The following is a 72,089-nucleotide window of genomic DNA, read 5'->3' on the forward strand; positions in this document are numbered from 1 at the left end:
CCCTCCATATGTCCTTCTACTGTACCCCAACCCTCCCTATGTCCTCCTACTATACCCCAACCCTCCATATGTCCTCTTACTATACCCCAACCCTCCCTATGTCCTCCTACTATACCCCAACCCTCCATACGTCCTCCTACTATACCCCAACCCTCCATATGTCCTCCTACTATACCCCAACCCTCCATATGTCCTCCTACTATACCCCAACCCTCCATATGTCCTTCTACTATACCCCAACACTCCATATGTCCTCCTACTATACCCAAACCCTCCATATGTCCTCCTACTATACCCCAACCCTCCCTATGTACTCCTACTATACCCCAACCCTCCATATGTCCTCCTACTATACCCCAACCCTCCATATGTCCTTCTACTATACCCCAACCCTCCATATGTCCTCCTACTATACCCCAACCCTCCATATGTCCTCCTACTATACCCCAACCCTCCATATGTCCTTCTACTATACCCCAATATGTATTCTGTCACTCTATTACCCCCATTCCATCCTCGGCCCCTTATTATACCCCAATCCATCCACTCTCTCTCTGTTAAACCTCAATTGTCCTTCTGTTCCTCGATTAAACCCCAATTCTCTCTCTGTCCATCTATTATACCCCACTACCCCCTCTGTCTTTCTAGAATACTCCTATCCGTCCTCTTGAGCTTTACTGTACCCAATCCTCCCTCTATCTCTCTATTTTACTGGAATCCCCCCTATGTCCCTGTATTATACCTCAATGTCCATTATCCCTCTATTGTATCTCTTATCTGTGGTACCCCATTCACCCCTCTGTCTCTCTATTATACACCCCATTACCCTGTGTCCCTTTATTGAGGGGTGAGGGAGACTGACAATTCTATCTGAGCATCAATGGGGGCTGCCAATCCTAGTAGAGGATCTATACAGGGATGCCTGTCCTAGAAAAAAAATTCCATGGCGGGTGCCAATCCTAGCAGAGTAATTTGTGGGGGGAAGGGAGGGATGGTCAGCAAAGCAAGCAGAGCTAGAAGCTTATTCAATCAGATGAACCTCAGATGCCCCCAATTTGAGCAGAAGGTCAGTGGGGGCACCAATCCTATTAAAAAATATATTTAAGGATTGACAATTCTGATAAGAAGGTCTATGGTGGAGTTCCAATCCTAGCAGAGGATCCATGGGGCCACCAATTTTATCATAAGATCTGCGAGAGGCAACATTTCCAGCAGAGTATCTCTGGGAGACATCATGTCTAGGACAGGGTCCTTGGGATGCAATCAATCATAACAAGGGATCCATGGAAATTCACCAGTCCTAACAGGGAATCTGTAAGCCCTTGTAAACACGGTCGGATATTCCTACTGGGAAAATGGACTGCGTTGACGGATAATCCGACCGTGTGTGGGCTCCATTGGACTGTTTCCGTCGGAATATCCGACCGACAAAGTTTTAGAGCTGGGCTATAAAATTTTCCAACAACATGATCCGATCGGACTTTGTCCGATCGTTTGTAGAGAATTCCGATCGGACAAAGTGCCACGCATGCTCAGATCAATTTATGACACCAAAGCTATTGGCTACTAGCTGCAACGTAGTCCCGTCGCAAGGCATGAACGATGTGATCTTCCGACAAGTTTGTCCGATCGTGTGTATGCAACACCACTTTCGGACAAAATCTGTCAGAAAAAATCCAACGGATTTTGTTTTCGGAATGTCCGACCGTGTGTACAAGGGCTTAGAGTGGCTAATTCTGCCAGAGCATCCACTGGAGCCAGCAATCTATGCAGAGGACCCATGGGAGCCAATCCTAGCAGAACACCTGTGGTGGCCCCAGATCCTAGAACAAGATGCATAGGGGCAGCCTATCATAGCAGAGGAGCCTTGGCAGCCATTAATCTAAGCAAAGGATCGGAAGCGTAACACCAATCCTAGTAAAGGATCTGTGCAGGTAATCAATCATCATCGATCCTATGATAGTGTAATGTTTATGGAGAATCATTGTGACCCTTTCTCCCGATGCATGTTGGGGTAGGGGCTGTACCAGGAAGTCAGTCACAGTGTGTGTGGGACTGGAAGCAGCAGCATGATACTTAGAGGGAGATCTGTTGTATATGACTCCTCCATGTAATTATGTACATCGCTTTCTGAGTAATAAACCTTCCCTGGATAAGAAGTGCCTCCAGCCTGTTTGTAACTTGCTGAGCAGACGCTGGCAGCATTGCTAGCAACACCCTGAGAGACCCCGCGTTCAAGGGACACAACAGTGGCGAGGAGGATTGTGGATTTTAGCACACGTGGCTTTCATAGGGTTTATTCAACCATTTGATCCTGCTGCTGAATCATGGAGCTCATGGGTGGAGAGGCCGGAGCAGTATATGGAAGCAAATAGTGTGGCTGTAGAAAATAAAGTTGCCGTTTTCCTCACAGCATTGGGTCAGGCTGCATATGGCCCTCTCAGAGACTTCATTTCTCCAGACAAGCCGGCCTCTGAGCCCTTACCTGAGATAATTCAGAGGCTACATGAGCACTACAACCCAAAGCTGTTAGAAATCGCTGGTGTTCTCTAATAAAGGCATCTGCAGCATTTACAGTGGATGTTGTGTACCTCCAGCACAATATACACTACCCAATAGCTGTTTTACCCAACTCCCTTCAGGCCATTACCATGTCTGGAAGGCCAGCAAGGAGAGGCAGACAGGCGTGAGCCGATAAAAGAGGGCAAGCAGGCTCTGTGTCTAGAGACAACAGTGCTGGTCGTGGACGCGGTGCATTGTCATCAGCACGTGGCCATGGGACACGGTTGTCCTTATTTTCGGCAGCTGGACATGTTGAGCCGCAACATGCCAACGACTTGGTAGAGTGGATGACCAAGCCCTCTTCATCCTCCTCATCCTCTCTCACCCAGGCTCAGGGTACTAGCAAAGCAGCTGCCAACGCATCGTCTTCCCTCGTCTCAATGTCATCATCAGTGACTCCTTCCCTAGACCCACCACGTCCTCCTGAGGAGTCTCCTGAACTCTTTGAGCACAGTGTTGGGTACATGCTCCAGGAGGATGCCCAGTGTTTTGTAGGCTCTGATGATGATACTCAGCTAGAGGAAGGCAGTAGCATGAGCGCAGAAAGAGGGGATGCTCGAGAAGGACAGCAATCTGGCAGTGATGTTCCACCAGCTGCAGCATACTGCCAGGTTTGCTCCAGTGATGAAGAGGGAGGGGATGATGAGGGCACTGACTCCACGTGGGTGCCTGGAAGGAGGGAGGAGGAGGAGGAGGAGGAGGAGAATAAGTGTTGGAGGTTGTTCCGCCACCACGCCTCCAAAATGCTACTATTGGTTGTGACACACCTCTCTCCTCCACCCCCTCCTCTTCTTCTTCGTCCATGGCCTTCTTCAGCGGCGCTCCGTAGGCGTTCCAGGGGCTATGCAAGTACGCAGGCAAAACGATGCCATGCCGTGCTTGCGCTGGTTTGTTTGGGGGACAGGAGCCACACTGGGGCAGATATTTTGTCAGCTCTGCAGGGGCACGCCGAGAGTTGGTTGACGCCACGCCAGCTTAAGCAAGGAATGGTGGTTTGCGACAATGGCACCAACCTCCCCTCCGACAGGGACAACTGACCCATGTGCCCTGTGTGGCTCACATCCTTAACCTGGTGGTGCAGCGGTTCTTGGGCAGGTACCCGGGCTTACAGGATGTCCTGAGGCAGGCCAGGAAAGTCTGTGTGCATTTCCGCCGTTCATTTAATGCCTGTGCTCGGCTGGCTGAGCTCCAAAAGGAGTTGAACCTGCCCAAGAACCGCCTTATATGTGACATGCCCACCAAGTGGAACTCAACGTTGGTCATGCTGCAGCGGCTGCACACGCAGAAGAGGGCCATCAATGAGTACCTGTGCGACTACGGCACCAGGACAGGGTCAGGGGAGCTCGGTTTTTTCTCACCACACCAGTGGGGCATGATCAGGGATGCATGCACTGTCCTGTCACCGTTTGAGGAGGCCACAAGGATGGTGAGCAGTGACAGTGCATGCATCAGTGACACTGTACCTCTTGTCCACCTCTTGGAGCATACGCTGCATGGAATAATGGACAGGGCACTTGAGGCAGAACAGAGGCAGGAAGAGGAGGACTTCCTTGCCTCTCAAGGCCCCCTTTATCCAGACAGTGTTCCTGCTGTGCCACCCATCACACAGGAAGAGGATGAGGAGGAGGAAGAGGAGGAGGAGGATGATTGTGTCAGCATGGAGGTGGAGGCTGGCACTCAGCATCAGCAGCAGCAGTCTTGTAGGGATGATTTACAGTCCCAAGAAACCCATGGAGTTGTACGTGGCTGAGAGGAGGTAGCTGCGGATCATGTTGTCCTTAGTGACCCAGAGGACTCCAGACTGAATGCCTCAGCTAACCTACGCTGCATGGCCTCCCTGATCCTGCAAAGCCTGCGGAAGGATCCTCATATTCTTTGGATCAAGGAGAGGGACCATTGCTGGCCACTCTCCTTGATCCACGGTACAAGGGTAAGGTTGCCGACCTTATCTTGCCGTCGCAGAGGGAGCAGAGGATGAGACATCTCCGGGAGGCCTTGCAGAAAGGTCTGTGCAATGCGTTCCCAGAGACTGGGAGGTTACAAACTCCTGGTGCTGGACAACGTGTTGCTGAGGCATTGGTCAGAAGGAGCGGTGGAGAAGGTGGCCGTCTGACCGATGTGTTCAGACAATTTTTTAGTCCGCAGCCCCAAGGTATGATTGGTTCCAGCAACCATCGCCAGCGTCTGATTTACAATGTGCAGGAATACCTAGGGGCAAGGTCAGACCTGGACACCTTTCCCACCGAAAATCCTCTGGCTTACTGGGTCTTGAGGATGGATCACTGGCCAGAGCTTGCACAGTATGCAATTGAGCTACTGGCCTGTCCTGCATCCAGCGTTCTTTTGGAACGCACCTTCAGTGCTGCTGGTGGCTTTGTTACCGATCACAGGGTGCGCCTGTCCACCGACTCAGTTGATCGACTGACCTTCATCAAGATGAATCAGTCTTGGATCACCCACAGCTACCAAGCACCTGAAGCTGATGTAACCAAATAATTTTTTTTGAAATATCACATCCCTTCAAGACTACCTATGCTGAGTGACTCTTCTGTTATGTTGATTGTCTATCCTCTTCCTCCTCCGCTGATATCTTAGAAGAACATTTTTGGTTCTGGGCGCTGCCACCAGTGCCTAAGGCACAATTTTTCAGCCTCTGTTTAACAGGGGCGTATAATTACAATTTTTGATGCAATGCTTTGCAGCAGGGCTCATTCCTGCACTACAGCTAAAGTATATGGGAGAGGTTGCAGTGTCGTGGCACCAGCAAGCAGTGCCTAAGGCCCAATTTTTCAGCCCCTGTTTAACAGGGGCATGTAATTACAATTCTTGATATAATATTTCACAGCAGGGCGGCAGTTTTTAAAAACATTTTAGGCATTGACCCATGTCCCCTGGGGCAGGAGCCAGGTCCCCAAACCCTTTTTAGGACAATATCTTGCATATTAGCCATTAAATATAGCACTTTTTATTTCAAACGTTCGAGTCCCATAGACTTCAATGGGGTTCTAAAGTTCGCACAAATTTTCGGTCCGTTCGAAAGTTCTGGTGCGAACCGAACAGGGGGGTGTTTGGCTCATCCCTAGTCCTGGACAATGTGTTGCTGAGGCTTAGGTCAGTCACAGAAGGAGCGGTGGAGAAGGTGTCCATCTGACCTATGTGTTCAGACAATTTTTTGGTCCGCAGCCCCAAGGTATGATCGGTTCCAGCAACCATCGCCAGCATCTGATTTACATGGTGCAGGAATATCTAGGGGCAAGGTCAGACTTGGACACCTTTCCCACCGAAAATCTTCTGGGTTACTGGGTCTTGAGGATGGATCACTGGCCAGAGCTTGCACAGTATGCAATTGAGCTACTGGCCTGTCCTGCATCCAGCGTTCTTTCGGAATGCACATTCAGTGCTGCTGGAGGCTTTGTAACCGATCACAGGGTGCGCCTGTCCACCGACTTGGTTGATCGACTGACCTTCATAAAAATGAATCAGTTTTGGATCACCACCAGCTACCAAGCACCTGAAGCTGATGTAACTGAATATTTTTGTTTGAAATGTCAGATGCCTTCAAGACTGCCTATGCTGATGCTGAGTGACTATCCTGTTATGCTGAGTGACTATCCTCTTCCTCCTAGTTGCAGCATTGTGGCACCAGCACCAGTGCCTAAGGCCTAATTTTTCAACCCCTGTTTAACAGGGACGTGTAATTATAATTTTTGATGCAATGCTTTGCAGCAGGGCTCATTCCTGCACTCCAACTAGAGTATCTGCGAGAGGTTGCAGTGTCATGGCACCAGCACCAGTGCCTAGGGCCCAATTTTTCAGCCCCTATTTAACAGGGGCATGTAATTACAATTTTTGATGTAATATTTTGCAGGAGGGTTCTTTGCTGCTCTCAACTACAATATTTGTGACTAGTTGCAGCGTTGTGGCACCAGCACCAGTGCCTAAGGCCTAATTTTTCAACCCCTGTTTAACAGGGACATGTAATTATAATTTTTGATGCAATGCTTTGCAGCAGGGCTCATTCCTGCACTCCAACTAGAGTATCTGGGAGAGGTTGCAGTGTCATGGCACCAGCACCAGTACCTAGGGCCCAATTTTTCAGTCCCTATTTAACAGGGGCATGTAATTACAATTTTTGATGTAATATTTTGCAGGAGGGTTCTTTGCTGCTCTCAACTACAATATTTGTGACTAGTTGCAGCATTGTGGCACCAGCACCAGTGCCTAAGGCCCAATTTTTCAACCCCTGTTTAACAGGGACGTGTAATTATAATTTTTGATGCAATGCTTTGCAGCAGGGCTCATTCCTGCACTCCAACTAGAGTATCTGGGAGAGGCTGCAGTGTCATGGCACCAGCACCAGTGCCTAGGGCCCAATTTTTCAGCCCCTGTTTAACAGGGGCATGTAATTACAATTTTTGATGCAATACTTTGCAGCAGGGCTCATTCCTTCTCTCCAACTAGATTTTCTGTGAGGTGTTGCGGTGTTGTGGCACCAGTGCCTAAGGCCCATTTTTTGTGCCTTTGTTCAACATGTATGTAATTACAATTGATCTAATATTTCACAGCAGGGTCCGTTCCAGTGCCCACCATGAGTAACTGTGAGGACTTATAGTGCTGTGGCACCAGCACCACCACCACCAAAGGCCCAATTTTTCTACCACTGTTCAACAATGGCATGTAATTACAATTCTTGATATAATCGTTCACAGCAGGGCATTTCAGTGCCCACCAAGAGTCACTTTGAGGGCTTACAGTGTTGTGGTACCACCAACACCTTGTTCCGCCATTTCTGCAGAGCATATAGGGCAGGCCCCTACTTTCAAACATCCAACTTACAAACGTCTCCTACTTGCAAACGGAAGGAGACAACAGGAAGTCAGATGAAATCTACCCCTAGGAAGGGAAATTCTCTCCTGTAAGAGTTGATATGGGAAAAACGTGTCTCCTCTCCACTGATGCTTTATTACCAATCCTTGTTTTACTAAAAAACCCCAAATTTTCAAAAAACATTTGTCATTGGGACAGAAAGTGAGGTGAAATCTTCTGAAGAGGGGCACAGACAGCAAAACAAATGTTACAGGGGTGATAACCCTTCACTATGTTTTCCAAAAAGCTTAAAAATAGATTTTTTGACTGGAGCTACACTTTAAAAATGTACCAGTTAAAAATTACAAACAGATTCTACTTAACACAACAAACCTACACAGTCCCTGTCTTTTTTGCACCGCCTGTATACTCCAGTTCTGAGTATATAGGCCCTGGGGGCCACACGCATTTCCTTTTTTTCATTTGTTTATGGGGTTCCCCTTAATATCCATACAAGATCCAAAGGGGCTGGTAATGGGCAGGGAGGGCTACCCATGCCATTTTTCTCAATGATTTTCATCCGTATTGCCGGGACCAGACATTACATTAAAACCGCAAGCAGTTTTAAATGACTTTTTTTTCCGTTAGAAATGTCATTTTGTGCAGGGACTGTTCTAAACACGGGAAACACGTGGCACTTCACAGGCATACTACAGACACCCCCCAGGCACCATATTTAAAGGAATATGTCACTTTATTTTCACTTTAAGCATCATTAAAATCACTTCTCCCGAAAAAACGGCCGTTTTTAAAACTTTTTTTGCATTGGCACATGTCAGCTGGGGCAGGAGCCAGGTCCCCAAACCCTTTTTAGGACAATATCTTGCATATTAGCCTTTAAAATTAGCACTTTTGATTTCGAACATTCCAGTCCCATAGACTTTAACGGGGTTCTAAAGTTTGCACACATTTTTGGTCCGTTCGCAGGTTCTGGTGTGAACCGAACCAGGGAGTGTTCGGCTCATCCCTACAGATTACCATCCTAGATAGATGAGAGATCCTGAGAGATCCTAACATCTTAACATGGGGACATGCATTGGTTTGGGTTTCCCGCTTCAACCCCGGATGAGACTTATTTTTCCAGGCTATGGTCGTTCCATGATAGTAACTATGGGTCTATACCCATGAGCTACTTCATAGGTAAAGCACTACCACTACATTATATCTCCTGTTTTTCAGTTGAAGAGCTCTACATATCTAATATATTAATTGTTCCACCTACATATTTATTTATTATACTGTTTATTTTATAGCATCCTACTCCTGACGATTGGCTTTAAATGCCATGAAACGCGTTGAGTGCACTCAAGGGTGCCAGGTTATAGCCTGTATTATTATGAATTTATTCCATTCTCATCTTATATGTTTCATAATCCTATATTATGTATTGTTCATTATGACAATCATGTATAATATTCTTTCTATTATTGTTCTTTGTACCAATCATGTCCTTTGATGTATGAATATGAAATATGCAACTATTTTGCATTGAATATGGTTATATCAGGCATTATTTTGTACACAAGAAATATTTATTTATTTTACTCATTATAGGGACTACCTATTAGGGATTGGTTACACTCAATAGTTTCTATACAATTCATTTACAATATCCTTTACTAACAGAGACGCCTCATCTAAAGTCCCGTACTTATTCCTTTGTTCTTCTCCTTTTATATATCCTCTGGGGATGGAGGCATGTCTCTGCTACGCTTGGGTTGTCTCGGGTCATTTTTTGTTTCTTTTATCTGGGATGGTTATCTTGGATGTCTCATAAATTTGGGATGGTCACCTGGGATCTCTCATCTATCTGGGATGGTCATCTGGGATCTCTCATCTATGTGGGATGGTAACCTGGGATCTCTCATCTATCTGGGATGGTAACCTGGGATCTCTCATCTATGTGGGATGGTAACCTGGGATCTCTCATCTATGTGGGATGATCACCTGGGATCTCTCATCTATCTGAGATGGTCACCTGGGATCTCTCATCTATCTGAGATGGTAATCTGGGATCTCTCATCTATCTGAGATGGTAATCTGGGATCTCTCATCTATCTGAGATGGTAATCTGGGATCTCTCATCTATCTAGGATGGTAATCTGGGATGTCTCTTCAATTTGGGATGGTCATCTGGGATATCTCATCTATCTAGGATGGTAATCTGGGATGTCTCATCTATCTGAGATGGTAATCTGGGATCTCTCATCTATCTGAGATGGTCATCTGGGATCTCTCATCTATCTGGGATGTCTCTTCAATTTGGGATGGTCATCTGGGATCTCTGATCTATCTAGGATGGTAATCTGGGATGTCTCTTCAATTTGGGATGGTCATCTGGGATATCTCATCTATCTAGGATGGTAATCTGGGATGTCTCATACATTTTGGATGGTCATCTGGGATCTCTCATCTATCTGAGATGGTCATCTGGGATCTCTCATCTATCTGAGATGGTCATCTGGGATCTCTCATCTATCTGAGATGGTCATCTGGGATCTCTCATCTATCTGGGATGGTCATCTGGGATCTCTCATCGATCTGAGATGGTCATCTGGGATCTCTCATCTATCTGAGATGGTCATCTGGGATCTCTTATCTATCTGAGATGGTCATCTGGGATCTCTCATCTATCTGAGATGGTCATCTGGGATCTCTCATCTATCTGAGATGGTCATCTGGGATCTCTCATCTATCTGGGATGGTCATCTGGGATCTCTCATCTATCTGAGATGGTCATCTGGGATCTCTCATCTATCTGAGATGGTCATCTGGGATCTCTCATCTATCTGAGATGGTCATCTGGGATCTCTCATCTATCTGAGATGGTCATCTGGGATCTCTTATCTATCTGGGATGTCTCATAAATTTGGGATGGTCATCTGGGATCTCTCATCTATCTGGGATGGTCATCTGGGATCTCTCATCTATCTGAGATGGTCATCTGGGATCTCTCATCTATCTGAGATGGTCATCTGGGATCTCTCATCTATCTGAGATGGTCATCTGGGATCTCTCATCTATCTGAGATGGTCATCTGGGATCTCTTATCTATCTGGGATGTCTCATAAATTTGGGATGGTCATCTGGGATCTCTCATCTATCTGGGATGGTCATCTGGGATCTCTCATCTGGGATTGTAATCTGGGATATCTCATCTATCTGGGATGGTAATCTGGGATGTCTCATCAATTTGGGATGGTTATCTTGCATCTCTCATCTATCTGGGATGGTCATTTGGGATCTCTCATCTATCTGGGATAGTCATCTGGGATCTCTCAGGATCTCTCATCTATCTGGGATGGTCACCTGGGGTCTCTCATCTGGGATTGTAATCTGGAATCTCTCATCTATCTGGAATGGTCTTTGGGGATCGCTTATTAAACAGTAATAGTCATCTGGGATCTTTTATCAATATGGGATCTCTCATTGATCTCAGTTCGTCATCTGGGATCTGTTATAAATCTGTTAAAAATCTGGGATCTCTCTGTAATCTGTGTGGTCATCTGGGATTTCTCGGTAATCTGTGTGGTCATCAGGGATCTCTCGGTAATCTGTGTGGTCATCAGGGATCTCTCGGTAATCTGGGATGGTCATCTGGGATCTCTCCTAATCTGTGTGGTCATCTGGGATCTCTCGGTAATCTGTGTGGTCATCAGGGATCTCTCGGTAATCTGTGTGGTCATCAGGGATTTCTCGGTAATCTGTGTGGTCATCAGGGATCTCTCGGTAATCTGTGTGGTCATCAGGGATCTCTCGGTAATCTGGGATGGTCATCTGGGATCTCTCGGTAATCTGTGTGGTCATCTGGGATCTCTCGGTAATTTGTGTGGTCATGTAGAATATTTTGTAAATCTGGGATGGTTTTTAGGGATCAAACACGCTTTAGGAAGGATCCCGATCGTGAATCAGGCAGGATCGGATGATCTATAATAGTAACATATTCCTCTTGCAGTCCCGTGGGGTAGTTGGCCTCATGTGGGGGGGGGGGGGGGCAGTGAGTTCACACAGCCGGTCAGGTTTCAGGCCACAAACCACTTAGTTGGACTCCCAGTATCAGAAAAGCATTTCCGGGATGAAATTACTTGTCAAGAGCAATAAAACCAACACATAGAAATAAATCCTGGCCTGTCTGCCTCTAACTACACATTGCCTCCATTTCAAACTGGGAGATAAACCTTGTGCCCAGATACCTCGTTACAGACAAAAGCTGCTGCCATGCAGGGTCTCACCATGGAGCCGGCTGCCCGGGCCTCCCCACGGTTGGGACAGGTATAAGAGTCAGGTGCCTCCCTATAAAGGACAACCAGCTGTAACTGGGCCTGTTCTCAGGATCAAACTGCACCTTATCCTCAATGAGCCGACTTCCCCAGTGAGGGATTCTCACCATCCCTGTGCTGAGTTCCCGGGTCTGTACACCCGCTGTGCCCATTATGAGGGGTTCCCATCATCCCTGTGCTGAGTTCCCGGGTCTGTACACCCGCTGTGCCCATTATGAGGGGTTCCCACCATCCCTGTGCTGAGTTCCCGGGTCTGTACACCCGCTGTGCCCATTATGAGGGGTCCCACCATCCCTGTGCTGAGTTCCCGGGTCTGTACACCCACTGTGCCCATTATGAGGGGTTCCCACCATCCCTGTGCTGAGTTCCCGGGTCTGTACACCCGCTGTGCCCATTATGAGGGGTTCCCACCATCCCTGTGCTGAGTTCCCAGGTCTGTACACCCGCTGTGCCCATTATGAGGGGTTCCCACCATCCCTGTGCTGAGTTCCCGGGTCTGTACACCCGCTGTGCCCATTATGAGGGGTTCCCACCATCCCTGTGCTGAGTTCCCGGGTCTGTACACCCGCTGTGCCCATTATGAGGGATTCCCACCATCCCCGTGCTGAGTTCCCGGGTCTGTACGCCCGCTGTGCCCATTATGAGGGGTTCCCATCATCCCTGTGCTGAGTTCCCGGGTCTGTACACCCGCTGTGCCCATTATGAGGGATTCCCACCATCCCCGTGCTGAGTTCCCGGGTCTGTACGCCCGCTGTGCCCATTATGAGGGGTTCCCATCATCCCTGTGCTGAGTTCCCAGGTCTGTACACCCGCTGTGCCCATTATGAGGGGTTCCCACCATCCCTGTGCTGAGTTCCCGGGTCTGTACACCCGCTGTGCCCATTATGAGGGGTTCCCATCACCCCTGTGCTGAGTTCCCGGGTCTGTACACCCGCTGTGCCCATTATGAGGGGTTCCCACCATCCCTGTGCCGAGTTCCCGGGTCTGTACACCCGCTGTGCCCATTATGAGGGGTTAATTTTGTTTATTGAAAATCTTCCAAACAACTTATATACAATAAAACCATAATAAATAAATAAAACATATTTACAAAATAATTGACTATACAAAACAAGAACATAATAAATGGTGCAAACCAAATTGCACACAACATAATCCCTACGGAAGAGCCAGACTAAGGAACATCACCGTCACCATGAATGGAACCTTCTATAGAAACGGAGTGGGAACTGCCATTAGGGTAGTTGGGGAAGACGCTTCTTAGCCTGACTACTCCCTCTGCCGGGAGAACCAGCACGCTTCATTGCACCCTGACACTCATCGTCCATAGAGGACGCTGAACTGAACGAGTCCCAATCATCATCATCATCATCAACATCATCATCTGACAGGACCTCAAACTTATTTTCTACATGCAAAACCTCAGGACTTAAGGTAACTGCACCTCTTTTTTTCCCCTTCCTTTTGCCCCTCTTCCTTTTATCCTCCAACCACTCCATATCATCCTTGGACAAATCAGAGTCAACAGCCTCCCCACACCTATCCTCCCCCCCACTCTCCCTTCCCTTATCTACCACCAGGCCAGCCTCTTCACCATCCACCCCACTCCTCTGCACCCCATGACCCATAACAGAGACCCTACATCGCCGGGGGAGGGGGACTGGCACCGCACTTGATGCACCAGCCTCAGCACCTCTTGCTGCCTCTGCAATTTTAGAAGACCCAGAAGGATTGGACACATTCTTGGCAACTGAAACCTTACCTACAGACTGGGGAGACACAGACACATTGGGTATTGGCACAGACTGGGGAGACACATTGGGTATTGGCACAGACTGGGGAGACACAGACACATTGGGTATTGGCACAGACTGGGGAGACACATTGGGTATGGGCACAGACTGGGGAGACACAGACACATTGGGTATTGGCACAGACTGGGGAGACACAGACACATTGGGTATGGGCACAGACTGGGGAGACACAGACACATTGGGTATTGGCACAGACTGGGGAGACACAGACACATTGGGTATTGGCACAGACTGGGGAGACACAGACACATTGGGTATTGGCACAGACTGGGGAGACACAGACACATTGGGTATTGGCACAGACCGGGGAGACGCAGACACATTGGGTATTGGCACAGACTGGGGAGACACAGACACATTGGGTATTGGCACAGACTGGGGAGACACATTGGGTATGGGCACAGACTGGGGAGACACAGACACATTGGGTATTGGCACAGACTGGGGAGACACAGACACATTGGGTATGGGCACAGACTGGGGAGACACAGACACATTGGGTATTGGCACAGACTGGGGAGACACAGACACATTGGGTATTGGCACAGACTGGGGAGACACAGACACATTGGGTATTGGCACAGACTGGGGAGACACAGACACATTGGGTATTGGCACAGACCGGGGAGACGCAGACACATTGGGTATTGGCACAGACTGGGGAGACACAGACACATTGGGTATGGGCACAGACTGGGGAGACACAGACACATTGGGTATTGGCACAGACTGGGGAGACACAGACACATTGGGTATTGGCACAGACTGGGGAGACACATTGGGTATTGGCACAGACTCAGATGGAATCACAGGCCCTCCAGCTGATGAGCTCTGTGCATCCTCCATGTCCAGACGGAAGAACTCCCTCATGAGCTCAGGCTTGTTGTGCATTGCCTCAGGACACTGACTGTAAGGATGTCCCACTGCATTGCACAGATTACACCTTATAATATTACAATCCTTTGCCAAATGCCCTATACCCTGACACAGGGAGCACTTCATCACTGGACAGGAGGATGCAAGATGCCCTTTATCTCCACATTTATTGCAGAGCTTTGGCTGGCCCGGGTAGAAGATGGTCAGCCTGTCCCTCCCCAGGAAAGCTGAGGATGGCAGATGTTGGACAACATTGTCAATGACTTTTAATTTTAGCTGCACAGACCATCCCCCGTCCATATTCCCCGATCGTCCAAAATCTTTCTCAGGGGGCTCAGGACGTCCCCATACCTCCTCAACCATACAGTCAGATCCCCTCGTGGTATGGACTCATTGCGCACAAGAACTGTCCCCATTGTAATGAGGGGCTGGCGTGATATAAGTTTGGGGATGAGCCCTTTCCTGTCCGGCAGGCCCCTACACACGTGTTCAAACTTCTCCCAAAATATGTCCAAAGACTCGGGACGGATAAAGGACAAATCATATTCATAGGAACCTGCCTGTCAGGAATCCGTCCGTTCTGCACGATCAGGTCTCCGTTCGCGCACGCGCATTCGTTTCCGCGTCTCCGGACGTGAGCGGGTGCACGTCGTTCGGATGTGCGTGCGGCACACGCACGCTCGTGTGTGCGTTAGCGCTATTGGCGCCAGTGGCCCTTTTTAGAGGAACAGCTGCAGATGTTCTGTGCTGTTCGTCTGCAGCTTGTGCCTGAAGTAACCTGCTTATCTGCCTGCTACCTATCTGATACCTGACCCGGCTCCGTCTGACCTTGTTGACCTCTCCTGCTCCGACCCCGGCTTGTTTGACCCTTCTTGGACTATTTTCCTGTTGCCGAACCTCTGCTTGTACCTGATACCTCTGCTGACTCCTGCTTACTTCTGTGTCTGCTACCTTCGCACCCAGAATATCCATCCATCCTGATTCCACGGTCTGCAGTCTTCTCCTAGCTGCTTCCCTGCTACAGAGAGCTCCTGCTCCAGAGGATCCTCATCTACCCAGCACCTGCTGCTGCACCTGGCTGGACTCTCCTACCCCGCTGCTCTCCGGTCTCCCTGTTCCCATTCCAGTGAGACCAGAACCAGAGCCGTAAGAGAGGTCCCCTTCCACTAAGTCAGACTCACCATCCGAAAACCTTAACACTGCCGGACTGATCAGGGCGAAGATATCTGCAGGCCTAAACCCCATCTGCAGGATTTTATCCACCACCACCCTCCTATGTGGGGGGTTTCCATCACCTTCCCATTTCAATTGTACAACATTCCTCCTTTTAAACAGGGAGAAAGATAGAACGTCCCCATGCTCCCTCCCTGCTTGCTCCCCCTTCCCAGATCCTGTGGCAGCAACACCAGCATAAGTTTTTCTTCCACCACCAGCATTTGCAGTCTTGTCCTCAGATACATTCAAACCTGCTGGCCGAGAGTCTGAATCAGCTGGGATAGAAGTCTTCTGATTAGCAGGACCCACCCCCTCCCCCGAACACTCAGCTTCAATCCTGGGAGCCATCACAGTCTTGGCTGCTGCAGACTCCTGGAGAGCTGTAGTACTACTACACCCAGCATCTCCTCCACCATTCACAGGAACAGCCGCTGTGCCTGGTCCAGGCAAAGTCACTGTATTGTCCATGGACCTCTCTGCAGACTGAAGCTGACAGTTATTAGCAGATGTTATTGTTTGCTGTACATTGTCTATGGGTCTGGGCTGACTGTCTGTAGTACTACAACCCTCAGCAGGCCCATTGTCATTACACACTGTACCTGCACCTGCTCTCTCCACAGGTCTTTCTTCCACAGGGCTGGGAATGGTGTCCATCTTCTCCTCACCTTCCTGGGGAGCTGCATTAGGACTGGACTCCAGTTTGTTGATGAAATCCAGCATGTCAGAACCTTCAACCTCCTGCTCAGATGTTCCACATTGCTGGGGGGGGAAGGGGACAGAGGCCTCCGCCATTGAGGGCTCAGCAGATGTCTGAGGTGTTGAAGAGCTGGGCTCATCCTCCGGGCCCACTTTCTCACTCTCTGCTGACTCCGACTGTACCGGCATCTCCTCACTGATGGATCACCTTCCATGCAGGAAGCGGCTCCTCTCCTCATGCGATTAAATCGCTCCTCATTCTTATATTTCTCTTTAAATATTCCACTGTTCTCCTTCAGAGAGCTCACCAGCTCCTTCTGCTTCTTAACAGCTTGTTCCAAGTCCTTCACCTCAGGCCTCAGAGCCGCCTCTTCTTGCTGTACAATTTGGCACAAACTTGTTTTTTCTTCCGAAATTCAGTCATCAAAATCAACAATTTCTCTTCTTTCTCAATCTGCTTCAGCTTTCCCACAATCCTCTGTCTAAAGACCGACAGGGACTCACCACTCCTTTGACCAGGCCCAGAATCTAACACAGGCCTATCCAGGGGGCCCCCGCCAGGGTTCTCCCCAGGATCCAGCATCCCTCCTGGGACAGAGAAGCAACTCTAGCCCCTGGTCTCTGGAAGCACAGGAGCAAAGGAACTAGCAACCTCTCACCTCGCTGTCAAGGAGAGGAATGGCAGTTTCCCACCATCCCTGTGCTGAGTTCCCGGGTCTTGTTCACCTGCTGTGCCTATTATGAGAGGTTCTCACCATCCTACCATCACCATGAGGATTTTACTCCATAAGGATACCTGACACCGTGCAATCCACTTGAAATAACGGACTACTAGACTAACTAATAGAAGTGTTTCCAAATCATAATCCCGACGAGTCTGGAAAGCCCCATACACCCACTCTGCATAACTCATATGGGGGAGGAAGGGTATACTCAGAGCCCTCCCCACCCTCTTGTACACCTCTATATTAAAAGGGCACTGAAGTAGAAAGTGATCCATGGACTCCACCACTCCTCCACACTCCACTCTCGGGCAGCCCCGATCACTCATGGAAAGAAACTTCAAGTTGCCCTTCACATATAGTTTTCCATGAAAGGCAAGCCAAGCCTGATCCCTAAACTTCATTGGGATTCTCTCCAAATTAATCAACAGCTGGAAGAAACAAGTATAGACCCTGGTATAGAGAGAAGCTGGCAAAACGCAAACAAAACTGACATATAGAAAAATCGGAATCAGGTAAGTCTTGATCAGATCAACCTTTTCCCTCAAGGAAAGCTGCCAACCTTTCCAGCTTGCCACCTTGGCATCGGCATTCTTCAGCCTGTTCACCCAATTTGCATGACCATAGTCACCTGGGCCAAATTCAATGCCTAGAACTCTAACTCTATGTCAGCAAAAATGTACCCCAACCAGCAGCCCTACAACGCTCCAAGGCCTCCCGGACGACTAACACTGCTGAGAAAGTGCTTCTACCCTGGACCGAACAGTGCTAGAAAAAAATCTTTGCCAGTATCTTTCTATCGACATTAAGAAGGCTAATGGGGCGCCAATTCTCAATCATCGAAGGATCTTTACCCTTTGACAGAAGGATCACTGCAGATTGCCTCATGGAGGGAGGGAGAGAACCCTCCTGCAAACAGCTATTAAAAACCTCCGCAAGGTAGGGAGCCAGGATCGTCTTAAAACATTTATAAAACTCAGCTGTCAACCCATCTGGCCCTGGCGTTTCCTTGATGGCCAGTTTATCAATAGCCTGGACTACCTCATCTGCAGTGATTTCATCTGTCAAATTCATCAAAGGAACATTACTTTCCAGTCCTGGTGTAGAGTCCAAAAAACCCAACATCCTTGTCCAATCAAGGTTCCTTCCTCCCAGGAGATCGGCATAGTATGACCTGACAACCTCCAGGATCCCTGACCTAGACTTCATCAGAGAGCCCGTACTGTCCTTCAGGCCATGGACCGTCTTAACTGCTACGCTCTGTTTACAGTTCTGGTAAGGGTCAGGCGAATGGTATTTCCCGTAATCCCTCTCCTGAACCAAAGAGGCGTGCCGGTCATATTCATGTCTACTAAGGAGGAGCTTCACCTCAGAGATCGCCCCACAATCTCCTCCATTCGAAACAAGGCGGTCAAGTTTCCTCCGCAAACGCTGGTAGGTGATATACTTATCTTGCTGCTTCTTTCTTCCTATGGCCTTGAAAAGCCTAACAGTCCGCTGTTTTACAAGCTCCCACCATTCTGACTTGCTGTTGCAAAAGTCTAGGATCGTTACCTGTGCTTGAAAAAAGTCCTCAAAGGATTGTCTTACTCTCTCGTCTTCCAGGAGGGCCGAATTCAATCTCCAGATACCCCTCCCCCTAGGTGGCATGTCTGAGGCATTCAGAGACACAGATAAAATACAGTGAACAGACTGAAGCTGACAGTTATTAGCAGATGTTATTGCTTGCTGTACATTGTCTATGGGTCTGGGCTGACTGTCTGTAGTACTACAACCCTCAGCAGGCCCATTGTCATTAAAGTTCCCACCATCCTGCATACACTGTACCTGCACCTGCTCTCTCCACAGGGCTGGGAACGGTGTCCATCTTCTCCTCACCTTCCTGGGGAGCTGCATTAGGACTGGACTCCAGTTTATTGACCAGATCCAGCATGTCAGAACCTTCATCCTCCTGCTCAGATGTTCCACATTGCTGGGGAGGGAAGGGGACAGAGGCCTCCGCCATTGAGGGCTCAGCAGGTGTCTGAGATGTTGAACAGCTGGGCTCATCCTCCGGGCCCACTTTCTCACTCTCTGCTTGCATCTCCTCACTCTCCATGCAGGAAGATGCTCCTTTCCTTATTTGATTAAATCGCTCCTCATTCTTATATTTCTCTTTAAAGTGGTTGTAAACCCTTACAAACCACTTTGACCTACAGGTAAGCCTAGATTAAGGCCTAGATTAAGGCTTACCTGTAGGTCCAAGAAATATCTCCTAAACCTATACGGTTTAGGAGATATTTGCCCGAAGACAGGCACCGCTGTCTACGGCGCATGCGCCGTAGACAGCGACGCGCAGGCGCACTGAGCGCGGCATTTCCAACAATGGAGCTGCCACGCGTGTCGGCTCCCGTGTGCATGCGCGGGAGTGACGTCATTGCGGCTCCGCCGAATGACAGCGGCGGAGCTGCGAGACCCCACCGAAAAGATGGATGCGCCGGACTACAGGGGACAGCGGTGACTTCGCTGGCTCCTGTGTCAGGTAAGTGACACATAATGGGCTACTATGCGATGCGATGTGATGCAATGCACAGTAGTCCATTATGCTTTGCCTTTGCAGGGAATGAAAGAGGAAGTAACACCCATCAGGGTTTACTTCCTCTTTAAATGCTCCACTATTCTCCTTCAGAGAACTCACCAATTCTTTCTGCTTCCGCAGAGCTTGTTCCAGGTCCTTCAATTCAGGCCTCAGAGCCGGTCTCTTCTTACTGAAGACTTTGGCACAAATCTGCTTTTTCTTTTTAAATTCAGATTTCAAAGCTCCCAACTTCTCCTCTTCCTTCTCAATCCGCTTCAGTGTTTCCACAATCCTCCGTCTAAAGGCAGACAGAGATTCATCCTTCCTTGGGCCAGGCCCAGAATCTTCCACAGGCTGAGGCCTATCCAGGGGGCCCCCGCCAGGGTCCTCCCCAGGATCCAGCATCCTTCCTGGGGCAGAGGAGTAACTCTAGCCCCTGGTCTCTGGAAGCACAGGAGCAAAGGGACTCGCAACCTCTCACCTCGCTGTCAAGGAGAGGAATGGCAGTTTCCCACCATCCCTGTGCCGAGTTCCCGGGTCTGTACACCCGCTGTGCCCATTATGAGGGGTTCCCACCATCCCTGTGCTGAGTTCCCGGGTCTGTACACCCGCTGTGCCCATTATGAGGGGTTCCCACCATCCCTGTGCTGAGTTCCCGGGTCTGTACACCCGCTGTGCCCATTATGAGGGGTTCCCACCATCCCTGTGCTGAGTTCCCGGGTCTGTACACCCGCTGTGCCCATTATGAGGGGTTCCCACCATCCCTGTGCTGAGTTCCCGGGTCTGTACACCCGCTGTGCCCATTATGAGGGGTTCCCACCATCCCTGTGCCGAGTTCCCGGGTCTGTACACCCGCTGTGCCCATTATGAGGGGTTCCCACCATCCCTGTGCCGAGTTCCCGGGTCTGTACACCCGCTGTGCCCATTATGAGGGGTTCTCACCATCCCTGTGCCGAGTTCCCGGGTCTGTACACCCGCTGTGCCCATTATGAGGGGTTCCCACCATCCCTGTGCCGAGTTCCCGGGTCTGTACACCCGCTGTGCCCATTATGAGGGGTTCCCACCATCCCTGTGCTGAGTTCCCGGGTCTGTACACCCGCTGTGCCCATTATGAGGGGTTCCCACCATCCCTGTGCCGAGTTCCTGGGTCTGTACACCCGCTGTGCCCATTATGAGGGGTTCCCACCATCCCTGTGCCGAGTTCCCGGGTCTGTACACCCGCTGTGCCCATTATGAGGGGTTCTCACCATCCCTGTGCCGAGTTCCCGGGTCTGTACACCCGCTGTGCCCATTATGAGGGGTTCTCACCATCCCTGTGCTGAGTTCCCGGGTCTGTACACCCGCTGTGCCCATTATGAGGGGTTCCCACCATCCCTGTGCTGAGTTCCCGGGTCTGTACACCCGCTGTGCCCATTATGAGGGGTTCCCACCATCCCTGTGCCGAGTTCCTGGGTCTGTACACCCGCTGTGCCCATTATGAGGGGTTCCCACCATCCCTGTGCCGAGTTCCCGGGTCTGTACACCCGCTGTGCCCATTATGAGGGGTTCCCACCATCCCTGTGCTGAGTTCCCGGGTCTGTACACCCGCTGTGCCCATTATGAGGGGTTCCCACCATCCCTGTGCCGAGTTCCCGGGTCTGTACACCCGCTGTGCCCATTATGAGGGGTTCTCACCATCCCTGTGCCGAGTTCCCGGGTCTGTACACCCGCTGTGCCCATTATGAGGGGTTCTCACCATCCCTGTGCTGAGTTCCCGGGTCTGTACACCCGCTGTGCCCATTATGAGGGGTTCCCACCATCCCTGTGCTGAGTTCCCGGGTCTGTACACCCGCTGTGCCCATTATGAGGGGTTCCCACCATCCCTGTGCCGAGTTCCTGGGTCTCTACACCCGCTGTGCCCATTATGAGGGGTTCTCACCATCCCTGTGCTGAGTTCCCGGGTCTGTACACCTGCTGTGCCCATTATGAGGGGTTCCCACCATCCCTGTGCTGAGTTCCCGGGTCTGTACACCCGCTGTGCCCATTATGAGGGGTTCCCACCATCCCTGTTTTTTTAACTTTTATTCTATAGAGTGCCAGGAGGAGCTGGAACACTAGCGCACTCCACCTGTAACTTTAATGTGACTTTTGGGTGGAAGGACCATTTATGAGACGTAGGAGGAATAGAAGATGTTCACAACAATGAGTGCCAGTGCTTCTCTGGTCTAGGTGATGTGAGAAGAATGATAGAGATTTAGTATGAAATAGTCCAATAAGAACAATCAAAATGTGATTTCTCACCCGATAATGACATAACACAATTTTGAACAGAGTTGTCCTGCTGGTGGGCTGGAGGCCTCATGCAACCCTCAAGGCCTCCTTATGTGAACCTGATCCCTGCCCCCATGTCAGGGCTGGGCTCAGTGCTTCCTTCTCTGAGCTGGCCTCTCAGCTGTCGGCTAATTGCCAGCTCCTATCTCTTCACAGTGGCTCACCTGTTGATGATATCCTGCTCGTCAGTCCTGCCTACTTAAGCCATCCAGTCAAGATGATCTCTGCCTTTGTCTTGGTCACATCTCTAGAGACGCGCGTCTGCGGTCCTGTTTAGGGATGGCCTTGCGGTTCGCCCGGCGGTTGGTTCGCGGCAAATTTTGCGTGTTCGCCATTCGCCAAATCTGCAGACTTCTGGCGCTGTTCGCCCGGTGGACATATGCGTTTACATTGTGAAAGAACTTTGACCCATGATGACACATCCATCATGGGGTACAGGACAGCCAATTGAGACATTTCAGCACATGGACAATTGGACATTCCCCCTACCTTATAAATAGACCTGATCTGGTGGCCATTTTACATTCTGTCTTATGTCAGTGTAGGGACAGGACACTGTGTGGAGCAGGGACAGACTGTAGTGACACAAATCACTAGCTATTAGGTCCACAAAAGTCCTTTTAAGGACTGGTATAGGTGTAGTACAGTATATAGGGTTTAGTGTACTGCTGTGTTGGTGATTGCTGAGTGCACTGCTGACCGATTCTGCAGCTGTCTTTTGTCAGTGTAGGGACAGGACGCTGTGTGGAGCAGGGACAGTCAGTTTAATCACTAGCTATTACTATTAGGTCCACAAAGGTCCTTTTAAGGACTGGTATAGGTGTACAGTATATAGGGTTGTACACGTATAACATACTTTCTTTCAAATATAGAAAGAATATTATACTTGACTGCTGCCCTATTCTGCAGCTGTCTTTTATCGGTGTATGGACTGAGGGAAGTCTGCAGATCACTAGCTACTAGGTCCACAAAGGTCCTATTAAGGACTGGTATAGGTGTACTATTTGGTGTGCAGTATATAGGTGTGTTATACACGTATAAAATACTTGCACATATAGAAAGCATAGTATAGTGCATTTCCACTGTGCAGCATTGTGACTGCTGAGCGGTTCTGCAGCGATACTACAAAGAGTGACAAACGCAATTAGAAAAAAGTATTATAACTGGTGTGATAGACCAGTGGCCCCCAAAAACCACAGATTAAAGCGGGGTGTTATATACCTTCTTCCACATACATACTGCACTTCTCTAGAGACTTTTGTCACAGGGCCATTTAAAAAATGACAGGCAGAGGAAGAGGCAGGCCCTTCCGCAGGGGTGGTAGGGGTAGGGCAGGAGCAACAGACTTGAGCCAAAGTGGCAAATTGGAGAAGGTGTGTGCGATTACGTCAAAGCACGCACCAGACTTGGTTGAGTGGCTCACTCAGCCTTACTCTTCTGCACCCCCCTCATCCTCTCGATCTGCACCATCTTCTTCACTCTCTGCTATGTGCACCCCCAAAGACACTAACACCAACAGTGCTCTCTATCTCGGTGCTGGTGTCAGTGCTCTCTATCTCGGTGCTGGTGTCAGTGCTCTCTATCACGGTGCTGGTGTCAGTGCTCTGTATCACGGTGCTGGTGTGGTGTCAGTGCTCTCTATCTTGGTGCTGGTGTCAGTGCTCTCTATCACGGTGCTGGTGTGAGTGCTTTCTATCACGGTGCTGGTGTGAGTGCTCAGTCTCTATCGCGGTGCTGGTGTCAGTGCTCTCTATCTCGGTGCTGGTGTCAGTGCACTCTATCACGGTTCTGGTGTCAGTGCTCTCTATCACGGTGCTGGTGTCAGTGCTCTCAATCATGGTGCTGGTGTCAGTGCTCTCTATCTCGGTGCTGGTGTCAGTGTTCTCTATCACGGTGCAGGTGTCAGTGCTCTGTATCATGGTGCTGGTGTCAGTGCTCTCTATCACGGTGCTGGTGTCAGTGCTCTCTATCACGGTGCTGGTGTGAGTGCTCAGTCTCTATCGCGGTGCTGGTGTCAGTGCTCTCTGTCACGGTGCTGGTGTCAGTGCTCTCTATCACTATGCTGGTGTGAGTGCTCAGTCTCTATCGCGGTGCTGGTGTCAGTGCTCTCTATCTCGGTGCTGGTGTCAGTGCACTCTATCACGGTTCTGGTGTCAGTGCTCTCTATCACGGTGCTGTGTCAGTGCTCTCTATCACGGTGCTGGTGTCAGTGCTCTCTATCTCGGTGCTGGTGTCAGTGCTCTCTATCACAGTGCTGGTGTCAGTGCTCAGTCTCTATCGCGGTGCTGGTTTCAGACAGTGAGGGAGATAGCAGCGGAGAAGCCAATCAGCAGGCAATGCCACCACCATGGCTGAGGATCAGTACTGGACTAGCACCGCAGTGGAGCCCTGCATAGGTGGGGGTAAGGGCCGGGCAGAGGGAGGGGCTCAAGCACAGGTTGGCACACTGGGACACTGGCACAGGACTGTGCTGCCCTGACTGTGGCACTGATCATCTCCTGCACCCCCTTCATAGCCTTTTCTGACCTTGCCTCTCCTCCATGGCCCTTCATGCGCTCCTGAATTGTCAAAATTTCACAGATAAAAAAAGAATGCTTGTCGTTGTCGATCCCAGATTCACTTCATACATGTGTTATGTCAGTGTCCATGTGGTGGGACTATGTGTGCACAGCTAGTAATTATTTTGTGGCTGAAAATATGACCTGGAGGTTTTTAAGGTTCGCCTGCCATTAAAGTCAATGGGGTCCGCCACGAACCTTGCGGTTCGCAAACTTTTGGCCGTGTTCGCGGTTCGCGTTCGTGAAACATCCCGTCAGAAGTTTGTCCATCACTAGTCCTGTTAAATACTTGCTTGGCTGACATTCCTTCTGGCTCTAGATCCTGCTTGCTGTTTTACTACGCTCATCTCCAGCTCCCTGACGTTTGGTTTGTCTGACTATCCGTTCCGGGTCCTGAACTCTGGTTATGTTTTGACTATGTTTGTTCTTTTTACTTTTATTAATAAACAAGTGAGATTTAACTGTACTTCTGTCTCTGTCTGATTTTATGTTTTCTGACAGTTGGCAATATTTTTTCCAGATTGGATGAACAAGATCACCGCATGGATCAGTTTGGCATTACAAACGCTCCTGAATCGCACGGCTCACCTGGAATTTCCCACTCTGGTTGCCTATGTTGCAGGCCAATGCTGCTGCGCCAGTCTCTGTGCAGGCACCCGCCTCGAGTATTACCTCTATAAGAGGTATGTCTGGTTCCACTCCACTTCCCCAGCGATTTGGGGGCGATCCAGTCCAATGCAGGTTGAGATATACTTCAAGATGCTGCCCCAGGCGTTTCCCACGGACAGAAGCAAAGTTGGTTTTGTGATATCTTTGCTTTCTGAGAAAGCCTTGGCCTGGGCTAACCCTCTATGGGAGACGCAAAAACCTGTTGTCTTGAGTTACCCTCAGTTTGTGGCCTCCTTTAAAATGGTTTTTGACGTTCCGCACGCTCCGCTTCTGCTGCCAAGTGCCTCATGTCCATCAAACAGAGTACGAAAACTGTTGCCGACTACGCCATTGAATTCCGTACTCTGGCAGCAGAGGTTGCTTGGAACAATGAGGCCCTCCTGGCTGCTTTTTCTCATGGTCTCTCGGATTCCATCAAGGATGAGATAGCAGCCCGAGATATACCCACTGAGCTGGAGAGCTTGATCTCGTTTGCCATCCTCATTGACTCCAGACTCAGAGAAAGACTCTCTTAAGAAGAGCTCCTGTACATTTGTCTCCAAACTGTACAGTCTCACCCATGCCTCCCTCACCTCCCATGCCTCCCTCACCTCCCATGCCTCCCTCACCTCCCATGTCTCCCTCACCTCCCATACCTCCCTCACCTCCCATGTCTCCCTCACCTCCCATGCCTCCCTCACCTCCCATACCTCCCTCACCTCCCATGTCTCCCTCACCTCCCATGCCTCCCTCACCTCCCATACCTCCCTCACCTCCCATGCCTCCCTCACCTCCCATGCCTCCCTCACCTCCCATACCTCCCTCACCTCCCATGTCTCCCTCACCTCCCATGCCTCCCTCACCTCCCATACCTCCCTCACCTCCCATGCCTCCCTCACCTCCCATGCCTCCTGGTACAAAGTCTGCCAGTGAGATAGAACCCATGCACCTGGGCTTCACGCGTCTCTCTGCGGATGAGAGAGCCTTTAGGAGGAGGGAGAGATTGTGCCTTTATTGTGGCCAGGCAGGTCACTTTTTGAAGTCTTGACCTACCCGTCCAGGGAACGCCCGAACCTTGAGGTCCTGTCATGGACAGACCTTAGGTGACGTTGTTTCGTCCCCAGTTATCCAGAAGGATAAGCCCCTGGGTTTGGTCACCCTTTCTTGGGCTGAGTAGTCCATCGAGATACAGGCTCTAATCGACTATGGGGCTGCAGGCCTGTTCATTGATGCTGCTTTTGTTTCGCAGCACTCGATTCCGCTCCAGCTGCGTGACACTCCACTTGCCATTGAGGCTCTTGACGGGAGACCTCTACAGCCTGCCCATGTGACCCATGAGACGGTTCCATTGTCCATGGCCGTAGGGGCTCTTCACCATGAAATAATCCAATTCCAAGTTTATTTCCTCACCCAGATTTCCTCTGGTTATTGGTTATCCTTGGTTACAGAGGCACAACCCCTCTTTTGATTGGCTCCATGCTGAGGTTCTCTCCTGGTCACCATAATGTAGTGAGACATGCTTCCTGAAGGTATCCAAGGTCCTGTGCACCTCTTCACTCCCCTCCCTGCCGGAGGAGTACCGTGATTTTGGCGATGTCTTTGATTAAGGTCAAGCTGGTAGTTTGCCTCCACACCGCCCTTATGATTGCGCAATTGACCTTCAACCTGGTGCCATACCCCCTCGTGGCCGGGTTTACCCTTTGTCGGTCTTGGAGGATAAGGCCATGGAGCACTGACGCACTTTCTCGAGGTTTCATCCACAAATCCTCGTCTCCTGCTGGTGCTGGCTTCTTCTATGTGAAGAAAAAGAAGAGCGGTGAACTGAGACCTTGTATTGATTATAGGGGTCTCAATCTTTTCATGATTAAATGCCTATCTGATTCTGTTAATTACGGAGTTATTTGACCGCCTCAAGGGAGCAACCGTTTTCATGAAGCTTGATTTGAGAGGGGCATACAATCTCGTGAGGATTAAGGAGGGCGACGAGTGGAAAACTGCGTTTAATACCAGAACAGACCATTATGAATACCTGGTAATGCCTTTTGGCCTTTGTAACGCTCCTTCAGTTTTCCAGGAATTCATTAACAATGTCCTCCGAGATTTGTTGCAGTTATGTGTGGTGGTTTATCTCGATGATATCCTCATACTTCCAAGTCCCTCCAAGAGCCACCACACAGATGTCTGTCATGTGCCTCAGAAACTAAGAGAGAACAATCTCTATTGTAAACTGGAGAAGTGCGAGTTCCATCGTGAACAGGTTAAATTCCTGTCATTTCCACTGCTGGTTTTTCGATGGACCTTTATTGATGGATTATTTAAGGGGGCTCACGGATTCCGATAAGCCCCCCGCCAGCAGACCCCGACAACCAACGGCCAGGGTTGTCGGGAAGAGGCCCTTGTCCTCATCAACATGAGGACAAGGTGGTTTGGTGTGGGGGGGCCGCGCAGCCCCCCTTCCCCAAAGCACCCCCCATGTTTAGGGCAGGCGGCCTGGTACGGCTCAGGAGGGGGGGCGCTCGCTCGTCCCCACCCCCTTTCCTGGCCGGCCGGGTAGTGTGCTCGGATAAGGGTCTGATATGGACCTGAGGGGGGACCCCCACGCTGTTTTTTCGGCGTAGGGATTCCCCTTTAAGTCCATACCAATTGACGGGGCCAGCGACGCCTCCTTCACTGGTCCTGGCTACCTGGAGCCGTGCTCAAAATTAGTGGACTTTTCTCCGGGTGAGAAAAGTCCATTAATTTCAAAAGTACAGCGGACTGGCAGACACACGGCCGTATTGTCCGCCAAAATGCAAGTCCCGCGGACAGATTGATGTGCAAAACTACTTTCTTAGTCCGCCAGACTTTTGGGTAAAAAAAAGTCCGCCGGAGCCCACATACGGGAGCGTACTCTCCACCGGATTGTTTGATCGTGTGTACGTGGCTTAAAACTCCACGACATCTTCCAGTGGGCCTCCTACAACCCACACCCAATGGAGAGAGGCCCTGGACCCACCTGTCTATGGATTTCATTGTGGAGTTGCCCAACTCCCAGGGCAACACTGTTATCCTTATGGTGATCGACCGGTTCTCAAAAATGTCTCATTGTATTCCACTTAAGTTGCCCACCTCTAAGGAACTGGCTTCCATTTTTGCTCGGGAGATCTTTCGCTTACATGGGCTACCCAAGGTGATCGTCTTGGATAGGGACAGTCAGTTTGTCTCCCGGTTCTGGCGAGCCTTTTGTGCACAGTTGGGAATCCAGCTTGCGTTCTCCTCTGCATATCACCCGCAGTCTAATGGGGCCGCAGAACGAGCCAATCAGTGCTTGGAGCAATTCCTACGTTGTTATATTTCTGACCATCCTAACAACTGGTCTGACCTCTTACCTTGGGCAGAGTTTGCTCACAACAGTGCCTTGAATTCTGCCTCCCGATTGTCTCCATTTATGGTGAATTATGGTTTCCAACCTTCGATGTTGCCTGACTCATTTTTTCCGCAGAGTATTCCTACATTAGAGGAGCATCTCCTTGGTCTTCGTTCCACTTGGGTACAATTCCAGGAGGCTTTGCGTCATGCTAATGATAGGTACAGACTTCATGCTGACCGCAGACGCCTGCCAGCACCTTCCTACCAGCTTGGGGACAGGGTCTGGCTGTCATCTCGCAACCTCCGACTTCATGTTCCCTCTCTGAAGTTCGCACCTCGGTTTATTGGGCCTTTCCATATTCTCTGCAGGATTAACCCAGTAGCTTAGGCATTAGACCTTCCTTCAAATATGCATATTTCGATTGTATTTCATGTCTCCTGATTAAAACCTTTTGGTCTGCAACCGCTTTACAACCTCGGTGCCTCATCTTCCCCCATGTACAGGTAGAGAACCATGAGGAGTGTGTCAGCGAAATTGTGGCCGTACGCAGAGCACACAGCCAAATCTCCTGTTTCTAATAATAATAACATTTCCGTCTTAATGATATAATACTTTTAGCTTACCTTCCAACCCATTCATCCCAATGAACAGACATGACCATCCTTCTTACGTACTCAGTTCCATGCTTATGCCCCCCCCCCCCCCCTGGGGGCCCAACATCGCCTTTTATTATCTCCCAAACAATGACAAACAGGAAGTGATTGCCCACAACAGGCAAGCACTTCCTCAGTACAGAAAATGACATCACAGGAAATGACATCCATTAAAGGGGAGGGCACTCACAAGAGGAAGTGCACACGCCCCCTTTTAGTCAGCATGGAGCACAGACAATAGTGATTACAAAGTAAACAGTATCTAGTGAGATCATTCTAATGGTTCTTACAGGCTTGAGACGATCTGCAGGGACATTGCTACAGTGTTGTCAATATACGGTACGAGTATATTAACAAGGCAGATACCAATGTCCTCTTATTAAAGCAGATATGTATCCAAAAGGGATAACGTAGCCACACAGAGATCCAATAATATGTCTATCTCGTTATGTGGACTTTGCTCATTTGAAGGGAAGAAGCCCAGCGCATTGCGCTTGGTACCTACAAACCAACAAACATCCACAGACACGGAGAACACGTCTCCAAGCCCATGAGAAGGTTTTTTATACTGACCGTTTTTACACCACTGGTCTCGATTTGACCCAAGTGTGCTCTGCCAGAGAGATCCTCGATTAAACCAGACACAGGGAGACAGATGACAATCTATAAAACACACATCCTAGAATAAAAGGTTATACGATCAAATTTTCCACAACAAGTGTGAAGTTCAATCCATTGTTGACTCCTGTAGGTTCTGTGGGAGCATACAATACCTGGTGTATTGGAAATGGTGCAGTGCGGAGGAACACTCTCGGGTCTCATCCTCGGACGTACATGCCCCTGTCCTCCTCCATGATTTCCATCGATGTTTTCCCCTCAAGCCTGGTGGTCCTTCGAGGGGGAGGGGTCGTTGAGGAGGGGGTACTGTCAGGGCTGAGCTCAGCCCTTCCTTCTCTGAGCTGGCCGCTCACCTGTCAGCTAATTGCCAGCTCCTATCTCTCCACAAGTACTCAGCTGTTGATGTCAGTCCTGCCTACTTAAGCCGTCCAGCCCAGTGGATCTCTGCCTTCGCCTTGGTCAACATCACAGAGACTATCTCCTGCGATCCTGTTCAAGACTTGCTTGGCTGACAGCCCTTCTGGCTGCAGATCCTGCTTGCTGTTTTACTACTCTCATCTCCGGCTCCCTGACGTTTTGGCTTGTCTGACTATCCGTTACTGAACTCTGGTTATGTTTTGACTATGTTTGTTCTATTTACTCTTATTAATAAACAAGTGTGATATAACTGTACTTCTGTCTCAGTCTGATTTCATGGTTTCTGAGACTCCACCTCACCTTTACCAGAAAATCCTGCTGTAAAAATGACAGCCAGAAGCTCCATACAACACTATTGTTACATTGGATTTCTATTATAGATCATGATTGTTACATTGGATATATAAATCACGTTTCACGCTTTGCACCATCGGATGGGGCCCTCCACTCTACAGGTGTGGCCTCAGGCCCTGGATTTATAAAAAGTCGGGATGGACGATCTTCTCACCGCTAATGATGATTATGGAGGATAATTCATGAATATTCTGACCTCAGATGGTGTATGACAGGAAGGGAGACTCCAAAATGTGTTGGGACAAAGTACACCGGAATCTCACATAGAATCACTGTATGGTTTGTATATCAGATAGAATCAGACATGCACACATACTGTATATATATATATAAACACACAGTCACATCTAGCCGGGAGGGGGTTGGTTTCCGATGACTTCATGAAGCTGAGAGAGAGAATTAAATGTGGAATTAAATTTCACTTTCTCAGAAAGTGTCCCGTGTTGTGCTGTGATGACAGCGGGGGGATTATCAGGACAGATCTGTCCCCTTCCACCTCACAAAGTGGATACTCAGCACTTCCACATCCCGACCGATCGACTGCTGAGCACAAATCTGCTGCAACTCTCACCAGTGACCCCAGCATGTCCTCTCCTCCCCTCCCCTCTCCTCTCCTAACTCCCCCCACCCCTCTGTGACACCAAATGCTGGATATGTCCATTACTTTAGTGTTTTCATGAGGTTATATACTGTGATATGAGTTTGGTCATAAATTTAATGAGATGTCTAGTGATAATGATCGGTGAGGTCTCATGATGAGATGTGTGGTGATAATGATCGGTGAGATCACCTGATGAGATATGTGGTGATAATGATCGGTGAGATCACATGATGAGATGTGTGGTGATAATGATCGGTGAGATCACATGATGAGATGTGTGGTGATAATGATCGGTGAGATCACATGATGAGATGTGTGGTGATAATGATCGGTGAGATCACATGATGAGATGTGTGGTGATAATGATCGGTGAGATCACATGATGAGATATGTGGTGATAATGATCGGTGAGATCACATGAGGAGATGTGTGGTGAGTGATAATGATCGGTGAGGTCACACGATGAGATATGTGGTGATAATGATCGGTGAGATCACATGATGAGATGTGTGGTGATAATGATCGGCGAGATCACATGATGAGATGGTCGGTGAGGTCACATGACGAGATGGTCGGTGAGGTCACATGTTGAGATGGTCGGTGAGGTCGCATGTTGAGATGGTCGGTGAGGTCGCATGTTGAGATGGTCGGTGAGGTCGCATGTTGAGATGGTCGGTGAGGTCGCATGTTGAGATGGTCGGTGAGGTCACATGATGAGATGGTCGGTGAGGTCACATGATGAGATGGTCGGTGAGGTCACATGATGAGATGGTCGGTGAGGTCTCATGATGAGATGGTCGGTGAGGTCACATGATGAGATGGTCAGTGAGGTCACATGATGAGATGGTCGGTGAGGTCTCATGATGAGATGGTCGGTGAGGTCACATGATGAGATGGTCGGTGAGGTCACATGATGAGATGGTCGGTGAGGTCTCATGATGAGATGGTCGGTGAGGTCTCATGTTGAGATGGTCGGTGAGGTCTCATGATGAGATGGTCGGTGAGGTCTCATGATGAGATGATCGGTGAGGTCACATGATGAGATGGTCGGTGAGGTCACATGATGAGATGGTCGGTGAGGTCTCATGATGAGATGGTCGGTGAGGTCACATGATGAGATGGTCGGTGAGGTCTCATGATGAGATGGTGGGTGAGGTCTCATGATGAGATGGTGGGTGAGGTCTCATGATGAGATGGTCGGTGAGGTCACATGATGAAATGATCGGTGAGGTCTCATGATGAGATGGTCGGTGAGGTCTCATGATGAGATGGTCGGTGAGGTCACATGATGAGATGGTCGGTGAGGTCACATGATGAGATGGTCGGTGAGGTCACATGATGAGATGGTCGGTGAGGTCACATGATGAGATGGTCGGTGAGGTCACATGATGAGATGGTCGGTGAGGTCACATGATGAGATGGTCGGTGAGGTCTCCTGCTCACTGAAGTGGATGACATTTGAGTTATGTGACTGTTGTGCTGTGAAGTTTTTGTTGTCCTTGGATCATCTTACACCTTTTTTGTTTGCCGATTCCCAATATAACCCGTTACAGCGTTCTTCCCATTCCTGGAATGTCAGGCGTCTCTCAGAGTTTACATCCAGCAAGTAATGAGGGAGATGTTCCTCCCAACAGAGATAATCTTTACCAGCTCTCTGTTCACCTCTACCCAGGCAATATGGAGATGGAAGAGTGGGGTGAGAGAGATACAGTGATTTCCGGGATTGAGGAATAGATACAATGATTTCCGGGATTGAGGAATAGATACAATGATTTCCGGGATTGAGGAATAGATACAATGATTTCCGGGATTGAGGAATAGACAGTGATTTCTGGGATTGAGGAGTAGATATAATGATTTCCGGGATTGAGGAGTAGATATAATGATTTCCGGGATTGAGGAGTAGATCCGGGATCGAGGAATAGATACAATGATTTCCAGGATTGAGGAATAGATACAATGATTTCCGGGATTGAGGAATAGATACAATGATTTCCGGGATTGAGGAATAGATACAATGATTTCCGGGATTGAGGAATAGATACAATGATTTCCGGGATTGAGGAGTAGATATAATGATTTCCGGGATTGAGGAGTAGATCCGGGATCGAGGAATAGATACAATGATTTCTGAGATTGAGGAATACATACAATGATTTCTGGGATTGAGGAATAGATACAATGATTTCCGGGATTGAGGAATAGATACAATGATTTCCGGGATTGAGGAATAGATGCAATGATTTCCGGGATTGAGGAATAGATACAATGATTTCCGGGATTGAGGAATAGATACAATGATTTCCGGGATTGAGGAATAGATACAATGATTTCCGGGATTGAGGAGTAGATATAATGATTTCCGGGATTGAGGAGTAGATCCGGGATCGAGGAATAGATACAATGATTTCCGAGATTGAGGAATACATACAATGATTTCTGGGATTGAGGAATAGATACAATGATTTCCGGGATTGAGGAATAGATACAATGATTTCCGGGATTGAGGAATAGATACAATGATTTCCGGGATTGAGGAATAGATATAATGATTTCCGGGATTGAGGTGTAGATCCGGGATCGAGGAATAGATACAATGATTTCCGGGATTGAGGAATAGATACAATGATTTCCGGGATTGAGGAATAGATACAATGATTTCCGGGATTGAGGAGTAGATATAATGATTTCCGGGATTGAGGTGTAGATCCGGGATCGAGGAATAGATACAATGATTTCCGAGATTGAGGAATAGATACAATGATTTCCGGGATTGAGGAGTAGATACAATGATTTCCGGGATTGAGGAGTAGATATAATGATTTCCGGGATTGAGGAATAGATATAATGATTTCCGGGATTGAGGAGTAGATATAATGATTTTCGGGATTGAGGAGTAGATATAATGATTTCCGGGATTGAGGAGTAGATCCGGGATCGAGGAATAGATACAATGATTTCCGGGATTGAGGAATACATACAATGATTTCTGGGATTGAGGAGTAGATACAATGATTTCTGGGATTGAGGAATAGATACAATGATTTCCGGGATTGAGGAATAGATACAATGATTTCCGGGATTGAGGAATACATACAATGATTTCTGGGATTGAGGAGTAGATACAATGATTTCTGGGATTGAGGAATAGATACAATGATTTCCGGGATTGAGGAATAGATACAATGATTTCCGGGATTGAGGAATAGATACAATGATTTCCAGGATTGAGGAATAGATACAATGATTTCCGGGATTGAGGAGTAGATATAATGATTTCCAGGATTGAGGAATAGATATAATGATTTCCGGGATTGAGGAATAGATATAATGATTTCCGGGATTGAGGAGTAGATCCGGGATCGAGGAATAGATACAATGATTTCCGGGATTGAGGAATACATACAATGATTTCCGGGATTGAGGAGTAGATACAATGATTTCTGGGATTGAGGAGTAGATACAATGATTTCCGGGATTGAGGAGTAGATACAATGATTTCCGGGATTGAGGAATACATACAATGATTTCCGGGATTGAGGAGTAGATATAATGATTTCCGGGATTGAGGAGTAGATTATGTTATTTCCAGATATAAGGGTATGTCATAGTCCAAGATACATTAAATATTATATTTTCATGGAGCTTTCCAGATCAGGAGTCGCCCCTCCAGGAGAGCGCTCACCCTCCCAGCAGAAATGGCTGATTAAGTTCTATTATTCATTGAAGAGATAAAGAGACAAAACTTATAATGAAACCGAGGAAAGATGAACAATAGCGCCGTCTGACACGAAACCAGCTGACAACGGTCCAACGTGTGTTTGTTCCGACCCAAGTTACAAAGCCTTTAATTAAAGAAAAATCTTGGGAAAATAACCCCATTGTTCCAAGGATGAGAGCCCCATGTGGACTCAGCTTCCCCTCAGACAATTAATGAGATCCGAGGTTAATGATACATCAAAATGGCACAAATCTCTGAACGGTCAATAATCAATATTTGCATAAATTGTCTGACAGGAGAAATGGTTTGGACATTTACAAACCTGTTTACATGTGATATGGTAAATATATGTGATCAAAAGTAACTCAAATGCTGTATTGGACTCCAGGTCACAGATACCACTATGATTTTAATATCCACTGACCCTCATGAGTAATCTGCCATAGGATAGAAATAGAACATTTTGATATAGAACAAATGAAGAATTGTGTTTCGATACCCATCATTGTTATAAAGACATACAAATCGTGACCCCCATCTACATAAAACCCCCAGATAACATGTGTTGTCCCAAGACAAATAGGTTTTCATATGCAGGAGTCATGCATTCATCCCTCTAAACATCCACTTTGTCTTATAGTCATTCATCAAATTTATACTAAATATATTCGATTTTGTACCAGTTGCCGGGGTCCCTGAACAATACAGATATATATTCATTAGCCCCAGTATATAGGTAAATGCTTATTATGAAAGAGAATATATTTCCTTTTAACAAATAGTTTAGAATACATTCTCCGTCCTCAGACACACCTAGTGGCTGAAGATGATATTACCTGAGCTCACCAGGTAAATCATTAGAGTTCTCCAACCAATGGAGAATAAAGCCAAACCTTCTGGGCTGAGCTTCTGATAACTTTATGAGCTTATAGTCCCAGAAGGTATAAAGGATGGATGTGAGGGCCATAGAGAGAGGACCGCAGACCCACACGCCGGATACACCCCCTAGACGATCAAGATGATATTTGACCAATCCCCATCTTGCTGGACCCTGGGACTGGAACCACTCGATGTCCATAGATGTTGTCAGATATCTTCCCCTTTTAACCACTTCCTGCCTGGCCTATAGCAAAATGATGGCCGGGGGGTGGTTCAGTTATCCTGACTGAGAGTCTTATGACGTCCAGCATGATAACAGCCGTCACGTGCCAGTGGGGGGAGAGCATTACGGCGATCGGTGGTGTGTCAATCTGACACACCGCTACACCAATCTTGGGAAAGAGCCTCCAACGGAGCCTCTTTACCACATGATCATCCGTGTCCAATCACAGCTGATCACGATGTAAACAGGAAGAGCCGTTGATCGGCTTTTCCTCACTCGCATCGGCTCTCCTGACAGTGGGGGCGGCAGCCCCCCCCCCCCCCCCATGGATGCCCACACTGGACCACCAGGGAAGCCCCCAGCATGTGAATGTCCAGGTATGTACCCCATGACCATCCACATATAAAAAAAATATGCCCAATGCATGCCAATTAGTGCCCACAAATGGGGACTGACTGGCAACATTATGGATCAGTATAGACTAGTGATGCATAGCAATGCCACCCATCAGTGTCCATCAGTGCCCATCAGTGTCCACCTATCATTGACCATCAGTGCCCATCCGTGCCAGCTATCATTGCCATCCATTGGTAGCCATCAGTGTCACCCATAAGTACCCATCAGTGCCACCTATGAGTGCCCATCAGTGCCATCTATCAGTTCCCATTAGTGCCACCTCATTGGTGCCACCTCATCAGTGCCCATCAGTGCCGCCTTATCAGTGCAGCCACATCAGTGCCCATCAGTGCCGCCTTATCAGTGCAGCCACATCAGTGCCCATCACTGAAGAAGAAAACTTAATTATTTACAAAACATTTTAACAGAAACCAAGAAAAACTTTTTTTTTCTTAATAATTTTTGGTCTTTTTTTATTTGTTGTGCAAAAAATAAAAATCAGAGAGGAGATAAAAGAAAGTTCTATTTGTGGGAACAAAATGATAAAAAATTCTTATGAGTACAGTGTCACATGACCGTGTAATTGTCATTCAAATTGTGACAGCGCTGAGAGCTGAAAATTGGCCTGGGCAGGAGGGGGTATAAGTGCCCCCCTGGTATTGAAGTGGTTAATGGTAAGATACAGACCATACAAATATGAATTGCCTTCTTCTCTCATAATTGTAGGGATTGTATTGCATCGTTTATGTGCTGACGTTATCCTACAAAACGCGTCGGGTCATTTATCATTTGCCCATATCGATTGTCTAGGCTGTGTGTTATTGAAGCCGTGTTTGGGGGAATTCAGACAAACTTGTATTACATCAATTTACATTTCTGTGGTCCCACGGAAAGTATTTATCGCCCCATTAAATGTAGTAAGCTCTGTTGGATTAATACAGTATGTGACAAAAGTAAGTACACCCCTCGGTGACATTTCTTCTCTCTTCTCATGTGACAACACTGAAGAAATGACACTTGTCTACAATGTAAAGTAGTGAGTGTACAGCTTGTATAACAGTGTAAATTTCCTGTCCCCTCAAAATAACTCAACACACAGCCATTAATGTCTAAACCGCTGGCAACAAAAGTCAGGACACCCCTAAGTGAAAATCTCCAAATTGGGCCCCAATTAGACATTTTCCCTCCCCCGGTGTCATGTGACTCGTTAGTGTTACAAGGTCTCAGGTGTGAATGGGGAGCAGGTGTGTTATATTTGCTGTTATCGCTCTCACTCTCTCATACTGGTCACTGGAAGTACAACATGGCGCCTCATGGCAAAGAACTCTCTGAGGATCTGAAGATAAGAATTGTTGCTCTACATAAAGATGGCCTAGGCTATAAGAAGATTGCCAAGACCCTGAAACTGATCTGCAGCACGGTGGCCAAGACCATACAGCGGTATAACAGGACAGGTTCCCCTCAGAACAGGCCTCGCCATGGTCCACCAAAGGAGTTGAGGTCACGTGATCAGCGTCATATCCAGAGGAGTTCTGTATGAAATTGTATCACTATACTCGTTAATTATTAAAGTCAAATTATTTACTTAATAATTTTGTTGGGAGATATTTATACCTTGGTAAGAAATCCCCATAAACCAGGAAAGGATTGTGGAATGTACTGATTATCTGAGCTAGGTTCACAAGATTACCGTAGGGTTGGAGGCACTGAGCAATAAACACTGAGATCTTAACTAGGATTCCGTACCACACACACAATAGGTGGGTGACACACAGGAACAGAATTGTTTATTCTCGATGTTTGGATATTTTTTTTTACAAGAATTTAGTTTTGTTTTTTTCCCACAACGTGATAACAAGATGGATTCCATTCTCTTTAATAATATGAATACATGTCTAAGAAAATGGCTGCCACAATGATGGAGTGTTCGGCTTCTCCATACAAGGCCCCAGACCTGGTCAGATCCTGAGGAATATCGGGGTCATCCCAGGTCATAGAAGTAACCAGGAGAAGTACAACAAGCAAAGACCCTTGTGACGGGAGTCACTTTGGGTGGGGGGTTTGTGGAACTCGGCTTACCATGGAGAGCTTTGGAGACTCCATGTTCAGCTCCCCCCCCCGACCCTCTTATGTGTAAATCCCCCTGTGTCCAGTAGGGGCACAGGGTGATTGAGAACCCCACTATGATCTGTGCTAGTCGGACTCGCTGTACAGCCACACTGGAATGTTGTATATATGTATATATTGTGTGTGGACTCTTTGCCAGGATTGTTTGGGGTGTGGTTGTATTCCATTGTTCTGTTGTGTATTTGTGCCTTGGGAGAAAAGTATATTATGGGATATATGTTGGTGTGGAGGAGGGGGAATTCCTCCAGCAGCCCCTCCCTGCTGATAAGATTGTTTACTGATGAGTAGTTTGAATACACCTGACCTGTGTGTCTATTGTTATTGGACAGTTTATCTCCCCGAATCCAAGGCAGTGGGGGGAGTGTCCCTGAGTTATATATCTGTGGTAACATGTGCTTGAATAAAGAGAGTTTGATGCTTTCCACCCTACACTGAGTTACGGCTGGTGACTGGAGGATCTAAGGGGTCTTGGATAGTGCTGGTTCTGGACAGAGGAAGCAATTACGGCGGACATAGTCCTGTTGAGGACAAGGGTTCATCACAACCCTGATATGTTCCTCCTCATCAGGACCTCTATGAGGAAGCTCTTTGGTTGTAATTCTTCTCCAGGAGAAGACCTTTAACCGAGCAGTCAGCACCTGGAACCAGTTTTTTGCTTGGGAACATTGGCGGGTTGGGATGTCGGACCCCCTGCTTTCCTTCAGTCGGTGTCAGTGAGCCTGGATGAAGCTGGGATTGTTGGAGGATCTGGCAGGTCTTGTCACTGGACTGGAGGGGACATCATCATTATAAACTATATAATATACCGCTCTCTTGGGATTCCTCATAAATCTCATTTAATCTGAGAGATTTCATCAGCTGTCACAATCCGAGCAGAACCTCCTCTTTCCCTCTTCTCATATAACGCTCCCCATTCACAGTCTACACTGTCCCTCTTCACTCATGCATCCTTCTCTGATCTTCTCAGTCATTGTCCTCTGCTCCTTTCATTCATCGTTCTCTGCTCTTCTCAATCATTGTCCTCTGCTCCTTTCATTCATCGTCCTCTGCTCCTTTCATTCATCGTTCTCTGCTCTTCTCAATCATTGTCCTCTGCTCCTTTCATTCATCGTTCTCTGCTCTTCTCAATCATTGTCCTCTGCTCCTTTCATTCATCGTTCTCTGCTCTTCTCAATCATTGTCCTCTGCTCCTTTCATTCATCGTTCTCTGCTCTTCTCAATCATTGTCCTCTGCTCCTTTCATTCATCGTTCTCTGCTCTTCTCAGTCATTGTCCTCTGCTCCTTTCATTCATCGTTCTCTGATCTTCTCAGTCATTGTCCTCTGCTCCTTTCATTCATCATTCTCTGCTCTTCTCAGTCATTGTCCTTTGCTCCTTTCATTCATCGTTCTCTGCTCTTCTCAATCATTGTCCTCTGCTCCTTTCATTCATCGTTCTCTGCATGAAATACGAGCGTCGGAGGACAGAGGGAGGAGACCGCTGCAGTCACCGCTCAAAGCGGCCTACTGGGAAATTTCCCGGAGTCCCGGTAGGCCAATCCGGCCCTGGTCATACGTGACTATTTTCATGTTTTGCTATTAATGTTATTTATGTGGTACGCCACACATATGTTATTCTACTGTTATACTGTTAACCCATTCCCATTTCCCTACCTATCCCAATTTTTGCCAGGACATTTGCTCTCAGGCTTGGGAGCTCAAATAATTTTTCTGCAAACTCCAAGACGTAGTTTATTGGGCAGGGGGAGGATGTAGCGCCATGGGGTTTAGTCAGGGAGCTCCTCACAAATTTACTTGCCAGGAGTAGTTACCCTGGTCAATTGCTAGAGATCCATTGATTTCTCTCTAAGTTTGGCCTTATTGTACTTTTCTCTTCTACCACTAGGTGGCCGGGCACTCAGTGGTACTAGACATAAGAAGGGCATCCCAAGGTCAGGTTATGGGTATATGGGGTATCTCAGCCAATGGGCAGGGTTTTTCTTGAATCCCTTAGATTGCTGGGAGAACCTGTATATTCGGGTGAGGTCAGGTGATCTATGTTCTGTGCCACCCGGATGGCTGTCTGGATGGATGTGTGTCGTACACCCCGCGCTGCTAGGCCGAAGATTGGGCCTATCCCAGGGGCATCTGGCTGCCAGGCTGTGTGAGGGCCTATCCAGAAGTAAGAGAGCAGCACAGGGATGGGATTGCGGCTTGCAATCCAACCATAAATGATGGTTCTGCTGGCCGGAAAACCTTTTGTGGTCGTAGAAGGGAAGCTGTAGCCACTAGGGGACCAACCACCTTTACCAGCGACCACAGTGAGTGAGTGAAGCAAGTACCCGAGTAGCATTCTCACCGAAAGGGAGCGGTGGACAATCAGGAAACTTCAGGCGGCGGTCAAGTCAGGGACCCAACCAGCGGAGGTGATGCTTGCAGAGCAACCTTGTGAGTCAAGCCCGGGACCGAGCAGGTTAGCGGGGTGAAGCTTGAGAAGTATCTGGAGTGCCAAGCTAGGGGCCCAGCAGAGAAGCGAGGGTGATGCTTGAGGGAGATACCACCACAGAGCTCAAGGGATTTAGACTCAGTGAATCAGAGGGTCCAGTGAGAGACCAGGAGCTCAAGGGGCTGAAGAACTACAAGTAGAAGTTGTAGTGATTCAAAGAGGACTGTAACGATTTGTGTTGGGAACTGTTAAAGACTTTTGCCATAGAAGACGGCATTCCAGCATGTGCAGATGTGGCACCTCGCTGGGGCCTTTCCCTGTACAGCTGTCCTCCTATTGAAGTCTCGGAGTCTGCCAATTGAAATTGCAACTGCTTAAGGGTGTCCTGGCCCCAACCTTCTTTCCCCCTCAAAATATAAAAGGACTGTTAAGAGAAATAAAGCCTCTTTTACATCCAAGAAGTGTCTGGCGCCCAATAACTTTATCCACCTTGCACCCACTATGCCTCACAACCCACCACACACAGAAGGATGTCAGCTATCTTTGGCCTTGAAAGGTTCTCATTAGACTGGAGAAGGACAGGGACTTTGCTACAGGTGAAAGACTATCAAACGTTGTTAGCCAAATATGCCCCAAACAGGAGATTTCGAATAACGTCTAAAACCAAAACGTTCTTATCAGTTATGGATAGATCAGAGGAATGGGTAAAATCCTCTTTTTTCGTGACTCTTTTGGGAAATTTCCCTTTAACTTCTTCTATAGAATCCACAGGAAATGAGAAGAAACCTTCCCAAAGTCACCAGCTTAGAGTTTGTGTTCTGCTGCCTCACTATAACGATGACTGGCAGCGGATGGATTGGAGGCAGCTCAGCGTTCGCTCAGGAACTCATCACTGTGTTATCGGAAGCTGAGAGCACCTGGAGGGAAGTGAAATCAGGGTGCCGGCGCTGTCAGGCAGAGCGCTGGAGGACATTGGATTTCTCTTCTTCTGTCTGGAGGAGAACATTCAGATGCAGAGCCGGGAGGTGGCACAATGCCATCCAGGAAACCCAACACTCCTGTAGTACTCTGCAACCCCCCCGCCCCCCTCTGCCCACTATTACACGGCTTTCCAATCTGCTTTTACATGCTTATTGTTGCAAAGTACGGGGGGGGGGGCAAGTACCCCGGGGGGCAAGTACCCCGGGGGGCTGCACACAGAAGAGGGGAAAATTACATCCTACAGAGGGGTCATTTGCACACCACGAAGGGGTAAATTGCACCCTACGGAGGGGTACTTTGCAGATCTCTCTGGGTTTTGGCTGTGAATACTGATATCTGGATTGATAGGCCGCTGGCAGGAATAGTACGGGAGGACATATTAATAAATCTGCTGGCTAAGCCGGGAACATTGGCTGACATTCAATGCTATTCACTAACACGTATAATGAGGGGAGTTTAATGGACAGTAGACATGTAATAGCAGCAGATATGACCCAGAGGGATGTGGTGACCGGCACAATCCCTACAAAACAAGAGGACCGGCTGGAAGACACATGGGGTATGTGGCCCCAAAACAGAAGGATCCAGAGCTAAGAGCCTCAGGAGCTCTGGATAATCAATGGCAGTATTGGTGTATTATTGGTGTATCCCTCCCCCCCTTTTACCACCATCCAGTCCTGACATGCCGGGGGCCTGATTTCTGGATAATCAATGGCAGTATTGGTGTATTATTGGAGTATTCCCCCCCCCCCCTTTATACCACTATCCAGTCCTGACAGTGCCGGGGGCCTGCTTTCTGGATAATCAATGGCAGTATTGGTGTATTATTGGAGTATTCCCCCCCCCCCCCTTTATACCACTATCCAGTCCTGACAGTGCCGGGGGCCTGATTTCTGGATAATCAATGGCAGTATTGGTGTATTATTGGAGTATTCCCCCCCCCTTTATACCACTATCCAGTCCTGACAGTGCCGGGGGCCTGGTTTATGGATAATCAATGGCAGTATTGGTGTATTATTGGAGTATTTCCCATTGACCAATACCGGACACACATGACACTTGTTGGATGTTTCTAGAACTTCTGAAGCAGCTCAATTTCAATAACAATTGATTGGGTGAAGGTGGGCACCCAACTGTTCGGATTTCTTCAGAGAGAGACCCAGAGATGTCCCCGGAAGTCCCGGGTCACTGCTGGCAGCTGCATTTCCTCACCTTCCAGGATTTCCCAATGAAGTCCTGGTGATGACAGAACCAACTGTCAATAATACAATGAATGATGTATGAATGACTATAAACACCATTCAGTAATAGGGGAGTCTTGGCTGCCATTCAGGATCTATCTGCTTGTCTGTTTTATATGATATATCCTTGTGGCCCTTTGGCACTGATTGTGTGGCCCTTCAGACAGTCATCTGTTTTGGTTTTTACTGAATCCAGTGAAGGAAAAATATCCTCTAGTTTGGCTTCTTGTAGATAATGGCCTAATAGATTTTCTCTGGGCAGTTCGCCCCTGTCCTCTCTGATCTCGGATCTCAGTTAGAGAAATATCAAGTCTTAGAAAGGTTGTAGGAGGACACATGTGGAAGCATTGCTTTGTAAGGGCTTGTTATAGCAGTCTCATGTCTCATGTGTCTCCAGGCATCTCCTGAGGCATGTCCCCGTTCTCCAACAACTCCAATAGCACCTCCACAATCTATGACCATTTCCTGAGGCATGTCCCCGTTCTCCAACCATTCCAATAGCACCTCCACCATCTATGACCATTTCCTGAGGCATGTCCCCGTTCTCCAACCATTCCAATAGCACCTCCACCATCTATGACCATTTCCTGAGGCATGTCCCCGTTCTCCAACCATTCCAATAGCACCTCCACCATCTATGACCATTTCCTGAGGCATGTCCCCGTTCTCCAACCATTCCAATAGCACCTCCACCATCTATGACCATCTCCTGAAACATATCCTCGTTCTCCAACAACTCCAATAGCACCTCCACCATCTATGATAATTTCCTGAGGCATGTCCGAGTTCTCCAAAAACTCCAATTTCACCTCCACCATCTACGACCATCTCCTGAAACATGTCCCCATTCTCCAACAACTCCAATAGCACCTCCACCATCTACGACCATCTCCTGAAACATGTCCCCGTTCTCCAACAACTCCAATAGCACCTCCACCATCTACGACCATCTCCTGAAACATGTCCCTGTTCTCCAAAAACTCCAATTTCGCCTCCACCATCTACGACCATCTCCTGAAACATGTCTCCATTCTCCAACAACTCCAATAGCACCTCCACCATCTACGACCATCTCCTGAAACATGTCTCCATTCTCCAACAACTCCAATAGCACCTCCACCATCTACGACCATCTCCTGAAACATGTCTCCATTCTCCAAAAACTCCAATAGCACCTCCACCATCTACGACCATCTCCTGAAACATGTCTCCATTCTCCAACAACTCCAATAGCACCTCCACCATCTACGACCATCTCCTGAAACATGTCCCCATTCTCCAACAACTCCAATAGCACCTCCACCATCTACGACCATCTCCTGAAACATGTCTCCATTCTCCAACAACTCCAATAGCACCTCCACCATCTACGACCATCTCCTGAAACATGTCTCCATTCTCCAAAAACTCCAATAGCACCTCCACCATCTACGACCATCTCCTGAAACATGTCTCCATTCTCCAACAACTCCAATAGCACCTCCACCATCTACGACCATCTCCTGAAACATGTCCCCATTCTCCAACAACTCCAATAGCACCTCCACCATCTACGACCATCTCCTGAAACATATCCTCGTTCTCCAAAAACTCAAATTTCACCTCCACCATCTACGACCATCTCCTGAAACATATCCTTGTTCTCCAACAACTCACTGAATATTATGTGTGGCCCTTTGGTGATGTTGGGCTGCACTTGTGGTCCCTTTGTCATGTAAGTTGACCACCATAGATATATATACAGCGGTGGTTAAAAGTTATAGGGAATTTTACCGGTTTTACTGAAGTTTGGGCAGTTCATGAATAATCTGAAACACTTTAACCACTTCAGACCATTCGCATTTATACAGTGATCAGTGCAATTAAAAATGCATTGATTACTGTGTAAATGTGACTGGCAGTGAAGGGGTTAACCAGGAGGGGGCGCTGTAGGGGTTAAGTGTGTCCTAGGGAGTGATTCTAACTGTGGGGGGAGGGGCTATGTGTGTCATGACACTGATCACCACTCCCGATTACAGGGAGCTATGATCAGTGTCCTGTCACTAGGCAGAATGGGGAGATGATTGATTACATCGGCATCTCCCCGTTCTTCCTCTCCGTGAGATGATCGCGGGTATCCCTGCGGACAGGCGCCTGCAAGTCGCTTCTTAAAGGGCAACATGCAGGTACGTGATTCTGCCTATACGTGCCCTTCTTCCGCAGTATATCTACGTGAAGCGGTTGGGAAGCGGTTAAAGGTAAACTGCCAGCAGTTAAGGAAAGTTTTGGGGATCAAAACTTGAAAAACAAGGGACATCTCAGAGTTACATGGAACGTTTTCTATATCATTGAACATTGCTGGTGTCAGTGAGATAAAATAAGTCACATTGATGGTGTAAGTGAGATAAAATAAGTCGCATTGATGGTGTCAGTGAGATAAAATAAGTCGCATTGATGGTGTCAGTGAGATAAAATAAGTCGCATTGATGGTGTCAGTGAGATAAAATAAGTCGCATTGATGGTGTCAGTGAGATAAAATAAGTCACATCGATGGTGTCAGTGAGATAAAATAAGTCGCATTGATGGTGTCAGTGAGATAAAATAAGTCGCATTGATGGTGTCAGTTAGATAAAATAAGTCGCATTGATGGTGTCAGTGAGATAAAATAAGTCGCATTGATGGTGTCAGTGAGATAAAATAAGTCGCATTGATGGTGTCAGTGAGATAAAATAAGTCGCATTGATGGTGTCAGTGAGATAAAATAAGTCGCATTGATGGTGTCAGTGAGATAAAATAAGTCGCATTGATGGTGTCAGTGAGATAAAATAAGTCGCATTGATGGTGTCAGTGAGATAAAATAAGTCACATCGATGGTGTCAGTGAGATAAAATAAGTCGCATTGATGGTGTCAGTGAGATAAAAAAAGTCGCATTGATGGTGTCAGTGAGATAAAATAAGTCGCATTGATGGTGTCAGTGAGATAAAATAAGTCACATCGATGGTGTCAGTGAGATAAAATAAGTCACATCGATGGTGTCAGTGAGATAAAATAAGTCACATTGATGGTGTCAGTGAGATAAAATAAGTCACATTGATGGTGTCAGTGAGATAAAATAAGTCGCATTGATGGTGTCAGTGAGATAAAATAAGTCGCATTGATGGTGTCAGTGAGATAAAATAAGTCGCATTGATGGTGTCAGTGAGATAAAATAAGTCACATCGATGGTGTCAGTGAGATAAAATAAGTCGCATTGATGGTGTCAGTGAGATAAAATAAGTCGCATTGATGGTGTCAGTGAGATAAAATAAGTCGCATTGATGGTGTCAGTTAGATAAAATAAGTCGCATTGATGGTGTCAGTGAGATAAAATAAGTCGCATTGATGGTGTCAGTGAGATAAAATAAGTCACATCGATGGTGTCAGTGAGATAAAATAAGTCGCATTGATGGTGTCAGTGAGATAAAATAAGTCGCATTGATGGTGTCAGTGAGATAAAATAAGTCGCATTGATGGTGTCAGTGAGATAAAATAAGTCGCATTGATGGTGTCAGTGAGATAAAATAAGTCGCATTGATGGTGTCAGTGAGATAAAATAAGTCACATCGATGGTGTCAGTGAGATAAAATAAGTCGCATTGATGGTGTCAGTGAGATAAAATAAGTCACATCGATGGTGTCAGTGAGATAAAATAAGTCGCATTGATGGTGTCAGTGAGATAAAATAAGTCGCATTGATGGTGTCAGTGAGATAAAATAAGTCACATCGATGGTGTCAGTGAGATAAAATAAGTCGCATTGATGGTGTCAGTGAGATAAAATAAGTCACATCGATGGTGTCAGTGAGATAAAATAAGTCGCATTGATGGTGTCAGTGAGATAAAATAAGTCACATTGATGGTGTCAGTGAGATAAAATAAGTCGCATTGATGGTGTCAGTGAGATAAAATAAGTCACATTGATGGTGTCAGTGAGATAAAATAAGTCACATTGATGGTGTCAGTGAGATAAAATAAGTCGCATTGATGGTGTCAGTGAGATAAAATAAGTCGCATTGATGGTGTCAGTGAGATAAAATAAGTCGCATTGATGGTGTCAGTGAGATAAAATAAGTCACATCGATGGTGTCAGTGAGATAAAATAAGTCGCATTGATGGTGTCAGTGAGATAAAATAAGTTGCATTGATGGTGTCAGTGAGATAAAATAAGTCGCATTGATGGTGTCAGTGAGATAAAATAAGTCGCATTGATGGTGTCAGTGAGATAAAATAAGTCACATTGATGGTGTCAGTGAGATAAAATAAGTCACATTGATGGTGTCAGTGAGATAAAATAAGTCGCATTGATGGTGTCAGTGAGATAAAATAAGTCGCATTGATGGTGTCAGTGAGATAAAATAAGTCACATCGATGGTGTCAGTGAGATAAAATAAGTCACATCGATGGTGTCAGTGAGATAAAATAAGTCACATTGATGGTGTCAGTGAGATAAAATAAGTCACATTGATGGTGTCAGTGAGATAAAATAAGTCACATCGATGGTGTCAGTGAGATAAAATAAGTCACATTGATGGTGTCAGTGAGATAAAATAAGTCACATTGATGGTGTCAGTGAGATAAAATAAGTCACATTGATGGTGTCAGTGAGATAAAATAAGTCGCATTGATGGTGTCAGTGAGATAAAATAAGTCACATCGATGGTGTCAGTGAGATAAAATAAGTCACATCGATGGTGTCAGTGAGATAAAATAAGTCACATTGATGGTGTCAGTGAGATAAAATAAGTCACATTGATGGTGTCAGTGAGATAAAATAAGTCACATTGATGGTGTCAGTGAGATAAAATAAGTCACATTGATGGTTTCCACTCAGAGGGCCACAGGGCTGAATACCTGTCTGGTTTAGCAACACTGTCTGCCAGTCCCTCTGTTTTGCCTTCCACCCCTCATCCCATTTCCCAGGAGACCACATCCAGTTCAGGGTCTTTCGTAGCACTTGTCTCCACTTCTTTTCTCTCTAACCGAAGACCTTCACCAATTGGGCACCATCGTTTCCCTCCATCGGGTGGATCCCTAGGCCTGCGATTTTCATCTCATGTAAAAGGGAAGTGACATTTTCTGAAGAGTCTCCTCTCTTTCTAGGGCACTGGCCAAACTTTAGGTTGACTCTCTATGCATCTTCATCAGGATTAAAGACTTGACAAACTTGACTGGCCATCCAGGACAACTGTCATCTCCAGGAGTAGAGACAAGAAAAGATAGGTGCTTACCTTCTTTTTATGCCGCCTACTTCCCTCCCTCCACCTAGGGCAACAATGACTCTAGCATCCCTGCTACCATCTGATGCATCTGAACTGATGTAGCTGGGCCATTCCCAACCCGCTTTGACCCCTGAAGAGCACCTTCAGCTCCAGCCTCTGGCTTTACAACTGGGTTCAGGGTCATTTCCTTCAGGATTGTCTTGTTAGGCGGATAAAGAATCCATCATGGCCTCCCAGCTTCCCCTAGCCTCTTAGACTTTAGCCATTCGTATTTCATTAGCCTTGCCTTTGCAAGGACTAAAAAAGACTGGAATTGAATCTATCATTGAAGGGCACACAAACGCCGCATGTGCCTGGATTTTGGACCCTCTCCTATCACACAGGTCGGCCTTTCCTGATGGTTCCAGCTTGTTATCCAAGGAACCTCCCCTCTCCTGATCCCAGTTTTGTCCGGTCATGAAGAGCGCCTAGGAATGCCTTCACCCTTGTTCCCGGTCATCTGGGGAGTACCCTGCTTGCTGGCACATAGGACCAACTTTAACTGGTTGTCAGGAGACCCAAATGACGGCCACCACTTTTATTTGTCTATCCCAAGAAGTCCCCTCGGCATGGATGAAGAGAAGATGAAAGGGATCCACTTGATCTTCTAACCTGGCTCCAAAAATGTCAAAGCCAACATTTGTGTTTCTTGGTAATGCCGTTCCCATTTTCCCCGATACCCTCCTCACAGATAAGAGGTTCTGGATGGCCAACCTCAAGGAAGGTGGGGATCAAATCTATTGGCCAGTTTATGAGCCTCTAAATCATCAACCCAGCAGAGGCCAATCTTTCCCTTCCAGACTCACTAAAGGTCCACCCGGTCTTCCACATTTCCTGTTGAAAGCCATTATCAGGGATTCCTATTTTCAGAAGATCTACTTCACCTCCCCCCCAGTTCTTGTGGGTGGTACGGTGGATTTTGAAGTTGAAGGTCGAGGTGGGTTGCAGCGAGCCTCTGGTAAATGATTTAGTAGTAGGTAGGTATTTGTCACCGAAGAAAATTCCTGTAAACCAGTTTGAAGGCAGGTGAAGTCTACCTTCTCCACGCCATAGCCGGGGGAGAGGAAGTCAAGAGGAACATGGTCTCTTCATGGTCTCTTCATGGTCTCTTCATGGTCTCTTCATGGTCTCTTCATGGTCTTGGTCTCTTCATGGTCTCTTCATGGTCTCTTCATGGTCTCTTCATGGTTTCTTCATGGTCTCTTCATGGTTTCTTCATGGTCTCTTCATGGTTTCTTCATGGTCTCTTCATGGTCTCTTCATGGTCTCTTCATGGTTTATTCATGGTCTCTTCATGGTCTCTTCATGGTTTATTCATGGTCTCTTCATGGTCTCCTCATTGTCTCTTCATGGTTTCTTCATGGTCTCTTCATGGTTTCTTCATGGTCTCTTCATGGTCTCTTCATGGTCTCTTCATGGTCTCTTCATGGTCTCTTCATGGTCTCTTCATGGTCTCTTCATGGTCTCTTCATGGTTTCTTCATGGTCTCTTCATGGTTTCTTCATGGTCTCTTCATGGTTTCTTCATGGTCTCTTCATGGTCTCTTCATGGTCTCTTCATGGTTTATTCATGGTCTCTTCATGGTCTCTTCATGGTTTATTCATGGTCTCTTCATGGTCTCCTCATTGTCTCTTCATGGTTTCTTCATGGTCTCTTCATGGTTTCTTCATGGTCTCTTCATGGTCTCTTCATGGTCTCTTCATGGTCTCTTCATGGTCTCTTCATGGTTTCTTCATGGTCTCTTCATGGTCTCTTCATGGTCTCAGGAACATGGTCTCTTCATGGTCTCTTCATGGTCTCTTCATGGTTTCTTCATGGTCTCTTCATGGTCTCTTCATGGTCTCTTCATGGTCTCTTCATGGTTTCTTCATGGTCTCTTCATGGTCTCTTCATGGTCTCTTCATGGTTTCTTCATGGTCTCTTCATGGTCTCTTCATGGTCTCTTCATGGTTTCTTCATGGTCTCTTCATGGTCTCTTCATGGTCTCAGGAACATGGTCTCTTCATGGTCTCTTCATGGTCTCTTCATGGTTTCTTCATGGTCTCTTCATGGTCTCTTCATGGTCTCTTCATGGTCTCTTCATGGTTTCTTCATGGTCTCTTCATGGTCTCTTCATGGTCTCTTCATGGTCTCTTCATGGTCTCTTCATGGTCTCTTCATGGTTTCTTCATGGTCTCTTCATGGTCTCTTCATGGTCTCTTCATGGTCTCTTCATGGTTTCTTCATGGTCTCTTCATGGTCTCTTCATGGTCTCTTCATGGTCTCTTCATGGTCTCTTCATGGTTTCTTCATGGTCTCTTCATGGTCTCTTCATGGTCTCTTCATGGTCTCTTCATGGTCTCTTCATGGTCTCTTCATGGTTTCCTGAGTCATTGGGGGAGCGATCCGTTGGATGCTGCTGCCCCATGTGACTCTAGCAGCCATCTTGAGTCAGACAGAGCCGATTTAAGAGCCTGGCTCTCAGGGCTGGTGTGCGTTCCGTGTGTGGGAATTGTATGGACAAGTCAACCATCTGGTAAGGATAGTGATTAGTGGCAGGTAGAGTTTGCAGTCCAGTAGGGGAAGGGTAGGAAGCCGCCATCCAGCATTCTGCCCCTCCACAGAAGTTAGCCATGTCCCTTTGCCCAGGCTAATTAAGGCTTTCCATCCTGTACATTTCGAGAAATCTAGATCTGGGGGCATCCAGAGGCTGCCCATGAGGAACGTGATTTTGCAGTACTCTCAGAATCCCTGCCTGGGTGTCCGGAGTTCCCGGTAACGATTGTGGACATGCCCTCTGACCAGAAGGGTATTTAATCTTCTGGAATTACTGGTGCTGCCTTACCTCCAGCTACCGGAAAGCTATAGAGTTCTAATACCTGCCTAACATTTGACTGTAAATGGTGACCTGGAATGACCTCTCACCTGCCACCTTCCTCCACCCCTGGAAGGGGCAGTTTTGTGAACAGTCTCCGCTCTGCAGCCTCTACATTTCAGCCACTTAGCGGGGTGAGGGGTCATCTTTAATGCCTCCACCTGGTTTGCAGCAAAGTAACCCAAAACCGCCAGGATTCCCGGCCCATCTCCTCCATCAGGAGCTCTGCTGAAGACCGATTTCTGGGGGGAAAGTTCCCGTCACCGGCCAGGGGGCGCCATCATAGGCTGTGCTCAGTGGGGTAATAGTCTATGGAGATTCTATATATATTATATAATGGGGGGATAATATAAGGAGATATATAATATATAAATGGGGAGAATATTATATGGAGATAGACACACAATGGGGGTGAATATTGGATGGCGGCGGCTGTCAGTGGTTGGTGAGGTTGGCCCCGGGCCCCCCCTGACAGATGGGCCCTGGACAGGTGCTCCCAGTTTTTGACTCTATTTCAGGAAAGGATTCCCCAGATATCACGTCGAGTGTCCAGCGGCCAATTCCCCCCCAGCAGCTGCCCCCTCCCTCCTCTCAGGGGCTTTAATTGGAGCTGGGGGGATTATCGGCACTTTATTTTAACCGGACTTGAAATGCTGAGCACCGGAGCTAAGACTCTGCAGACTATTCCTCCATCCTGCAGAATATTACACCAACAGTTCCTGTGTCTGCAGACTATTCCTCCATTCTGCAGAATATTACACCAACAGTTCCTGTGTCTGCAGACTATTCCTCCAATCTGCAGAATATTACACCAACAGTTCCTATGTCTGCAGACTATTCCTCCATCCTGCAGAATATTACACCAACAGTTCCTGTGTCTGCAGACTATTCCTCCATCCTGCAGAATATTACACCAACAGTTCCTGTGTCTGCACACTATTCCTCCATCCTGCAGAATATTACACCAACAGTTCCTGTGTCTGCAGACTATTCCTCCATCCTGCAGAATATTACACCAACAGTTCCTGTGTCTGCACACTATTCCTCCATCCTGCAGAATATTACACCAACAGTTCCTATGTCTGCAGACTATTCCTCCATCCTGCAGAATATTACACCAACAGTTCCTGTGTCTGCACACTATTCCTCCATCCTGCAGAATATTACACCAACAGTTCCTGTGTCTGCAGACTATTCCTCCATCCTGCAGAATATTACACCAACAGTTCCTGTGTCTGCAGACTATTCCTCCATCCTGCAGAATATTACACCAACAGTTCCTGTGTCTGCAGACTATTCCTCCATCCTGCAGAATATTACACCAACAGTTCCTATGTCTGCAGACTATTCCTCCATCCTGCAGAATATTACACCAACAGTGCCTGTGTCTGCTGACTATTCCTCCATCCTGCAGAATATTACACCAACAGTTCCCGTGTCTGCAGACTATTCCTCCATCCTGCAGAATATTACACCAACAGTTTCTGCAGACTATTCCTCCATCCTGCAGAATATTACACCAACAGTTCCTGTGTCTGCAGACTATTCCTCCATCCTGCAGAATATTACACCAACATTTCCTGTGTCTGCAGACTATTCCTCCATCCTGCAGAATATTACACCAACATTTCCTGCAGACTATTCCTCCACTTCAGTCCTCTCCTCTGCAGAGCATCTCTCTATTTGCAGACTTTCATTATCAGATGAATCCGGGCTTTTCTGGGGGGTTTCGCCTTCCTCTGGATGTGGGTGCAGAATTGTGTGTCTGCGATTGGATGATATTATTTTATTTTTTGTGGTTGAACTGGATGGACTTGTGTCTTTTTTCAACCTGACTAACAATGTAACTATGTAACTATGCTTCATAAGGTTCTGTCTGCAGACTATCACTTCCACATTACAGGACAGACTCCGCGCTTCTATCAGAGGGCATCACATCTCCTGTCACCCCAACACTGCTCTGATACCCCAACACCCCTTCTATCACCCCAACACTGCTCTGATACCCCAACACCCCTTCTATCACCCCAACACTGCTCTGATACCCCTTCTGTCACCCCAACACCCCTTCTCTCACCTCAACACTGCTCTGATACCCCAACACCCCTTCTATCACCCCAACACTGCTCTGATACCCCAACACCCCTTCTGTCACCCCAACACCTCTTCTATCACCCCAACACTGCTCTGATACCCCAACACCCCTTCTATCACCCCAACACTGCTCTGATACCCCAACACCCCTTCTATCACCCCAACACTGCTCTGATACCCCAACACCCCTTATGTCACCCCAACACCTCTTCTATCACCCCAACACTACTCTGATACCCCAACACCCCTTCTATCACCCCAACACTGCTCTGATACCCCAACACCCCTTCTGTCACCCCAACACCTCTTCTATCACCCCAACACTGCTCTGATACCCCAACACCCCTTCTATCACCCCAACACTGCTCTGATACCCCAACACCCCTTCTGTCACCCCAACACCTCTTCTATCACCCCAACACTGCTCTGATACCCCAACACCCCTTCTATCACCCCAACACTGCTCTGATACCCCAACACCCCTTCTATCACCCCAACACTGCTCTGATACCCCAACACCCCTTATGTCACCCCAACACCTCTTCTATCACCCCAACACTACTCTGATACCCCAACACCCCTTCTATCACCCCAACACTGCTCTGATACCCCAACACCCCTTCTGTCACCCCAACACCTCTTCTATCACCCCAACACTGCTCTGATACCCCAACACCCCTTCTGTCACCCCAACACTGCTCTGATACCCCAACACCCCTTCTATCACCCCAACACTGCTCTGATACCCCTTCTGTCACCCCAACACCCCTTCTCTCACCTCAACACTGCTCTGATACCCCAACACCCCTTCTATCACCCCAACACTGCTCTGATACCCCAACACTGCTCTGATACCCCAACACCCTTTCTGTCACCCCAACACTGCTCTGATACCCCAACACCCCTTCTGTCACCCCAACACTGCTCTGATACCCCAACACCTCTTCTGTCACCCCAACACCCCTTCTGTCACCCCAACACTGCTCTGATACCCCAACACCCCTTCTGTCACCCCAACACCCCTTCTATCACCCCAACACTGCTCTGATACCCCAATACCCCTTCTGTCACCCCAACACTGCTCTGATACCCCAACACCCCTTCTGTCACCCCAACACTGCTCTGATACCCCAACACCCCTTCTGTCACCCCAACACCCCTTCTATCACCCCAACACTGCTCTGATACCCCAACAATCCTTCTGTCACCCCAACACTGCTCTGATACCCCAACACCCCTTCTGTCACCCCAACACTGCTCTGATACCCCAACACCCCTTCTGTCACCCCAACACCCCTTCTATCACCCCAACACTGCTCTGATACCCCAACACCCTTTCTGACACCCCAACACTGCTCTGATACCCCAACACCCCTTCTGTCACCCCAACACTGCTCTGATACCCCAACACCCCTTCTGTCACCCCAACACCCCTTCTGTCACCCCAACACCCCTTCTATCACCCCAACACCCCTTCTGACACCCCAACACAGCTCTGATACCCCAACACCCCTTCTGTCACCCCAACACCCCTTCTATCACCCCAACACTGCTCTGATACCCCAACACCCCTTCTGACACCCCAACACAGCTCTGATACCCCAACACCCCTTCTGTCACCCCAACAATGCTCTGATACCCCAACACCCCTTCTGTCACCCCAACACTCCTACTATCACCCCAACACTGCTCTGATACCCCAACACCCCTTCTGACACCCCAACACAGCTCTGATACCCCAACACCCCTTCTGTCACCCCAACAATGCTCTGATACCCCAACACCCCTTCTGTCACCCCAACACCCCTTCTGACACCCACACACACCTTCTGTCATCCCAACACTGCTGTGATACCCCAAAACTGCTCTGACACCCCAACAACCCTTCTGTCACCCCAACACCCCTTCTGTCACCCCAACACTGTTCTTGCACCCCATTCCTACACCATCTCTGCCATCTCAACACTATTCTATCACACCAACACTGTTGTTACCTCATTGCGGTCCTGACACCCCAAAACTCTTCTTTAACATCAACACTCTTCTTTTTTATTTAAAGGAGTGCAACAGATACAATAAAATGGTAACTTGGCATGTGTTGGTGTGAAACGTTATAAGCAATGCATCGAGCTATGGGGGGGGGGGGGAGAGAAACAAAACAGAGGGAAAGTGGAAAAGGAAGGGCAAAAGCAAAAAATAAAAAAGGGGAGGCTTGGGTAAATGAGGTGGGGGGTCACCCCCAGGGAGACGGCAATTAATATTGGTGTATTGGAGGAATTCTTTGGAGATGCGGAAGAGATCCCAATAGAACTATCTGGTCCTTTGTTCCTCCAACTTGTCCCGAAGAGAAGAGTTCAGATCTCCCATTTGTTCCATATCCTTCACTCTTGCAAGCCATTGGGCTCCCAACACTCTTCTGACACCCCGACGCCAAGCTATCATCCCAACACTCTTCTGAGACCCCGACGCCAAGCTATCATCCCAACACTCTTCTGACACCCCAACGCCAAGCTATCATCCCAACACTCTTCTGACACCCCAACACTAAGCTATCATCCCAACACTCTTCTGACACCCCAACGCCAAGCTATCATCCCAACACTCTTCTGAGACCCCAACACCAAGCTATCATCCCAACACTCTTCTGAGACCCCAACACCAAGCTATCATCCCAACACTCTTCTGACACCCCAACACCAAGCTATCATCCCAACACTCTTCTGACACCCCAACACCAAGCTATCATCCCAACACTCTTCTGAGACCCCAACACCAAGCTATCATCCCAACACTCTTCTGAGACCCCAACACTAACCTATCATCCCAACACTCTTCTGAGACCCCAACATCAAGCTATCATCCCAACACTCTTCTGACACCCCAACACCAACCTATCATCCCAACACTCTTCTGACACCCCGACCCCAAGCTATCATCCCAACACTCTTCTGACACCCCGACCCCAAGCTATCATCCCAACACTCTTCTGACACCCCGACCCCAAGCTATCATGCAAACACTCTTCTGACAACCCAACACCAAGCTATCATCCCAACACTCTTCTGACACCCCGACCCCAAGCTATCATCCAAACACTCTTCTGACACCCCGACGCCAAGCTATCATCCCAACACTCTTCTGAGACCCCAACATCAAGCTATCATCCCAACACTCTTCTGACACCCCAACACCAACCTATCATCCCAACACTCTTCTGACACCCCGACCCCAACCTATCATCCCAACACTCTTCTGACACCCCGACCCCAAGCTATCATCCCAACACTCTTCTGAGACCCCAACACCAAGCTATCATGCCAACACTCTTCTGAGACCCCAACACCAAGCTATCATCCCAACACTCTTCTGAGACCCCAACACCAAGCTATCATCCCAACACTCTTCTGACACCCCAACACTAAGCTATCATCCCAACACTCTTCTGACACCCCAACGCCAAGCTATCATCCCAACACTCTTCTGAGACCCCAACACCAAGCTATCATCCCAACACTCTTCTGAGACCCCAACACCAAGCTATCATCCCAACACTCTTCTGAGACCCCAACACCAAGCTATCATCCCAACACTCTTCTGACACCCCAACACCAAGCTATCATCCCAACACTCTTCTGATACCCCGACACCAAGCTATCATCCCAACACTCTTCTGAGACCCCAACACCAAGCTATCATCCCAACACTCTTCTGAGACCCCAACACCAAGCTATCATCCCAACACTTTTCTGAGACCCCAACACCAAGCTATCATCCCAACACTCTTCTGAGACCCCAACACCAAGCTATCATCCCAACACTCTTCTGACACCCCGACGCCAAGCTATCATCCCAACACTCTTCTGACACCCCGACGCCAAGCTATCATCCCAACACTCTTCTGACACCCCAACACCAAACTATCATCCCAACACTCTTCTGACTCCCCGACGCCAAGCTATCATCCCAACACTCTTCTGAGACCCCAACACCAAGCTATCATCCCAACACTCTTCTGAGACCCCAACACCCCTTCTGACTACCCAACACTTTTTACACTCCAACACTGTTCTGACACCATGAGCAACAAGTAGGACAAAACTCTGGATAGCCGCACACTGGAAAAAGACTTGAAATCCCATCTTTAATTTGAAACAACGCGGATCACATCAAAACAAAATCAAAAAATCCACAGCAAAAGAATAACAGGGTACAGGAAAATGTTGACGCGTTTCGCACCATAATCAGTGCTTACTCAAAGCTATGTTCTGACACCCCGGCAATGCTCTTTCACTCCAACACTGCTTAGATCCCATCTGTCACCCCAACACTATTTTGTCACCTCAAAACCCGTTTTGATACCCTGACACCCCAACACTGTTCTGCTTGTATGCCTTCCCTTTCCCCCTACTTGCATCCTTCTCTCCCATCTCTTGGTGTCCTCTCCTGCCTTCATTTCCTCTCCCAGATATTGGTGCTCTCTCCCACCTCTTGTATCCCCTATTTTGATGTCTCCCCCTTTTTTTTATGCCCTTACCCATCTCTTGGTGCCCTCACTCTCCTCTTGCCGCCTTCTCCCCCTTCTAGTGCCGTCTCACTCCCCTTTTGGCACCTTCTCCCCCATCCTAGTGCCCTCTCTTCCCTCTTGGTGTCCTCTCCTTCTTTGGTGCCCTCTCTTCCCTCTTGGTATCCTCTCCTTTCTTGGTGTCCTCTCCTCTCTTGGTGTCTCTCCTTCTCTTGGTATCCTCTCCCTCTCTTGGTGTCCTCTCCCTCTCTTGGTGCCCTCTCCCTCTCTTAGTGTCCTCTCCCTCTCTTGGTATCCTCTCCTCCTCTTGGTGTCCTCTCCCTCTCTTAGTGTCCTCTCCTTCTCTTGGTATCCTCTCCTCCTCTTGGTGTCCTCTCCCTCCTCTTGGTGTCCTCTCCCTCTCTTGGTGCCCTCTCCCTCTCTTAGTGTCCTCTCCCTCTCTTGGTATCCTCTCCCTCTCTTAGTGTCCTCTCCCTCTCTTGGTATCCTCTCCTCCTCTTGGTGTCCTCTCCCTTTCTTGGTGTCCTCTCCCTCTCTTGGTGTCCTCTCCCTCTCTTGGTATCCTCTCCTTCTCTTGGTATCCTCTCCTTCTCTTGGTATCCTCTCCCTCTCTTTGGTGCCCTCTCCCTCTCTTAGTGTCCTCTCCCTCCCCTTGGTGTCCTCTCCCTCCTCTTGGTGTCCTCTCCCTCCTCTTGGTGTCCTCTCCCTCTCTTGGTGTCCTCTCCCTCTCTTAGTGTCCTCTCCCTCTCTTGGTATCCTCTCCTCCTCTTGGTGTCCTCTCCCTCCTCTTGGTGTCCTCTCCCTCTCTTGGTGCCCTCTCCCTCTCTTAGTGTCCTCTCCCTCCTCTTGGTGTCCTCTCCCTCCTCTTGGTGTCCTCTCCCTCCTCTTGGTGTACTCTCCCTCTCTTAGTGTCCTCTCACTCCTCTTGGTGTCCTCTCCCTCTCTTGGTGTCCTCTCCCTCCTCTTGGTGTCCTCTCCCTCTCTTGGTATCCTCTCCTCCTCTTGGTGTCCTCTCCCTCCTCTTGGTGTCCTCTCCCTCTCTTGGTGCCCTCTCCCTCTCTTAGTGTCCTCTCCCTCCTCTTGGTGTCCTCTCCCTCCTCTTGGTGTACTCTCCCTCTCTTAGTGTCCTCTCCCTCCTCTTGGTGTCCTCTCCCTCTCTTGGTGTCCTCTCCCTCCTCTTGGTGTCCTCTCCCCCCTCTTGGTGTCCTCTCCCTCTCTTGGTGTCCTCTCCCTCCTCTTGGTGTCCTCTCCCTCCTCTTGGTGTCCTCTCCCCTCTCTTGGTGTCCTCTCCCTCCTCTTGGTGTCCTCTCCCTCCTCTTGGTGTCCTCTCCCTCTCTTGGTATCCTCTCCTTCTCTTGGTGTCCTCTCCCTCTCTTGGTGTCCTCTCCCTCCTCTTGGTGTCCTCTCCCTCTCTTAGTGTCCTCTCCCTCTCTTAGTGTCCTCTCCTTCTCTTGGTGTCCTCTCCCTCTCTTAGTGTCCTCTCCCTCCTCTTGGTGTCCTCTCCCTCTCTTTAGTGTCCTCTCCCTCTCTTGGTGTCCTCTCCTTCTCTTGGTGTCCTCTCACTCTCTTGGTATCCTCTCCTTCTCTTGGTGTCCTCTCCCTCTCTTGGTGCCCTTTCCCTCTCTTGGTGTCCTCTCCCTCTCTTGGTGTCCTCTCCCTCCTCTTGGTGTCCTCTCCCTCTCTTAGTGTCCTCTCCCTCTCTTAGTGTCCTCTCCTTCTCTTGGTGTCCTCTCCCTCTCTTAGTGTCCTCTCCCTCCTCTTGGTGTCCTCTCCCTCTCTTAGTGTCCTCTCCCTCTCTTGGTGTCCTCTCCTTCTCTTGGTGTCCTCTCCCTCTCTTGGTATCCTCTCCTTCTCTTGGTGTCCTCTCCCTCTCTTGGTGCCCTCTCCCTCTCTTGGTATCCTCTCCTTCTCTTGGTGTCCTCTCCCTCTCTTGGTGTCCTCTCCTTCTCTTGGTGTCCTCTCCCTCTCTTAGTGTCCTCTCCCTCCTCTTGGTGTCCTCTCCCTCCTCTTGGTGTCCTCTCCCTCCTCTTGGTGTCCTCTCCCTCCTCTTGGTATCCTCTCTTTCTCTTGGTGTCCTCTCCCTCTCTTGGTGTCCTCTCCCTCTCTTGGTGTCCTCTCCCTCTCTTAGTGTCCTCTCCCTCCTCTTGGTGTCCTCTCCCTCTCTTGGTGTCCTCTCCCTCCTCTTGGTGTCCTCTCCCTCCTCTTGGTGTCCTCTCCCTCTCTTGGTGTCCTCTCCCTCCTCTTGGTGTCCTCTCCCTCCTCTTGGTGTCCTCTCCCTCTCTTGTATCCTCTCCTTCTCTTGGTGTCCTCTCCCTCTCTTGGTGCCCTTTCCCTCCTCTTGGTATCCTCTCCCTCCTCTTGGTGTCCTCTCCCTCTCTTAGTGTCCTCTCCCTCTCTTAGTGTCCTCTCCCTCTCTTAGTGTCCTCTCCCTCTCTTGGTGTCCTCTCCCTCTCTTAGTGTCCTCTCCTTCTCTTGGTATCCTCTCCCTCCTCTTGGTGTCCTCTCCCTCTCTTGGTGTCCTCTCCCTCCTCTTGGTGTCCTCTCCCTCCTCTTGGTGTCCTCTCCCTCTCTTGGTATCCTCTCCTTCTCTTGGTGTCCTCTCCCTCTCTTGGTGCCCTTTCCCTCCTCTTGGTATCTCTCCCTCTCTTGGTGTCCTCTCCCTCCTCTTGGTGTCCTCTCCCTCCTCTTGGTGTCCTCTCCCTCTCTTAGTGTCCTCTCCCTCTCTTAGTGTCCTCTCCCTCTCTTAGTGTCCTCTCCCTCTCTTGGTGTCCTCTCCTTCTCTTGGTGTCCTCTCCCTCTCTTGGTATCCTCTCCTTCTCTTGGTGTCCTCTCCCTCTCTTGGTGCCCTCTCCCTCTCTTGGTATCCTCTCCTTCTCTTGGTGTCCTCTCCCTCTCTTGGTGTCCTCTCCTTCTCTTGGTGTCCTCTCCCTCTCTTAGTGTCCTCTCCCTCCTCTTGGTGTCCTCTCCCTCCTCTTGGTGTCCTCTCCCTCCTCTTGGTGTCCTCTCCCTCCTCTTGGTGTCCTCTCCCTCTCTTGGTGTCCTCTCCCTCTCTTGGTGTCCTCTCCCTCTCTTAGTGTCCTCTCCCTCTCTTGGTGTCCTCTCCCTCTCTTGGTGTCCTCTCCCTCCTCTTGGTGTCCTCTCCCTCCTCTTGGTGTCCTCTCCCTCTCTTGGTATCCTCTCCTTCTCTTGGTGTCCTCTCCCTCTCTTGGTGCCCTTTCCCTCCTCTTGGTATCCTCTCCCTCCTCTTGGTGTCCTCTCCCTCCTCTTGGTGTCCTCTCCCTCTCTTAGTGTCCTCTCCCTCTCTTAGTGTCCTCTCCCTCTCTTAGTGTCCTCTCCTCTCTTAGTGTCCTCTCCCTCTCTTGGTGTCCTCTCCTTCTCTTGGTGTCCTCTCCCTCTCTTGGTATCCTCTCCTTCTCTTGGTGTCCTCTCCCTCTCTTGGTGCCCTCTCCCTCTCTTGGTATCCTCTCCTTCTCTTGGTGTCCTCTCCCTCTCTTGGTGTCCTCTCCTTCTCTTGGTGTCCTCTCCCTCTCTTAGTGTCCTCTCCCTCCTCTTGGTGTCCTCTCCCTCCTCTTGGTGTCCTCTCCCTCCTCTTGGTGTCCTCTCCCTCCTCTTGGTGTCCTCTCCCTCTCTTGGTGTCCTCTCCCTCTCTTGGTGTCCTCTCCCTCTCTTAGTGTCCTCTCCCTCCTCTTGGTGTCCTCTCCCTCTCTTGGTGTCCTCTCCCTCCTCTTGGTGTCCTCTCCCTCCTCTTGGTGTCCTCTCCCTCTCTTGGTATCCTCTCCTTCTCTTGGTGTCCTCTCCCTCTCTTGGTGCCCTTTCCCTCCTCTTGGTATCCTCTCCCTCCTCTTGGTGTCCTCTCCCTCCTCTTGGTGTCCTCTCCCTCTCTTAGTGTCCTCTCCCTCTCTTAGTGTCCTCTCCCTCTCTTAGTGTCCTCTCCCTCTCTTAGTGTCCTCTCCCTCTCTTGGTGTCCTCTCCTTCTCTTGGTGTCCTCTCCCCTCTCTTGGTATCCTCTCCTTCTCTTGGTGTCCTCTCCCTCTCTTGGTGCCCTCTCCCTCTCTTGGTATCCTCTCCTTCTCTTGGTGTCCTCTCCCTCTCTTGGTGTCCTCTCCTTCTCTTGGTGTCCTCTCCTCTCTTAGTGTCCTCTCCCTCCTCTTGGTGTCCTCTCCCTCCTCTTGGTGTCCTCTCCCTCCTCTTGTGTCCTCTCCCTCTCTTGGTGTCCTCTCCCTCCTCTTGGTGTCCTCTCCCTCTCTTGGTGTCCTCTCCCTCTCTTGGTGTCCTCTCCCTCTCTTAGTGTCCTCTCCCTCCTCTTGGTGTCCTCTCCCTCTCTTGGTGTCCTCTCCCTCCTCTTGGTGTCCTCTCCCTCTCTTGGTGTCCTCTCCCTCCTCTTGGTGTCCTCTCCCTCCTCTTGGTGTCCTCTCCCTCCTCTTGGTGTCCTCTCCCTCTCTTGGTATCCTCTCCTTCTCTTGGTGTCCTCTCCCTCTCTTGGTGCCCTTTCCCTCCTCTTGGTATCCTCTCCCTCCTCTTGGTGTCCTCTCCCTCTCTTAGTGTCCTCTCCCTCTCTTAGTGTCCTCTCCCTCTCTTAGTGTCCTCTCCCTCTCTTGGTGTCCTCTCCCTCTCTTAGTGTCCTCTCCCTCTCTTAGTGTCCTCTCCCTCTCTTAGTGTCCTCTCCCTCTCTTAGTGTCCTCTCCCTCTCTTGGTGTCCTCTCCTTCTCTTGGTGTCCTCTCCCTCTCTTGGTATCCTCTCCTTCTCTTGGTGTCCTCTCCCTCTCTTGGTGTCCTCTCCTTCTCTTGGTGTCCCTTCTCCCTCTCTTAGTGTCCTCTCCCTCCTCTTGGTGTCCTCTCCCTCCTCTGGGTGGCCTCTCCCTCCTCTTGGTGTCCTCTCCCTCCTCTTGGTGTCCTCTCCCTCCTCTTGGTGTCCTCTCCCTCTCTTGGTGTCCTCTCCCTCTCTTGTGTCCTCTCCCTCTCTTAGTGTCCTCTCCCTCCTCTTGGTGTCCTCTCCCTCTCTTGGTGTCCTCTCCCTCCTCTTGGTGTCCTCTCCCTCTCTTGGTGTCCTCTCCCTCCTCTTGGTGTCCTCTCCCTCCTCTTGGTGTCCTCTCCCTCCTCTTGGTGTCCTCTCCCTCTCTTGGTATCCTCTCCTTCTCTTGGTGTCCTCTCCCTCTCTTGGTGCCTTTCCCTCCTCTTGGTATCCTCTCCCTCCTCTTGGTGTCCTCTCCCTCTCTTAGTGTCCTCTCCCTCTCTTAGTGTCCTCTCCCTCTCTTAGTGTCCTCTCCCTCTCTTGGTGTCCTCTCCCTCTCTTAGTGTCCTCTCCTTCTCTTGGTATCCTCTCCCTCCTCTTGGTGTCCTCTCCCTCTCTTGGTGTCCTCTCCCTCCTCTTGGTGTCCTCTCCCTCCTCTTGGTGTCCTCTCCCTCTCTTGGTATCCTCTCCTTCTCTTGGTGTCCTCTCCCTCTCTTGGTGCCCTTTCCCTCCTCTTGGTATCCTCTCCCTCCTCTTGGTGTCCTCTCCCTCCTCTTGGTGTCCTCTCCCTCTCTTAGTGTCCTCTCCCTCTCTTAGTGTCCTCTCCCTCTCTTAGTATCCTCTCCCTCTCTTGGTGTCCTCTCCCTCTCTTGGTGTCCTCTCCTTCTCTTGGTGTCCTCTCCCTCCTCTTGGTATCCTCTCCCTCTCTTGGTGTCCTCTCCCTCTCTTATTGTCCTCTTACTCTCTTAGTGTCCTCTCCCTCTCTTGGTATCCTCTCCCTCTCTTGGTGTCCTCTCCCTCCTCTTGGTGTCCTCTCCCTCCTCTTGGTGTCCTCTCCCTCCTCTTGGTGTCCTCTCCTTCTCTTGGTGTCCTCTCCCTCCTCTTGTATCCTCTCCCTCTCTTGGTGTCCTCTCCCTCCTCTTGGTATCCTCTCCCTCTCTTGGTGTCCTCTCCCTCCTCTTGGTGTCCTCTCCCTCTCTTGGTGTCCTCTCCCTCTCTTAGTGTCCTCTCCTTCTCTTGGTGTCCTCTCCCTCCTCTTGGTATCCTCTCCCTCTCTTGGTGTCCTCTCCCTCTCTTAGTGTCCTCTCCTTCTCTTGGTGTCCTCTCCCTCCTCTTGGTGTCCTCTCCCTCTCTTAGTGTCCTCTCCCTCTCTTGGTGTCCTCTCCCTCTCTTAGTGGTCCTCTCCCTCTCTTAGTGTCCTCTCCTTCTCTTGGTGTCCTCTCCCTCCTCTTGGTGTCCCTCCTTCCTCTCTTAGTGTCCTCTCCCTCTCTTAGTGTCCTCTCCTTCTCTTGGTATCCTCTCCCTCCTCTTGGTATCCTCTCCCTCTCTTGGTATCCTCTCCCTCTCTTAGTGTCCTCTCCCTCTCTTAGTGTCCTCTCCCCACTCTTGGTGTCTCCCCCCCCCCCATTTGCGTCTCTTTCCCCCACTTGGTGCCCTCTCCCCCCTCTTTGTGCTCTCTGCTCCCTCTTGGTGTCCTCTCCCCACTTTCTCTCTTGGGTGCCCTCCTCCCCACTCTTGGTGTCCTCTCCCCACTCTTAGTGCCCTCTCCCCACTCTTGGTGCCCTCTCCCCACTCTATCTCCTCTCATCTTCCCCCCTCCTGATGCCTGTGCACCCTCTTCTTCTTGTATGCTCTCTCCCACATTTTGGTGCCCCCTCCCCCCTCTTGGTGCCTCGCCTCAGCTGGCGGGCTCCTTTCAGTAGGTTGGCAGAGCTTCATGCAAAGTCTTGGAAAATATTTGGAACATTCCTGTGATGTGAAAGCTGAAACTCCACCCAAATATCCCGAAAATTCTGCCGGAGAAATATCAACCCCTTCCTGGCTGGAGGCGGCGAGCGGCCTGGCGGGGGAAGGGGGAATCGGGACATTCATGGAGGACAGACTGTCAGTGTGTCCTTCTAACCATCCGAGGAATGACATGTGTCACCTTCATGTCACTCTCTCCCCCTCCTCACCAGCCATGACCCCCACTCACATTTCGGGGTCACAAATCGGCCCAAATACCCAGAGAGAGGAGAGAGACAGAAAGACACCGACTGTCCCGGTGGAATTTTTCTGCTTTTTCTTGATTGTTCTCCGCTGATACAGTAAAGGCTAAAACTTTCTCAATAGAGAGGGAGATGAATGGATGGATGGATGGATGGATGGAGAGGTGTTGGAGAGTTGGATGGATGGATGGATGGATGGATGGAGAGATGCTGGAGAGTTGGATGGATGGATGGATGGATGGAGAGATGCTGGAGAGTTGAGTGGATGGATGGAGAGTGGGATGGATGGATGGATGGAGAGTGGGATGGATGGATGGATGGAGAGTGGGATGGAGAGATGGATGGATGGATGGATGGAGAGATGCTGGAGAGTTCTGTGGATGGATGGATGGATGGAGAGTGGGATGGATGGATGGATGGATGGATGGAGAGTGGGATGGATGGATGGATGGATGGATGGAGAGATGCTGGAGAGTTGAGTGGATGGATGGATGGATGGAGAGTGGGATGGATGGATGGATGGATGGAGAGTGGGATGGATGGATGGATGGAGAGTGGGATGGATGGATGGATGGATGGAGAGTGGGATGGATGGAGATGGATGGATGGAGAGTGGGATGGATGGATGGAGAGATGCTGGAGTTTGAGTGGATGGATGGATGGATGGAGGTGGGATGGATGGATGGATGGATGGATGGAGAGTGGGATGGATGGATGGATGGATGGATGGATGGATGGAGAGATGTTGGAGAGTTGAGTGGATGGATGGATGGATGGATGGAGAGTGGATGGATGGATGGATGGATGGATGGAGAGTGGGATGGATGGATGAATGGATGGATGGATGGATGGGATGGATGGAGAAGATGTTAGGAAAGTTGGATGGATGGATGGAGAGATGTTGGAAGTTGGATGGATGGATGGATGGATGGATGGATGGAGAGATGTTGGAGAGTTGGATGGATGGATGGATGGAGAGGTGTTGGAGAGATGGATGGATGGATGGATGGAGAGATGTTGGATGGATGGATGGATGGATGGAGAGATGTTGGATGGATGGATGGATGGATGGGTGATGGAGAGATGTTGGATGGATGGATGGATGGAGAGATGTTGGATGGATGGATGGAAGAGATGTGGATGTGGGGATGGAGAAGATGTTGGTAAGGATGGATGGATGGATGGATGAGATGTTGGGTTGGATGGAGTTGGGTGGATGGAGAGATGTTGGATGGATGGATGGATGGATGGATGGATGGAGAGATGTTGGATGGATGGGTGGATGGAGAGATGTTGGATGGATGGATGGATGGATGAGAGATGTTGGATGGATGGATGGATGGATGGATGGAGAGATGTTGGATGGATGGATGGATGGATGGAGAGATGTTGGATGGATGGAGAGATGTTGGATGGATGGATGGAGAGATGTTGGATGGATGGATGGATGGATGGGTGGATGGAGAGATGTTGGATGGATGGATGGATGGATGGAGAGATGTTGGGTGGATGGAGATGAGAATGTTTGGATGGATGGATGGATGGATGGATGGATGGAGAGATGTTGGATGGATGGGTGGATGGAGAGATGTTGGATGGATGGATGGATGGATGGAGAGATGTTGGATGGATGGATGGATGGATGGAGAGATGTTGGATGGATGGATGGATGGATGGAGAGATGTTGGATGGATGGAGAGATGTTGGATGGATGGAAGGAGAGATGTTGGATGGATGGATGGATGGATGGGTGGATGGAGAGATGTTGGATGGATGGATGGATGGATGGAGAGATGTTGGATGGATGGATGGATGGATGGGAGGATGGAGAGATGTTGGATGGATGGATGGATGGATGGATGGATGGAGAGATGTTGGATGGATGGATGGATGGATGGATGGAGAGATGTTGGATGGATGGATGGATGGATGGATGGAGAGATGATGGATGGATGGATGGATGGAGAGATGATGGATGGATGGATGGATGGGTGGATGGAGAGATGATGGATGGATGGATGGAGAGATGATGGATGGATGGGATGGATGGATGGAGATGTTGGATGGATGGATGGATGGATGGAGAGATGTTGGATGGATGGATGGAGAGATGTTGGATGGATGGAGAGATGTTGGATGGATGGATGGATGGAGAGATGTTGGATGGATGGATGGATGGATGGATGGATGGAGAGATGTAGGATGGATGGATGGAGAGATGTTGGATGGATGGATGGATGGATGGAGAGATGTTGGATGGATGGCATGGATGGATGGATGGAGAGATGTTGGATGGATGGATGGATGGATGGATGGAGAGATGTTGGATGGATGGATGGATGGATGGAGAGATGTTGGATGGATGGATGGATGGATGGAGAGATGTTGGATGGATGGATGGATGGATGGATGGAGAGATGTTGGATGGATGGATGGATGGATGGATGGAGAGATGTTGGATGGATGGATGGATGGATGGATGGAGAGATGTTGGTTGGATGGATGGATGGAGAGATGATGGATGGATGGATGGTGGGTGGATGGAGAGATGATGGATGGATGGATGGATGGAGAGATGATGGATGGATGGATGGATGGATGGAGAGATGTTTGGGATGGGATGGATGGATGGAGAGATGTTGGATGGATGGATGGAGAGATGTTGGATGGATGGAGAGATGTTGGATGGATGGATGGATGGAGAGATGTTGATGGATGGAGGATGGATGGATGGATGGATGGAGAGATGTTGGATGGATGGATGGAGAGATGTGGATGGATGGATGGATGGATGGAGAGATGTTGGATGGATGGATGGATGGATGGAGAGATGTTGGAATGGCATGGATGGATGGATGGATGGAGAGATGTTGGATGGATGGATGGATGGATGGAGAGATGTTGGATGGATGGATGGATGGATGGAGAGATGTTGGATGGATGGCATGGTGGGGCAGAACGTTGACCTCTTGGATTGGGTGAACTCTGGCACAAGGTTCTTCTTGCTGTAACAACATCCCCCCATTTGGGGCCAGAGCCCCACCCCCCCCCCTCCCCCGCCCATCGCCCTATCTGAGTGTCAGCGAGCTGCCATACAGGGCATCCCTAATCCTCCCGTCTGGATTGGCATTCCTGGCAGTCTTGAGCAGTAGATGTATGAGGAGAAGGATTAGGGACCCCTCCCCCCACCCCCCTGGTAATAAATATCCTCTCCTCCTGGAAGACAAAGCGGGACTTACATGGACTTCTGAGAGTCAATTAATTATATTCAGCCCTCCGAGAGACATCTGAGATCACCGCCGGGGGGGGGGGGGGGGAGGGGGGCCAAGACAATCATCCCCATACTATACATGGAGCTCCCCGCCACCGGGCTAGAGTGTCAGCTCTGACGGTGCTCTGTACAGCGCCGCGGTATACGTCAGAGCTACAGAGGGGGGAATACCGATCATCTGCCCCGCAGAGGGGGGAATACCGATCGTCTGCCCCGCAGAGGGGGGAATACCGATCGTCTGCCCCGCAGAGGGGGGAATACCGATCATCTGCCCCACGGAGGGGGGAATACCGATCATCTGCCCCACGGAGGGGGGAATACCGATCATCTGCCCCACGGAGGGGGGAATACCGATCATCTGCCCCACGGAGGGGGGAATACCGATCATCTGCCCCACGGAGGGGGGCGTTTGCCCCACTTACATAGAAATGAAGGGTCTATAATTGTTATCAGAGGGGCAATTCATATGATGGAGACAAAATATCCACCAGAAATCACAGAATACAAATCTTATAAATGGAGTAAAATAAGTATTTGATCCCCAACCAACAATAAGAGACTGGCTACAGAAGGTGCTCCTGTGATTGGGGTTGTCACCTTTTCTTCAAGCCAAACCAGAAGACTTTAGGGGCCCGGGACACCTTTGGGTATTAATGGGGGGCTCTCAGGAAGACACATGTACAGGTCCCCCTCCTCAGGAAGACACATGTACAGGTCCCCCTCCTCAGGAAGACACATGTACAGGTCCCCCTCCTCAGGAAGACACATGTACAGGTCCCCCTCCTCAGGAAGACACATGTACAGGTCCTCCTCCTCAGGAAGACACGTGTACAGGTCCTCCTCCTCAGGAAGACACATGTACAGGTCCCCCTCCTCAGGAAGACACATGTACAGGTCCCCCTCCTCAGGAAGACACATGTACAGGTTCCCCTCCTCAGGAAGACACATGTACAGGTCCTCCGCCTCAGGAAGACACGTGTACAGGTCCTCCCCCCTCAGGAAGACACATGTACAGGTCCTCCCCCCTCAGGAAGACACATGTACAGGTCCTTCCCCTCCTCAGGAAGACACATGTACAGGTCCTCCGCCTCAGGAAGACACGTGTACAGGTCCTCCCCCCTCAGGAAGACACGTGTACAGGTCCTCCCCCCTCAGGAAGACACATGTACAGGTCCTCCGCCTCAGGAAGACACATGTACAGGTCCTCCTCCTCAGGAAGACACATGTACAGGTCCCCCTCCTCAAGAAGACACATGTACAGGTCCCCCTCCTCAGGAAGACACATGTACAGGTCCCCCTCCTCAGGAAGACACATGTACAGGTCCCCCTCCTCAGGAGACACATGTACAGGTCCTCCTCCTCAGGGAAGACACATGTACAGGTCCTCCTCCTCAGGGAGACACATGTACAGGTCCTCCTCCTCAGGAAGACACATGTACAGGTCCCCCTCCTCAGGAAGACACATGTACAGGTCCCCTCCTCAGGAAGACACATGTACAGGTCCTCCTCCTCAGGAAGACACATGTACAGGTCCCCCTCCTCAGGAAGACACATGTACAGGTCCTCCTCCTCAGGAAGACACATGTACAGGTCCCCCTCCTCAGGAAGACACATGTACAGGTCCCCCTCCTCAGGAAGACACATGTACAGGTCCCCCTCCTCAGGAAGACACATGTACAGGTCCCCTCCTCAGGAAGACACATGTACAGGTCCCCCTCCTCAGGAGACACATGTACAGGTCCCCCTCCTCAGGAAGACACATGTACAGGTCCCCCTCCTCAGGAAGACACATGTACAGGTCCTCCCTCCTCAGGGAGACACATGTACAGGTTCCTCCTCAGGAACCATGTACCCTCCTCCTCAGGAAGACACATGTACAGGTCCCCCCCCCTCCTCACAGGTCCCCCTCCTCAGGAAGACACATGTACAGGTCCCCCTCCTCAGGGAGACACATGTACAGGTCCTCCTCCTCAGGAAGACACATGTACAGGTCCCCCTCCTCAGGGAGACACATGTACAGGTCCTCCTCCTCAGGAAGACACATGTACAGGTCCCCCTCCTCAGGAGACACATGTACAGGTCCTCCTCCTCAGGAAGACACATGTACAGGTCCTCCTCCTCAGGAAGACACATGTACAGGTCCTCCTCCTCAGGGAGACACATGTACAGGTCCTCCTCCTCAGGAAGACACATGTACAGGTCCCCTCCTCAGGAAGACACATGTACAGGTCCTCCTCCTCAGGAAGACACATGTACAGGTCCTCCTCCTCAGGGAGACACATGTACAGGTCCTCCTCCTCAGGAAGACACATGTACAGGTCCTCCTCCTCAGGGAGACACATGTACAGGTCCTCCCTCCTCAGGAAGACACATGTACAGGTCCCCTCCTCAGGAAGACACATGTACAGGTCCCCTCCTCAGGAAGACACATGTACAGGTCCTCCTCCTCAGGAAGACACATGTACAGGTCCCCCTCCTCAGGAAGACACATGTACAGGTCCTCCTCCTCAGGAAGACACATGTACAGGTCCCCCTCCTCAGGAAGACACATGTACAGGTCCCCTCCTCAGGAAGACACATGTACAGGTTCCCCTCCTCAGGAAGACACATGTACAGGTCCCCCTCCTCAGGAAGACACATGTACAGGTCCCCCTCCTCAAGGAAGACACATGTACAGGTCCCCCTCCTCAGGAAGACACATGTACAGGTCCCCCTCCTCAGGAAGACACATGTACAGGTCCCCCTCCTCAGGGAGACACATGTACAGGTCCTCCTCCTCAGGAAGACACATGTACAGGTCCTCCTCCTCAGGGAGACACATGTACAGGTCCTCCTCCTCAGGAAGACACATGTACAGGTCCCCCTCCTCAGGAAGACACATGTACAGGTCCCCTCCTCAGGAAGACACATGTACAGGTCCTCCTCCTCAGGAAGACACATGTACAGGTCCCCCTCCTCAGGAAGACACATGTACAGGTCCTCCTCCTCAGGAAGACACATGTACAGGTCCCCCTCCTCAGGAAGACACATGTACAGGTCCCCCTCCTCAGGAAGACACATGTACAGGTTCCCCTCCTCAGGAAGACACATGTACAGGGTCCCCCTCCTCAGGAAGACACATGTACAGGTCCCCCTCCTCAAGAAGACACATGTACAGGTCCCCCTCCTCAGGAAGACACATGTACAGGTCCCCCTCCTCAGGAAGACACATGTACAGGTCCCCCTCCTCAGGGAGACACATGTACAGGTCTTCCTCCTCAGGAAGACACATGTACAGGTCCCCCTCCTCAGGGAGACACATGTACAGGTCCTCCTCCTCAGGAAGACACATGTACAGGTCCCCCTCCTCAGGAAGACACATGTACAGGTCCTCCTCCTCAGGAAGACACATGTACAGGTCCTCCTCCTCAGGAAGACACATGTACAGGTCCCCCTCCTCAGGAAGACACATGTACAGGTCCTCCTCCTCAGGAAGACACATGTACAGGTCCCCCTCCTCAGGAAGACACATGTACAGGTCCCCCTCCTCAGGAAGACACATGTACAGGTCCCCTCCTCAGGAAGACACATGTACAGGTCCCCCTCCTCAGGAAGACACATGTACAGGTCCCCCTCCTCAAGAAGACACATGTACAGGTCCCCCTCCTCAGGAAGACACATGTACAGGTCCCCCTCCTCAGGAAGACACATGTACAGGTCCCCCTCCTCAGGGAGACACATGTACAGGTCCCCCTCCTCAGGAAGACACATGTACAGGTCCTCCTCCTCAGGGAAGACACATGTACAGGTCCCCCTCCTCAGGAAGACACATGTACAGGTCCTCCTCCTCAGGAAGACACATGTACAGGTCCCCCTCCTCAGGAAGACACATGTACAGGTCCTCCTCCTCAGGAAGACACATGTACAGGTCCCCTCCTCAGGAAGACACATGTACAGGTCCCCCTCCTCAGGAAGACACATGTACAGGTCCTCCTCCTCAGGAAGACACATGTACAGGTCCCCCTCCTCAGGAAGACACATGTACAGGTCCCCCTCCTCAGGAAGAC

The sequence above is a fragment of the Lithobates pipiens genome, unplaced genomic scaffold (genome assembly GCF_037356315.1).
Source record: "Lithobates pipiens isolate NorthernLeopardFrog02 unplaced genomic scaffold, aLitPip1_a1.2 Scaffold_13, whole genome shotgun sequence".
NCBI lineage: Eukaryota > Metazoa > Chordata > Amphibia > Anura > Ranidae > Lithobates > Lithobates pipiens.